This window comes from Bufo bufo, chromosome 1 (assembly GCF_905171765.1).
Source record: "Bufo bufo chromosome 1, aBufBuf1.1, whole genome shotgun sequence".
Lineage (NCBI taxonomy): Eukaryota > Metazoa > Chordata > Amphibia > Anura > Bufonidae > Bufo > Bufo bufo.
Window position 1 is genome coordinate 721882399 of NC_053389.1, and position 72089 is coordinate 721954487.

Here is a 72089-nt window from a genome sequence, read left to right on the forward strand (position 1 = left end):
CACGCCTCCCATGAGCGCATTATAGTCGTGGACACAGAGGGGCTTTTTAATGACACGGGTTGCTCGCTCAATTTGGATTGTCGTGTCTGCGTGAATGGAGGAGAGCATGTAAACGTCACGCTTGTCTCTCCATTTCACCGCGAGCAGTTCTTCGTTACACAAGGCAGCCCTCTCCCCCCTTGCAAGACGGGTGGTTACAAGCCGTTGGGGGAAGCCCACGCGACTAGTTCGCGCGGTGCCACAGGCGCAAATCCGTTCTAGAAACAAATGCCTAAAGAGGGCCACACTTGTGTAAAAATTGTCCACATAAAGATGGTACCCCTTGCCGAATAAGGGTGACACCAAGTCCCAGACTGTCTTCCCACTGCTCCCCAGGTAGTCAGGGCAACCGACCGGCTCCAGGGTCTGATCTTTTCCCTCATAGATCCGAAATTTGTGGGTATAGCCTGTGGCCCTTTCACAGAGCTTATACAATTTGACCCCATACCGGGCACGCTTGCTTTGGATGTATTGTTTGAAGCCAAGGCGCCCGGTAAAATGTATTAGGGACTCGTCTACGCAGATGTTTTGCTCGGGGGTATACAAATCTGCAAATTTCTGGTTGAAATGGTCTATGAGGGGCCGAATTTTGTGGAGCCGGTCAAAAGCTGGGTGGCCTCTGGGACGGGAGGTGGTGTTGTCGCTAAAATGCAGGAAACGGAGGATGGCCTCAAATCGTGCCCTGGACATAGCAGCAGAGAACATGGGCATGTGATGAATCGGGTGCGTGGACCAATATGACCGCAATTCATGCTTTTTAGTTAGACCCATGTTGAGGAGAAGGCCCAAAAAAATTTTAAGTTCGGAAACTTGGACTGGTTTCCACCGGAAAGGCTGGGCATAAAAGCTTCCCGGGTTGGCGGATATAAATTGTGTGGCATACCGGTTTGTCTCTGCCACGACTAAGTCCAAGAGCTCCGCAGTCAAGAACAGCTCAAAAAATCCCAGGGCCGAACCGATTTGAGCCGTCTCAACCCGAACTCCAGACTGGGTGGTGAAAGGGGGAACTACAGGTGCGGCTGAAGTTGGTGACTGCCAATCAGGGTTTGCCAGCACCTCAGGGATTCTAGGGGCTCTACGGGCCTGTCTGTGCGGTGGCTGCGACGGGGTAACTACTGCACGTGCCACCGTACCAGCTTCAACTGCCCTTCTGGTGCTCGCCACGTCACCATGTTGTACGGCAGTGCTGGTACTAGGTCCAGGGAGGGCTGCGCTGCTGGTGTATGCCTCACCACGTGATCCGGCAGCGACAGCCCCACTCTGCTGCTCTTGAAGTGGATCCTGCGTAACCTGTGGTCTAGCGACACGGGGCCGGGTACGCCTGGTGCTGCCAGGGACCTCAACCTCCTCGTCCGAACTTTGGGTCAGAGAGCCACTGCTTTCCACAGGTTCATATTCTGACCCGCTAGATTTGTCAGATGAGGGTTCCCACTCCTCATCCGACTGGGTCAGAATCCTGTAGGCCTCTACAGAAGAATACCCCCTGTTTGACATTTTGGACTACTAAATTTAGGGGTATTCCCTGAGACTACCCAAGAAAAAAAGCAAACCTGTTTTACAAAGGGGAGGCTAGCGAAGTAAAATATATATTTTTTGTCACTGCGGTGGGGCGGGCGTGGGTGAACGCACGTGTGGGCGACCGATCAGGCCTGATCGGGCAAACACTGCGTTTTGGGTGGAGGGCGAGCTAAGGTGACACTAATACTATTATAGATCTGACCGTGATCAGTTTTGATCACTTACAGATACTATAAAAGTACAAATGCTGATTAGCGATACGCTAATCAGCGAATAAAAGTGACTGTGGTGCGGTGGGGTGGGCGCTAACTACCTAACCAAGGGGCCTAAACTATCCCTAAAACCTAACAGCCAATACCAGTGAAAAAAAAAAGTGACAGTTTACACTGATCACTTTTTTTCCTTTCACTAGTGATTGACAGGGGCGATCAAAGGGGTGATCAAAGGGTTAATTGGGGTGCAGGGGGGTGATCTGGGGCTAAGGTGTAGTGTTTGGTGTACTCACAGTTCAGTCTGCTCCTGTGCTGGATCCAACCGACGAAAAGGACCAGCAGAGGAGCAGACAAGCCATATAACAGATCATATTTACTAATATGATCTGTTATATGACTTGTGATTGGATTTTTTGAAAATCGCCAGCCTGCCAGCCAATGATCGTTGCTGGCAGGCTGGTGACGAACTTGTTCTTTTAATTTTGCCGGCCCGCGATGCGCATGCGCGGGCCGGCTTTGAGCGAAATCTCGCGTCTCGCGAGATGACGCGTATATGCGTGATTGTGCGCAGCGCTGCCACCTCCGGAACGCGAATCTGCGTACAGCGGTCCGGAGGTGGTTAAGAAAAAGTATACATATTCGGTATTGCCAGGTCTAACGATCTGCTCTATAAAAATTTTATATGACCCAACCCCTCAGATGAACACTGTAAAAATAAATAAATAAAAACTGTGCTAAAACCACCAATTCTTTTGGTCACCTTGCCCCCTAAAGTGAAATAATGAATGATCAAAAACTTATATGTACCCAAAAATTGTACCAATAAAAATGTCAACTCTTCCTGCAACAAACAAGCCCCTGCACCAGACGTTTGGCAGAAAAATATGGCGTTCAGAAAATGGAGACAAAAACTATTTTTCTTCAAAAATGCTTTATTATGCAAAACTGAAAACAAAGAAAGTAGACATATTTGATATCATTGTGCCTGTAACTTCTTGGTCTATAAAAATAGACCATGATCTACCCGGTCAGATGACTGTTGTAAAAAATAAAAAGTGTCTAAATAGCCACTTTTTAGTTACCTTGCCTCACAAAAAATGTAATATAGAGCTATTAAAAATTATATGTACCCCAAAATAATACCAATAAAACTGGCACCTTATCCCCTAGTTTCCAAAATGGGGTCACTTTTTGGGAGTTTCTACTGTAAGGGTGCATCAGGGGGGCTTCAAATGGGACATGGCATCTAAAACCAGTTCAGGTAAATCTGCCTTCCAAAAACCATACGGCACTCTTTCTTCTGCGCCCTGCCGTGTGTCCTTACATCAGTTTATGACCACATGTGGGGTGTTTATTACCCTGATTCTGCGGTTTACAGAGAGTTTTATTTGGCTGTTAACCCTCGATGTGTTAAAGAAAAAAAATGGATTCAAATGGAAAATGTGCCAAAAAAGTGGAATTTAGAAAGGTCATCTCCATTTTCCAGTTTTGAGTAACTTGAGGGGTGTAGTTTCTACAATGGGGTCATTTATGGGGGGGGGGGGTCCACTATCTAAGCCCCAAAGTGACTTCAGACCTGAACTAGTCCTTAAAAAGTGGGTTTTGGAAATTCTTAAAAATTTTAAGAATTGCTTCTAAAATTCTAAGCCTTCTAACGTCCAAAAAAAATAAATAAAAAATAAAAGACCTATGGGAAATGTAAAGTAATAACCATTTTATGAGGTATCCCTTAGTTTTAAAGGCAGAGAAATAGAAATTTTGAAAATTGCTAAATTTTTCGAAATTTTTGGGTGAACTTTGGATTAATTTTTGAAATAGAGGTGAAATATATTGACTCAAATTTACCACTGTCATGAAGTACAATGTGTCACGAGAAAATCTCAGAATGGCTTGGATAAGTCAAAGCGTTACAAAGTTATTGCCACATAACGTGACATGTCAGATTTGCAAAATTAAGCTCTGTCAGGAAGGGGGAAATGGCCTGGATGTGAAGTGGTTAAAGTAAGGATGATATCGTCCGCATACAGAGAAATAAGGTGTTGTCTGCCCCCTATGGATGATACCATCAAGGGCATCAACAGACGCAGGTGTTGGGCCAGAAGCTCGATGGTCAAAACAAAGATCAACAGAGGGACATCCCTGGCGCATCCCATTACAAATCTGAAAAGGCTCGGGGAGAGCTCCATTGGAGAAAACTCTGGCTGATGGATTGCTATACAAGTTTTTAATGGCAGAGAGTATTGTCCCCTTAAATCCCATGTGTTGTAATACCAAGAAAGCAAAGGACCAATTAATACGGTCAAACGCCTTCTTTACTTCTAACGTAACTGCCACATTAGGGACCCTATTTTTTTCCGCATAATCCAGGACGTTCAGGACACGTCTGGTATTGTCAAAGGCCTGCCATCCCGTGACAAATCCGGTTTGATTAGGCTTTACCAAGAAAGGTATGACCGATGAATCTGAACAGGCTGGTGCTTTTTCCTATAGTGTGCAAGCACGACCACCACTGATTGATTACAGGGTGGTCGTAACCATGGAAGCAAGCAGTGTATAAAAGTGATTAAAAAATTTATCCAGCCAGCAAAGGAAGCAATATGGATAACAGTACATTAGTAAGTGCCTGTTATTAAAGGGTTTCTACCACCAGATTTTGAGATTTTTCGCTGACTGACACTAGCGATCTGCTAGTGTCTGCACTACCTAACAGTGCTCTTGTATCACCTTTGTCTGCTGCCGTTAAGCTTCAAAACATACTTTTATTGGTATGCAAATGAGCCTCTAGGTGCTATGGGGGCGTCTTTTCAGCACTTAGAGGCTCCGTCTACTCACTATTTCTGCCGCCCACCGCGTCCCTCCAGCTCGCCCCGCTCCTTTTGATTGACAGCCAACCTCGCTCCATCTCGAATTCCAGCACCTGCGCTTCTGTATTCCGTGCAGGCAAAGTGACTGTCGGACTGCAGTGAAGATGTCGGCGCAGGGAGCGGTCCGACCGTCACTGCGCCGATTACAGAAGCGCACGGCGCAGGAATTCGAGATGGAGCGAGGTTGGCTGTCAATCAAGAGGAGCGGGGCGGGCTGGAGGGACGCGGAGGGCGGCAGAAATAGTGAGTAGACAGAGCCTCTAGGTGCTGAAAAGACGCCCCCATAGCACCTAGAGGCTCATTTGCATAGCAATGAAAGTATGTTTTTAAGCTTAAAGGGAACCTGTCACCTGGATTTTGTGTATAGAGCTGAGGACATGGGTTGCTAGATGGCCGCTAGCACATCCGCAATACCCAGTCCCCATAGCTCTGTGTGCTTTTATTGTGTATAAAAACTGATTTAATACATATGCAAATAAACCTGAGATGAGTCACAGCTTGAAAATATGACTCTTCTCTGGTCACACAAGTAATATATGACTCTTATGTTAATTTGCATATGTATCAAATCGTTTTTTTACCACAATAAAAGCACACAGAGCTATGGGGACTGGGTATTGCGGATGTGCTAGCGGCCATCTAGCAACCCATGTCCTCAGCTCTATACACAAAATCCAGGTGACGGGTTCCCTTTAACGGCAGCAGACAAAGGTGATACAAGAGCATTGTTAGGTTGATCTACTGCTCTGACATAAATGTCTACGTTTCCAAAGCTACAGCTAACAAACAAAGCCTGGTAGTCTCATCTTGTGATCATGCTATCTTATTTACCTTGTTGACATACAAGGCAGTAGGTTAGCAAGTAGAGTGCAGGCAAAAGTTCCTGGTTGCAAAAATGGACCTACCCTATAGAGAAGAGGTCAGATGGACACATCTTTACTTTTCCAGTAATAATAATGCTATGAGTAGAATGCTTTATCAATTTTGGAGGGACGTCCAGTTCTTGGTAATGTCACTGTTGTGCCATATTTTCTCCACTTGATGATGACTGTCTTCACTGTGTTCCATGGTATATCTACTGCCTTGGAAATTCTTTTGTACCCTTCTCCTGACTGATACCTTTTAACAATGAGATCCCTCTGATGCTTTGGAAGCTCTCTGTGGACCATGGCTTTTGCTGTAGGATGCGACTAAGAACATTTCAGGAAAGACCAACTAGAGCAGCTGAACTTTATTTGGGGTTAATCAGAGGCACTTTACATGATGGCAGGTGTATGCTGACTCCTTATTAACATGATTTTGAATGTGATTGCTTAATTCTGAACACAGCTACATCCCGTTATAAGAGGGTGTGCACACTTATGCAACCACATTAATTTAGTTGTTTTTGTTTTCTTCCCTCCACCTAAAAGATTTTAGTTTGTTTTTCAATTGAGTTGTAGTTTATAGGTCACATTAAAAGGTGGAAAAAGTTCTGAAATGATTTATCTTTTTCTCATTTTTTTACATCACAGAAACCTGACATTTTAACATGGGTGTGTAGACTTTTTATATCCACTGATGTGATCACAATTAGAGATGAGCAAATGTAATATTTTGAAATTAGTTCACGCTTCGTTTGTTGGTAAAAGCAGAATTGTGTTACGGATTCCGTTACCACAGACCATAATGCAATTCTATGACGGAATGCCTTTAGAGGCATTACATTATTCATTCCGTCTTAATAGAAGTCTATGGGCTGCAAAACGAATCCGTCCCGTTTCCGTTATGCAGGGGAGTCCTCTCCTGCTTAACGGGACGGATACGTTAATTCGCTCATCTCTAATCACAATGTTAGAGCGAAATGATACGTTTATTGAGAAAATTACAATTGGAAGGAAGCTCTAGTACCTGTTGGGCAGCCTCTAGCGTGGATACAAGATGAGATATGGTTGGGCACGGAGGTATACAGGTTTCATATGGTGTCCTTAAGCACATTTGCCCATAGCTGGTCCAGTAGATCCTGCACACTCATAGGTTGCTGAAGCTGACATCCCAGCTAGTTTTATAACTGCTCGATAGTTTTATAACTGGCAATAAATCTGGTCAATGGCAGGCCAAGAAAGTGTTGCAATCTCAGACATTACTGGGAAACCCTTGCTGTGTGCCGGTAAGCATTATCCTGCTGAATAATGCCAGTTGGAAGTCTTGCCATGAGAGGCAGCACGTGGTTGCAGGCTGTCCGGCGCATACGACTAAGGCCCTCTTATCAATACTAGGAGTCACCGACTTTCATATGTGATGGCTCCCTTCATCCTCACACCAGCAGGTGGTGCAGTGTTGCTCCACAGCAAAGGCATGATTGAAGTACTCACCACGAGGCTTCCATACTTGAACAGTCATGGGATCCCAAAAAGAACCAGGATGTTTTGCTAAAGAGGATACAGTTCCAGGCCGTAGTAGTCCAGGTTTCTTATTCACAACACCACTGCAAACGAAAGTGATGGTGGCTGTCTGTGAATGGCAGGACACGTATTGGGCACCACAACACCAAACTGGTTGCTCAGTCACATATGTGAGGAGTAAAGCAGTTCAGGAGGGAGTGTGGGTGGTTCCTTTGCTCTGCCGCTAGGATACGGGTGTTGCAGGTGCCGCATGGCCATTAACAATACAGACTAAATAGCGTGGTCTCAGGGTAACTAGATCCCGCTACCCATATAGCTGTGTGGTCGTACCCTTAGACCCACAGTTGGGCTGAGATTTGCTGCTGTAATGTGAACACTAGAATCTACCCACATTACATTCATCTGAATGCGATGTAAGAGTGAATTCACATTGAGCAAATTTTGTTGAAGCAATTTCTTTGCAACTGTCCCATTCACCAAACGGAGCAGATTTTCTGCTACAAATCTACCCTAACAAAAAAAGAAAAGAAATCTATTTGAGCTTCTTTCAGATGGCTATAACTGCAGCCGCAAACACTGGCCCAACCGTGAGTAATGACCTGAGCTTACAGCATCAGTCAGGCCAGGATTTGCAGCAGTAAAAACACAAAAGAATGAATAATGCTTTACAGCATTTCACTAAGGCTCGTTCACACTTGTGTATTTTAGGGCTCATGCATACAGTCATTGCGTGCACTGGGGATCGCAATTTGCGGTCCCCAATGCACAGACACTAATCCGCGAAACTGCCGCAGACAGATCCAGACCCAGTCAACTTGAACGGGTCCTTAAACCGTCTGCAAAAAAATAACAAAAACACCATGTTTAGCCTTCCGGATTGTGGACCCATTCAAGTGAATTATTAGAAATAAGTCCAAGATATCATGCCTGTTAAATCTCTTTAACACGTAGCTTGGCATATTAAGGTTTGAGATTATGACTAATGAAGTCTATGTTTTACTGAATGCTATAATTTCATGCCGACCAAAAACTTGGAGTTTACTTCTGGGTTCCTGTCTCTTTAAAACTCTGCACTTCTGTACATAAACGTGTCTAAGGAAGGAGACTGTGTGCGCCTCTGAAAGACACTACTCCGTGCCTGTAATTCACTTTAAGGGATTTTACAATACATTTTCTTTGTACCGACAGCACCCTGTAACTTGCTTTTTATAGTTTTATTTTAAACTAACATTTTATCTGGTACTTTAAGACACCTTCAGTGATAGCCACAAAATGTTGTAAATAGCTGTTAAAGGGAAACAATTTGTTTCTTTTTATATAAATGTGAATATTCTATGTAACTTATTTTATGAAATTGGTAGATGTTTTTCATTTCCTGTCCTGACTAAGCTCCCCAGTCAGCGAGATCATTTATTGAGACCAGACAGCTCCCCTGTAAGTGACTCAATTAGAGCATCACACATTATACTGATTCATGCAGTGCTCTTCTGTGGACACCTTCATCTAAACCAGGGTTTCTCAACTCCGCTCCTCGTGGCAAGTCGTGATGCATGGACACTAATTATATCACCTTCTCAATACTAAGGAAATCCTGAAAACATGACTGGTAGGTGGGCCCCGAGGACTGGAGTTGAGAAACCGTGATCTAGATCCATCAAGAGAATAGAGCAGTCATACTATTCTCCCAATTCTACACTTACTATCATGAGAATTAACCTTGCAGATAACATCTTCCCCTCAACACCAGTAAACTGACAATGGTTTACCACATACAGCCAGGTCCATAAATATTGGGACATCGACACAGTTCTAACATTTTTGGCTCTATACACCACCACAACTGATTTAAAATGAAACGAACAAGATGTGCTTTAACTGCAGACCAAATCAGGTGAACAGTGTAGGAATTACAACAGTTTGCATATGTGCCTCCCACTTGTTAAGGAACCAAAAGTAATGGGACAGAATAATAATCAGAAATCAAACTTTCACAATTTAATACTTGGTTGCAAATCCTTTGCAGTCAATTACAGCCTGAAGTCTGGAACGCATAGACATCACCAGATGCTGGGTTTCATCCCTGGTGATGCTCTGCCAGGCCTCTACTGCAACTGTCTTCAGTTCCTGCTTGTTCTTGGGGCATTTTCCCTTCAGTTTTGTCTTCAGCAAGTGAAATGCATGCTCAATCGGATTCAGGTCAGGTGATTGACTTGGCCATTGCATAACATTCCACTTCTTTTCTTTAAAAAACTCTTTGGTTGCTTTTGCAGTATGCTTTGGGTCATTGTCCATCTGCACTGTAAAGCGCCGTCTAATGAGTTCTGAAGCATTTGGCTGAATATGAGCAGATAATATTGCCCAAAACACTTCAGAATTCATCCTGCTGCTTTTGTCAGAAGTCACATCATCAATAAATACAAGAGATCCAGTTCCATTGGCAGCCATACATGTCCACACCATGACACTACCACCACCATGCTTCACTGATGAGATGGTATGCTTAGGATCATGAGCAGTTCCTTTCCTTCTCCATACTCTTCTCTTCCCATCACTCTGGTACAAGTTGATCTTGGTCTCATCTGTCCATAGGATGTTGTTCCAGAACTGTGAAGGCTTTTTTAGATGTCGTTTGGCAAACTCTAATCTGGCCTTCCTGTTTTTGAGGCTCACCAATGTTTTACATCTTGTGGTGAACAATCTGTATTCACTCTGGTGAAGTCTTCTCTTGATTGTCGACTTTGACACACATACACCTACCTCCTGTAGAGTGTTCTTGATCTAGCCAACTGTTGTGAAAGGTGTTTTCTTCACCAGGGAAATAATTCTTCGGTCAGCCACCACAATTGTTTTCCGTGATCTTCCAGGTCTTTTGGTGTTGCTGAGCTCACCGATGCATTCCCTCTTTAAGAATGTTCCAAACAGTTGTTTTGGCCACGCCTAATGTTTTTGCCATCTGACGGGTTTGTTTTGTTTTTTTCAGCCTACTGATTGTTTGCTTTACTGATGGTGACAGCACTTTGGATCTCATCTTGAGAGTTGACAGCAACAGATTCCAAATGAAAATGGCACACTTGAAATGAACTCTGGCCCTTTTATCTGCTCATTGTAATTGGGATAATGAGGGAATAATGCACACCTGGCCATGGAACAGCTGAGAAGACAATTGTCCCATTACTTTTGGTTCCTTAACAAGTGGGAGGCACATATGCAAACTGTTGTAATTCCTACACCGTTCACCTGATTTGGATGAAAATACCCTCAAATTAAAGCTGACAGTCTGAAGTTAAAGCACATCTTGTTCATTTCAAATCCATTGTGGTGGTGTATAGAGCCAAAAATGTTACAATTGTGTCGTTGTCCCAATATTTATGGACCTGACTGTATATAGAAGAGAACTTATCATTTGTGCCGACTGCTAGAGAAGGACATAGTACTGCCAAAATAAAACCAGCCAAAAGTTCCCCAAAAATATTTTCTATGAATATACTTACCTTTAAAAACTCTCCTCCATTCCCATACTGCTCGTTTCCATGCATCCCCAATGTTGTGATCTTAACACGATCACACATTGTCCAGATTCACCACTTGTCATGTGAAGGTACCATGGTGGTCAACAGCTGCAACCCACTGTGTCGATTCTGGAGAAAGCCTCTTAAAGGGGTTGTCTGGGTTCAGAGCAGAACCCAGACATATCCCCTTCTTCCCCTACTCAACCTCATGCACTGATGCTCTCCTTTGCCCTGTGCTGTATCGTGCAGGGCAAAGGCATTTTCTGGAGATCTGGTGACGTACCAGGCTCTCCATAGGGAAAGCTAGGCTGAGGCTTCCGCCTAGCAGTGAGCCTGGTGACTGCATCGGCACTAATGGGCGGAAGCCTCCGCCGAGCAGTGTAATGATATAAACAAAAGCGCCCTTGTCCTGCACGATCCAGCGCAGGGCAAGGGAGAGCATCGGAGTGTGAAATGCCAGGGGGGCGCAGGGGTGGAAATGGGGATATGAGGACAGCACCCCGTAACTGCACCAGAGATTATAGCAGCCACCTTGTCACAAGTGTGAATTTATTAAATTAGTTGTCTTATAAAACAAACATTGCAGTCTCATTGTTAATATAACAATTCTCCCATGGAAGGACCTGCTTGCAAAGCGTCATCCGTTAAGTGAGCAGAATTTAAGAGAAAGGGTCGGACCCTGCACCTCTGAGCGAGAGTCAGAAAGCATCTAACCAATCTTGAAACCACTGCAATATTTGACTACTAAATAAATATCAAGCCACCCAAAAAAAAAAGAAGTTAAAAGACCCATTAATTTGTGATCTTTTAGCAATGGGCATTACACGTGGCACGCAGATTCACAATGATAGCTAAAGTCTCTCTCTCTGTGGACCAATAACCCCAGGATCAGAGGCATCTGTGGTTCCTGCATGTTCATGGTAGCAGAGTTCAAGACAATTCCATGTGGTTTTAAGTCTTTATATTAAACATATGAAAAAGCACTGAGCTGCGTCAAGAGCAAGTCTGAGCACAAGCCAGAGCTTAGCACAAGGCTCAGCAAATGCCATGTAAACCTAATGGGGCCAGAGGAGGAACCAGTGCCATATATGAAAAGATTCATGGAGGAGAGAGATGAAGCTTACTAGGAGACCAGCACTGCTTAAAAAGGGTTTCTTCTCATGTGTGTGTGGGGGGAGGGGGAGGGAAGCACAGACCACTCTGCTTGTAACATGGCACAAGTGTACATGTATGCTACAAGCAGAGAGGAAGAGATCACAGGCCAGGAAATATAGTGCATGAGCAAATATGTAGGGTGTAAGGGTTTATTAACCCTATTGTATCCAAAGTCACCCATCCTGACCATCAGGCAGGGTGAAGGGTGTAAATTCTTTGACTGTAGCATTTGGCAGAGTCCTGAAGAGGGGAGAGGACACTCACATTCAGAGTCGTGAGTATTAAATGAGTGTCACATGAAATCCTCAAACTCTCGTACATATTCATCATTTACGCCACCATAATCAGCCAGATCATTCTTCATGTTGGCCTTCAAACCTCCACCAGGAACAACTCCCTTCTTCTTCTTCTTGGCTTTATTTTGCTAAACGGAGATAAAGAAAAAAAATGAGTTCCTCCTAATCATATGTATTACTTTACATCCACTACAATAAGAATTCTGTGCTAGATCTAACCCTGCAAGTCTTGCAAGAAATCAGCAGAACATTGAAGGTGTGCCTTACAGTAACCAAAGGGTGACTAAAGGCTCTATATGGTTTCAGTGCACTGCTGAAGCCCATCTAGGCCATGAAGGTACATGTGTAACAATCCTAGAACGTAGAAGATTTTTATAGTCCCCCACTAACTACATAAACTGTAACTTTACCTATAACCCCATATTGAGCAGTGTGTGGACGCACCTCCTTGACAAGGGGAACAGGCAAAACCCAGTTATCAATTTATATGTAAGTAGGCTTCACTACTAGTTTTGGCTCACAATAACTGATGGAAATATTTTAAGTGTGAACTTGGCCTATTTGCTAAAATAGACATGTCAGGAGACAGGACAGGTCCTTTTTTAAAGACTGCTCCATCCCACATGTTACTGCTAATATAGTACACAGATAACTTAGAGCTCATCCTTACCTTCTCTTGCTTCTGTTTTTCACTGCAGAGAACTGTTAAGGAATTTGACACCTTCTTCAGGTCGTCAAGCTCCACTAAAAGACAACAAAAAGGAACCCTCCCAATTAAAATATCCAGATACATGAAAACATGCAGCAGAGCTTAAAAGGGGTTTTCTGAGATTTGAATACTGATGACCTGTCTTCTAGATAGGTCATCAGTATCTGATCGGTGGGGGTCCAATACCCAGGACACACGCGGATCGGCTGAGAAGTCAGTGGCGCTCGCAGTAGTGAGCTAACCACACACACACACACTTTCCAAAACTGGAGTGAATGGTGTAAAAATGCAGAAAGTCACAAGATTGTTGCCCAGAGTCACAAAAGCCCCATTTTGTAACTTTTTCAAGACAGAATTCTAAAAGGCAGGACATGATAAATTTCTCTGTATGCATGAGGGGTTATCTGGGAACTGATACTGATGACCTATCCTGCTTCTCCTGTGAGCGCTGCAGCCTTCTCCAGCTTTCCCTACACCAGTGATGACACGTTCATCTGTCACGTGGCCTAGGAGCAGCTCAGCCCCATATAAGTAAATGCTGTGATACCAATCACGGCCGCTATACAATGTATGGCGATGTGCTTGGTGAGCAGAGAAGGCTGCAGCATTCACAGGAGCGCCACTGCCTTCTCAAACAGCTGATCAGTGGGGGTCCTGTGTGTCGGACCCCCACTGATCAGAAACTGATGATCTATCCTGAGAATAGGTCATCAGTAATTAAATGTCAGAAAACAGTTTTAAAAAGGTGGCCACAGGTTAGGGGATAACTTGTTATAACTGGAATACCCCTTTAATGTGTTTTTACAGTGTTAGGGCTCATTCAGACAGCCGTATGCTGTTCACAAAAATGCAGATTTTTTTTTTTGCGGATTAGATGCTGCCTTATTTACTTCTATGGGGCCCTTTTCTTCCATTCCATGGCTCTGCAAAACAAATGAAACCTGTCCTATACTTGTCAGTGAAAATCAGGACATGGCCCCATTGAAGTCTATGGGTCAGCAAAAAACGGAATGTAACCTTTGTTTGCATTTTTGCAAAGAGCATACGGCCGTCTGAATGAGCCCTTAGGGTGAGGCTACACTGCGACTAACTACAGCTTCAGTCCAAATACATTTAGTTGAATGCAATCTTGCGGACTGCAGCTGTCATTCATTAGTTAAAATCAGTCACACGCTACAAAAAGTTAGTGTAGCCCAGGCCTTATGCAAATGTCAGGACCACTTAGTTTATTGCCAGGCAAAATGGTTACTAGGGAAACTATGTGTACTTGCTTTTGTTATCTCTTTTTGGGACTTTCTGGGATGTAAATTGATATTTATGGTACTTTTGCGTCTGGTAATTTCATCACCAAACGAGTGCTGATCAATGATACACAAGTTGATCAGCGCTTGTTTTTACATGGAAAGATGCAAACTGAACGTGGGATGAAAGACCAGCACAACGACTCTTTATCCCCCATTCACTTTGCATACTGTTAGCAACACTTCCCGGTTTCTGCAGGGTGATGTGCTGCTCACAATGATTTTTGTGCCCCATAAGAAGTATTTTATTACTAACCAGGAAATGTAAAAGGGCCATATTCAATGACAGCGGGCCAGCAGCTAGTATAGATCTGGCCAGCAGTATGCTTGAGTTTATCATTTTGCTATTTACATGGTGACTGATCAGGGCAGCCATTGAGAGTCTCATTGTACATACTGCTTTCTGTAAACGACTGTACATTACTCACACGAGATACAGATCTCTCTCAGAAGTGTTTCTAGGAAAGTAGGGTAATAAACTGATTTCTCATATTGTGTGATCTTCTCCTTAAGCAGCTTGCCAAATTCTGTGAAGTCCTCTCGTGAGGATGGATTCATGGCATCAATTCCAGTAACATTGATTACACCTGTGTGAAAGGAATAGGGGAAACCATAGCTATGAGCAAAGCAGAACATTGTATCACTTACCAAGATGACAAGCGTCCCCCCCCCTCAAATAGCCTCCTATTCAGTTTAATGGGAGCCAGCACTTGCTTTTTCTCTCCCATGTGGAAAAAAGAAGCAGCACGCTATATCTGCGGGAAGAATCTGCGCTAAATCTCCCACTGAAATGAATGGGAAGCATAAATGTCTGTACATTTCTATGTTTTTCAGTATTTTCAGTGTGACGCACATATCTGTGCAAAAAGCCACAAGCTGAAAATGCAGTTTAGTATAAAAACCATTCTTAAAAAGAAAATAATACATTTTGTGCAGTTCCGTGGCTGATGTACTGCGCTTTCCCCATAGACTTCAATGGAAGTTAATATACACAGAAAATCAAAACACACAAATCTCAACAAATAGTAAGCATCTGTGTGAGATTTTCTGCATAGATATCGGCACAGTGCACAGGTACCCTTACAGAGTATTCCGAGATATTTTAACTGATGACCTATTATCTCATCGCTAGGGGTCCAACACAAAGGGCTCCCGCTGATCAGCCGTTTAAGAAAGGCACCTGCACTCGCAGTAGTACCGTGGCCTTCTCACAGCTTTGTCTAGGCCATGCGACGCCATGTTTCTCGTCACATGGTCTAGGCACAGCTCAGCCCTATTGAAGTAAATGAGGCGGAGCTGCAATATAAAGCATAGCCACTGTACAATGTACGACACTGGTGAGCTTAGAGAAGTTACCACTGCGAGAGCTGGTACCTTCTCAAACAGCCGATCACCACGGGTCCCCAAGTGCTGGACTGCAATCGATCAGATACTGATGACCTATCCAGTTTCGACACAGCTGCACCAGTGACCTGCTCCCCTTGCGTCAGGACCATTTGATGATGTCAAAATGGAAGTTGACAACTTGCAAGCACAGCGGAGCAGCGAGACTGGAGAGAAGGACCCGGGAGCCAGTGGTGGAAAGCAGGCAAGTAGGCTTCCCTTCACAACTGAATAACTAGCGAAGAAATTCTCTCATGTAAGGGCTCCCTTCATATATATTCTGTTCCCCTCAGGTGTAGTAAAGAAAGCCTGGGGGGGAACTGTTGCCGAAAAATGATATAATTTTCATCCAGCTCATCGGTTTTGATGCCGGATGTAAAACTGCACCAGACAGAAGAATGCAGCATTTTGCTGTCAGACACTTAGGGGCACATTTATTAAGACTTGCATTTTAGACACCGGTCTTAATAAACTCTTGCGCATCGGCCGGAGTTATGAAGAGGTGCCAGCCTCTACAAACCTTCGGTGGATCCATCGCCGCTTCTAAATGTAAGACCGCTTCCTTGTTGTCCTACATTTAAACCATTTTTTACTCCTAAAACAGGCGTAGAAAATGGTAAATGAGACCGGCCTGCACACAATTTTAGACCTGGCATGAGCAGGAAGAAGTCTCAGATAAAGGTGCAACTAACCATTGAGCCGCCATCTGCGACTGAAATATGCCCAATATACGTGTATGTCAGTATAATAAGTGTGCCCCTTAGTCTGAACACTGGACTATCACACCCATCAGTTGTGTCTGCCTCCTGGAATAAAACAACTGGCCAGGCACAACTGATGTATGGGTCAAAACCTAACCTATACATAGTAATTCTGTGGAGAAAAGAGCCTTTACCAAAAGCTTCTTTAGCTAATTCTAAATCCGCATCTTCTTGCAATTTTTTTAACCGAAGTTTCTCTGCCAATTGCTCCTCAGGTGACAAATTTACTGGTTCTTCTTGCTCCTCTAACTGGAGAGAAAAAAAACAAAATAAGACAATTGGAGACAACTCAATGTGGAAAGTCATGGTCCATAGATGAAGCATTCTTATATGAAACGGTTCCACATTACTTACCCTCTTCTTCATTTCCTCTTGTCTCTTTTTAGAAAGATTCTCTTTTTCTTTAATTTTTTCCAGTAATTTTTTCTTTTCGGGGACTTTCTGTTCTACAGGGCAGAAGAAAAAAAAATGCAACGTAATCTTCCCCAATTTTGAGCAAGCATACTTCTATTTTCAGTTTATGTATTCATATACAATACTTTATAAATCTATATTATATTCATGCTACTAATATACAGCGATCAATCTGAATAAAACCACCTGCCTAATACTGCGTAGGTTCCCCTTGTGTCACCAGAACAGCCCTCCTGTACTGAGGCGCGGACTCTACAAAAACACTGAAGGGGCCCTGAGGCAGTAGATGCTTAAAGGGGTTATCCAGCTATGGATAATGATGACCTTTTCTCAGGATAGGTCATAATTATCACATCAGCGGGCCTCGAGTCCCAGCACCCCGTTCAATCAGCTGTTCCAGGGAGCCGATGGCCAATTTCTAAGCACAGCGCCGTACACTGTATATTGGCAGTGCCTGGTATTGCAGCTCAGCCCCATTCACTTCAATGGGGCCGAGCTGCAACTAGGGTTGAGCGGTATACCGGTGTTCACGATATACCGCGGTATTAAACTGCGATATCGCCGTTTGCTAATTACCGCAGTATTTTGTGACTTCTTAATCTGCGTCCGCCTGCCCCTGCACCTTGCATAGCGCTGAGTAGTGAGTACAAACACATTACTTCCTCTCGCTCCTGGCTCCTTCTTGCTCCGCCTCCCTTATTCAAGTCTCCAGACTCTACCCACCATCTGACATCACCGTCCGTCACCTACCCATGCCGGTTCTATGTGGCGAACTCTGTGTGAGTACTGGGTGTCTCTGGGAGAGACTTTTCCTGCGGCTGCCTCGCTTGTGTGCTCTAATGACAAAATGACTAACTTATTACTTCCCGCAGCGGGCCGCCCCTGGCTCTCCCTCCTCCTTGCTCCCATATTCAAATCTCCGCCCACCGACATCTGATGTCAGAATCGGAGCACACAAGCGAGGCAGCCGCTGGAAAAGTATATTGTAAAGTATTATTGTATGTATGGTGGCCTGTGGCTGCCCCCATACAGTATAACGTCTCCTTGTGGCTGCCCCCATACAGTATAACGTCTCCTTGTGGCTGCCCCCATACAGTATAACGTCTCCTTGTGGCTGCCCCCATACAGTATAACGTCTCCTTGTGGCTGCCCCCATACAGTATAACGTCTCCTTGTGGCCACAAGACTATTATAACGTCTCCTTGTGGCTGCCCCCATACAGTATAACGTCTCCTTGTGGCTGCCCCCATACAGTATAACGTCTCCTTGTGGCTGCCCCCATACAGTATAACGTCTCCTTGTGGCTGCCCCCATACAGTATAACGTCTCCTTGTGGCTGCCCCCATACAGTATAACGTCTCCTTGTGGCTGCCCCCATACAGTATAACGTCTCCTTGTGGCTGCCCCCATACAGTATAACGTCTCCTTGTGGCTGCCCCCATACAGTATAACGTCTCCTTGTGGCTGCCCCCATACAGTATAACGTCTCCTTGTGGCTGCCCCCATACAGTATAACGTCTCCTTGTATTTTTCTTTTGAACGGGTATTTATCGCGATATATATCGTTATCGTCTGAATATTTTTGATATCGCCCAACCCTAGCTGCAACTAGCCCATGTGACTGTTGTGCATTTTCATAATTATACAATATTATCTAACGATATTATAGCTAAAATGAATGCTCATTGCCTTTAAAGGGAACCTGTCACCGGGATTTTGTGTATAGAGCTGAGGACATGGGTTGCTAGATGGCCACTAGCACATCCGCAATATCCAGTCCCCATAGCTCTGTGTGCTTTTATTGTGTAAAAAAAAAAAAAGATTTGATACATATGCAAATTAACATAAAAGAGTCATATCTTACTTGTGTGACCAGAGAAGTCATATTTTCAAGCTCTGACTCATCTCAGGTTAATTTGCATATGTATCAAATCGGTTTTTATACACAATAAAAGCACACAGAGCTATGGGGACTGGGTATTGCGAATGTGCAAGCAGCGATCTAGCAACCCATGTCCTCAGCTCTATATACAAAATCCTGGTGACAGGTTCCCTTTAAGAATAAAATCAGCTTGAACCAAAAGTTCTGTTATGTGGCTGGAGAGGCCAAGATAAGTTCATTGCAAGTTCAGGTTATAAAAAAAATAAAATTGTGAATATGAACGGACATTACAGGGAGTGCAAAATTATTAGGCAAGTTGTATTTTTGAGGATTAATTTTATTATTGAACAACAACAACCATGTTCTCAATGAACCCAAAAAACTCATTATCAAAGCTGAATATTTTTGGAAGTAGTTTTTAGTTTTAGCTATTTTAGGGGGATATCTGTGTGTGCAGGTGACTATTACTGTGCATAATTATTAGGCAACTTAACAAAAAACAAATATATACCCATTTCAATTATTTATTTTTACCAGTGAAACCAATATAACATCTCAACATTCACAAATATACATTTCTGACATTCAAAAACAAATCAGTGACCAATATAGCCACCTTTCTTTGCAAGGACACTCAAAAGCCTGCCATCCATGGATTCTGTCAGTGTTTTGATCTGTTCACCATCAACATTGCGTGCAGCAGCAACCACAGCCTCCCAGACACTGTTCAGAGAGGTGTACTGTTTTCCCTCCTTGTAAATCTCACATTTGATGATGGACCACAGGTTCTCAATGGGGTTCAGATCAGGTGAACAAGGAGGCCATGTCATTAGATTTTCTTCTTTTATACCCTTTCTTGCCAGCCACGCTGTGGAGTACTTGGACGCGTGTGATGGAGCATTGTCCTGCATGAAAATCATGTTTTTCTTGAAGGATGCAGACTTCTTCCTGTACCACTGCTTGAAGAAGGTGTCTTCTAGAAACTGGCAGTAGGACTGGGAGTTGAGCTTGACTCCATCCTCAACCCGAAAAGGCACCACAAGCTCATCTTTGATGATACCAGCCCAAACCAGTACTCCACCTCGCTGGGGTCTGAGTCGGACTGGAGCTCTCTGCCCTTTACCAATCCAGCTACGGGCCCATCCATCTGGCCCATCAAGACTCACTCTCATTTCATCAGTCCATAAAACCTTAGAAAAATCAGTCTTGAGATATTTCTTGGCCCAGTCTTGACGTTTCAGCTTGTGTGTCTTGTTCAGTGGTGGTCGTCTTTCAGCCTTTCTTACCTTGGCCATGTCTCTGAGTATTGCACACCTTGTGCTTTTGGGCACTCCAGTGATGTTGCAGCTCTGAAATATGGCCAAACTGGTGGCAAGTGGCATCTTGGCAGCTGCACGCTTGACTTTTCTCAGTTCATGGGCAGTTATTTTGCGCCTTGGTTTTTCCACACGCTTCTTGCGACCCTGTTGACTATTTTGAATGAAACGCTTGATTGTTCGATGATCACGCTTCAGAAGCATTGCAATTTTAAGAGTGCTGCATCCCTCTGCAAGATATCTCACTATTTTTGACTTTTCTGAGCCTGTCAAGTCCTTCTTTTGACCCATTTTGCCAAAGGAAAGGAAGTTGCCTAATAATTATGCACACCTAATATAGGGTGTTGATGTCATTAGACCACACCCCTTCTCATTACAGAGATGCACATCACCTAATATGCTTAATTGGTAGTAGGCTTTCGAGCCTATACAGCTTGGAGTAAGACAACATGCATAAAGAGGATGATGTGGTCAAAATACGCATTTGCCTAATAATTCTGCATGCAGTGTATATTTTAAAAGTTATTGCTAAAGATATGGGTTTATCTATGGGGAGTACACTAGCTTCCTCGGACAGGTCTGTCTGAAGGGAACAATGTTGTTGTTTAATGGATAAGCCATGACAAGATAAGAATTCATATTCTTAAGGCACACCTGCTGTATGAGGTTCAATTCATATATTCATAATTATATTATATATATATTTCTGTATGGTATAGTTTTACAACATATTTAAACCAACAATTCATGCAACAATGTATCGATATATAAATATATATTAATATTATACCATGTATGTGTCATTTAGAATGTATCCTGTAGAAGATACAGAAACACTGAAGTAAGTTTCTGGTAATTGGATTTCTAAGAATGCTATTTCAGACGATAGTTATTCATTCATGTAGATAAGTAAAATATACAAGTCCCGATGCAGAGTATCAAGGCAGTTATAAATCATTATCAATAAACATATTCAGAAAGATAGAAGACAGTGACTTCAACAAGTCTAGTTTATAGGTAATTTAAAGTGTCAGGAAAAGACCTTCCTCAATGATGTATATTAAAAAGGTTAAGAAGGTCACGTGAACGTATTATTAGGTATTTAGAATTAATGTTTAAGGTTGTTATATTAATCTGCAGTACCACAATGCCATCTGGAGGCAGATGGACAATATTATATTTTATCATTTGTTTTATACCATGTCAAGGGTTAATATGACATCATTGTGTTATTAGCATGCGAATACACCCACTTTACCTGATTGGAAATCCCTAATCTTAAGTAACGGAATAATTATTCATATGCAGGGCATCACGGGATCCATCCATCCAAGACCAAAAGAAAAACTCAAAAGAAAACTTTACCAGAAGAAACGTGGATTATTTTTTGGATTACTAGGAAAGTTCTTGAGAACTGGTCCCATCTGAACTCTGTCTACCTTTGACCCGGTAATGTATATTGGTTTACTGCTAGTGATATTAATACAGTCCTGATCAAAAGTTTAAGACCACTTGAAAAATGGCAAAAAAAATCATATTTTACATTGTTGGATCTTAACAAGGTTCCAAGTAGAGCTTCAACATGCAACAAGAAGAAATGAGAGTGAGACAAAACATTTTTTGAGCATTCAATTAATTGAAAACGATACCACATGCCTTAAAAAGGCCAAATCTGTGCAAAGATGTGGATTCATTGTCATTTTCTGTCAGGTAGTCACACGTTGTGATGGCAAAGGCAAAAAAACTCCCTTTTTGAACGTGGTCAGGTTGTTGAACTGCATAAGCAGGGTCTCACAGCGCGCCATCGCTACTGAGGTGTGACGCAGTAAGACAGTCATTTGGAAAATGATCCTGAGGGTTATGAAACAAAAAAGTCAAGTGGAAGACCCCAAAAAATTTCATCAGCACTGAGCTGGAGGATCCAATTGGCTGTTCAAGACACTGGACGATCCTCGACCAAAATTAAGGCTGACTGCAGCCCCACAACGCCACAGAACTGCTCGTTTGGACTTTGCAAGAGAGCACCAAACATGGGACATTTAAAAGTGGAAGAAAGTTTTATTCTCTGATGAGAAAAAAATGTAACCTTTATGGTCCTGATGGTTTCCAACGTTACTGGCATGACAAGCAGATCCCACCTGAGAGGTTTTCTACGCGCCACAGTGGAGGGGGCGCCATAATGGTCTGGGGTGCTTTTTCCTTCAGTGGAACAATGGAGCTTCAGGAAGTGCAGGGGCGTCAAACGGCCGCTGGCTATGTCCAGATGTTGCAGAGAACATTCCTCAGGACTGAGGGCCCTCGCCTGTGTGGTAACGACTGGGTTTTTCAACAGGACAAAGCTACAGTACACAATGCCCGCAGGACAAGGGACTTCTTCCAGGAGAATAACATCCCTCTTTTGGCCCATCCTGCGTGTTCCCCTGATCTAAATCCAATTGAGAACCTTTGGGGATGGATGGCAAGGGAAGTTTACTAAAATGGACAACAGTTCCAGACAGTAAATGGCCTTCGTGTGGCCGTCTTCACCACTTGGAGAAATGTTCCCACTCACCTCATGGAAACGCTTGCATCAAGCATGCCGAAACAAATTTTTGAAGTGAAACAATAACGGCGGAGCTACTCATTACTGAGTTCATGTTTGGAAGTTGGATTTCTGTTTTTGGAAGGGGGGGGGGGGGGGTCTTGTTTTTTTTTGGAGGTGTGGTCCTAAACTTTTGATCAGCCTGTTTCAGTTTATTCATTGTTTTCATTAAATTGAATGCTCAAAAAATGTTTAGTCTCACTCCCATTTTTTATTGTTACATGTTGAAGCTCTACTTGGAACCTTGTTAAGATCCAGCCATAATAAATATGATTGTTTGCCATTTTTCAAGTGGTCTTAAACTTTTGACCAGGACTGTAAGATATTTCTCTCGGTATATAGCCAAGAGTCCCCATACTGTGGGAATATATAGTGTTAGGTGCCTCCATAATGCTGATTATTTGAGCAAAGATGCATATTGTTAATGGAAGATCTGACATTATTTGAAAAGAGGACTAAACCCTTGGAAAGTTATTTTCCCTAGTCTGATTGCCGAGCTGAATATTTTATCATATTCATATCATATCTTTGATTGGTCATAGGAAAACAGAGTCAAGGGATAACATTTTCCTGTATAATCCGTGCTTTATTGCTATAGCCTGTTTGATAAAACAGAAGATCCTAAGTTTCTCTTGGTATATAAATTATTGGCAGTTATTAAAGTCACTCATATCCTCACAGTTCCACATTTTTCCTACTTCTAACAAGTCAACTGACTGTTTCCTTGCTGCCTAATATGTCCCACCCCTTGCCAGGTGTCCATGGTCTTGAGACGCTAATAACTTCATGCTATGGCTGAGTGGTATCTATAAAAGATCAAAGGCTAGCAGACAGCTTAAAGGGGGCTGCCCAGTGGCTCAATACTGATGACCTATCCTCTGGATAGGTGATAAATATCAGATTGGCGGGGGACCGACTCCCAGTAGCCCTGCCGATCAGCTTTTTGAAGGGGTAGCAGCGTTTATACAGGTGTGGCGTCCGCTTCAAAATTACCTGTGCAGTGTCGCAATATAATTACAACCGCTCATCCTATTCACTTGAATGGGATGAGCGGTGGCAATTACACTGCACAGCCTCTACAAAGGGGACGACGCATAGGTCATTTTGCAAAGAAAGCCATGCGAGTGACACTTCCCCTTAAAATAGCGTTTCAGTAGGGGTGCCAGGAGTTATTTATGACCTATACTCTGGATAGGGGGATGTCTATTAAGCCACTGCATAAGCCCTTCATCAACAGTACAGAACGTGTTCTCAAAGTCCTTTCTCTGTGTTCATGTGCAGCATGGTCATTAGGCCTCCTGCATTAGACCTGATCCTCGGTTGTGTCACCGCAGCACAGAAGACATGACCCGACGCGATTCTCTGGCTGTTCACACAGGTACTGAACGTTGTAATACATTGGTAAAACCATTATATTTAGGGAAACTCAATGTGGCAGAAATTGATATACTTTGTTTGAACAGAACTAGATATGACCGAACAATGGGAACCTGATTTATTAGTGTCCAAAGGTGCACGAATGACTGCAAAAATGCAAAGATAGCATTGAATTCATCAAAATAGAACATGAGTCATGATAAATTTACATTTGGCTCAACTTGTGGGCATATTCAACATTTCTGTTCCTGATATTTACACCAATGTTTGGGGCCAAAAATGCTCTGCACCGTTCATAAATTTGGAGCATTTTATAACTCATTTAAAGGTGTTGTGTCACTTCAGCAAATAGCATTTATTATGTAGAGAAAGTTACTACAAGACACTTACTAATGTATTGTGATTGTCTCCTTTGCTGACTTGTTTCATTTTTCATCACATTATACACTGCTTGTATCCAGGGGTTATGACCACCCTGCAGTCCATCAGAGGTGGTCGTGCTTGCACACTATAGGAAAAAAAAAAAAAAAGCAACAGCCTATGTGCGTTCCCACTGTCAGCAACCAGAGACATTGGTGCTTTGACCACCACTGATGGATTGCAGGGTGGTCGTAACCATGGAAACAAGCAGTGTATAATGTGATGGAAAAATGAATCCAGCCAGCAAAGGAAGCAATATGGGCAATCACATTACATTAGTAAGTCTCTTGTATTAACTTTCTCTACGTGATTAATGCTATTTGCTAAACTGAGAACCCCTTTAAGCCCCAGCCCTATACCTAGTCAGCCAAATAAGTGTCACACAAATTGCATTTTCCTGAGTAGGTCGCCCCAACATCTGTAATAACTGGATTCACATAGCCCTTTTCATACATCTCTGCAGTACACCAAATTCCTAGTCTTTTAGGATCACAACTACATTCTAATTGCAAAGCGCTGCAGAATATGTTGGCGCTATATAAAGATGTTCATTACATGACATACTATTTCTTACCTATTTTTTGGGCTTCTTGTTTATTTTCCGCTTCCTCTTCATCATCCCAGTTATCCTGCATACAGAGAGATGGATTAATGCTCACTCTTCATCCACTCAATGTCTTGCCAAAAGATTTAGAACACATTCACATGCTGCAGATTTGTTTCAGGACATTTCTATGGTTGCCCCATTCCTCTGAATCAGTCTTGCAGAAATCCATCCACATACTGCCAGGAGCTGAAGTGGGTGAACACACCAAGTCTGTAACACCTGTCAGTTACCGATTTAATTACAGACTTGGGCTCCATTCACACGTCCGCAAAATGGGTCCGCATCCTTTCCGCAATTTTGCGGAATGGGTGCGGACCCATTCATTCTCTATGGCGACGGAATGGATGCGGACAGCACACAGTGTGCTGTCTGCAGCCGCAATTGCGGAGCGCGGCCCTGATTTTGGGTCCGCAGCTCCGCAAAAAGATAGAGCATGTCCTATTCTTGTCCGCAGCTTGCGGACAAGAATAGGCATTTCTATGGGGGTGACGGGCTGGTGTGTTGCGGACCTGCAATTTGCAGGTCCGCAACACACCACGGACGTGTGAATGTAGCCTTAAACTCCACTGAATTATCAGCAAAATGATGGGCATTTGGCGGATCTGAAGGCTGTACTACCATCTCTGGCAGTGCCACAGAGAATGAATGGAGCAGTAGTGATCAACTGCAACCTGCTGCTCCAGTCATTTGAATGAACGGGGTCCCCCTCCTCAGTGGGGGTCCCAGCAGAGATGCTTATCTCCTATTAGAGGTCGCAATCACGCCTGCACAGACAATTTTACTCTCTAAAAAAAAAAAAAAAAAAGCCTCATGCATATTTCTACACAAGGTCTTTTTCTAGTCCGGAGCGCTGTATCAGCAGCCTGTGAGGTCTGGAAGCCCCGCCCTTCTCCAGAAAAGCTCCGCCCCCTGACACCTCCCTCACTAGGCGTAGCTCCATACTAAACAGCACACTGTAGGATTGTGCTGAATATATAGGCTCCTTATTGTATGGAGCAGGGCTATGTTGTACAGCTTTCTGTGTGTAATGTGCATATAGCAGTGCTCTCTGTGTAATGGGCATGTAGCAAAGCTGTGTATGCAATCTGTAGATAATAAAAGCCATCTGTGTAATGATCATGTACTAGAGCTGTGTGCAACATGCATATGGCAGAATCATGTGTGTAATGGGCATGTAGCAGAGCCACATGTCGCGCACACAGGGCAGTTCGGACATGCATTCAGGATGTGGTTTTCAGTTTAGCAGCCTCATTAAACCCTGGTGTTCTGCATAATGGGAATGATTTAAGTAATTTCAGCTTGATACAATAAAACCCTGCATCCTAACTGCCCTGTGCGCCATCACCCGGAGGCAGCTGATTTGTCAATTTACGTGGGTTGCCAGCTATTTGCCGCATCACTCAGCCGTCTCAGATCTTCATCGATACTGGCCTAGTCTAAGAGGTGCTGTGGGCAATGAGAGCACTAGTAAGCCCCTAGGTGGGGTGACTGGGCCTGTGATGAATGCTGGGCAGTTATAGCCAAATAATCACAGAACAGTCCTGGAGTGTTATTTATGGCTCTGTTATGGGGGCACCATATACAGAATCATGTGGCAAGTGCATATGGAAGCACTATGTATGGCAGTGTTACGTGGGCACTATCGCACTGTTATGGCGGCAGTAGTCTCATATTTAGTGTAGGATGTTGGATAAATGTAAAATTGTCTACATTTTCTATTTCGACATTCTAGAGGAGACCGGTAGGGCTCATGCTCACTGCTGTTGCCCGGCCTGCATACAGCAGATCCACAATACGCGAGCACCGGCCATGTACACCCCACATCACGGATGCGGCGGCCCCACGGTTGCTGCCCGTGCACTGCGGACTGCAATTTGCGCTCCTGGGAAGGAATTTATTTTTCTTTATCCCATTAGGGAACCTGAACTTGCAATCTTTGGTAATATACTACACTACTACGGTATCACAATGTATTATGCCTGGCAGTGTTATACTGACAGATACCCTATCAGGTCATGCCTAGGACTTGTGTTAGGTCACTGATCCCATTACCCCGGTGCAGAGCAAAGATCAGTGCTCTGCTGTCGTCCACAGCTCCTTATCAGCTTGTCCCCAGACATCAGTTGGCCTCCCCACCCATCTTCACGGATCTTTCCTGTGTCAGCCACTAGTTAGCCTACATAGTCAGGGACTTTGGAGCAGCATGGAGAAGCAGCGCCCCAAAATTGGCCAAGGAGCAGCCTCCCTCCCTAATAACCAGCTCCTTACTTACTACCAACCCTACACCTGCGAGTAAGGAGCTTAGCTATTGGATGTTTTGGGCAACAGCAGTATTGCTGTGCTGCCCATGAGATTCACAGCATGCAGTGCGCTGGTTAACTACATGAAAAGCCTTAATGCGTATTTACACGCAGCCTTTTTTCAAAGCGTAAAATTGCCTGAACAGGAGTCTATGACGCTTGTACAGGCGTTATTGCGACCTCTGGTGGCGCTCATGACCCCATTCAGACCAAAAGCATTGGTGACAGCAGCTTCTGCACTGGAACAAAGCGAGTGGATTTCTACAGCGCAGTACTGGCCAAATGTAAAAAGTTGCCTAAAGCTGGAGTACCCCTTTAAGGCCACAGGAAGTTTTGTTTTTGCATTCAGTTTTGCAGGGTGAGCTGCACTATAATTAACATATTAGAGGTTGTACACCTTCAGGACAGGCCATCGCTAGCTGATCACCGGGAGCCCGAAGCCCCACCAATCAGCTGTTCAGCAATATTCCAGCAGTGGAAGCTAATGCCAAATGGCTGATCAGGTGTGAGGGGTCAGAATTGTATTTTTAGGGACACCATGGTGGTTTTGCGCACTTTAGGCTACATGCACACAAACGTTGTTTGCTTCCGTGTCCGTTCCGTTTTTTGCGGATAGGATGCACACCCATTCATTTCAATGGGTCCGCAAAAAATGCGGACAGCACACCGTGTACTGTCCGCATCAGTATGTCCGTTCCGTAGCCCTGCGCAAAAAAAAAAATAGAACATGTCCTATTCTTGTTCCTTTTAGGCATTGTTACAATGGATCCGCAAAAAAAAAAAAAAAAACACGGTTGGCATACAGATGTCATCCGTTTTTTTTTGGGCGGACTGCAAAACACATACGGTCGTGTGCATGTAGCCCTAAACTTACATCATTGACTGTGTGACATAACTAGTATGTTACTTGTATTCCACCAGTCCGTACAGTTACAGCATATGTAATTGCTAGGTGTTTTTTAATACTTCTGCACAATAGCAGCAAAATTTAACTTTTTGAATTGCTGCATAACGAAAGTCCTAACATCTATTTCTACAATAGATGTAGCTGTATATGGGTTTGTTTTTGCAGACACTTTTCATTGGTACTATTTTGGGGACGAGACTTAAAGGGGTTCTGCACTTTATTTAAACTGATGATCTATCCTCTGGATAGATCATCAGCATCTGATCGGCAGGGGTCTGACACCCGGGACTCCTGCCGATCAGCTGTTTGAGAAGGCAGCGGCTCTCCAGCAGCGCCGCGGCCTTATCACTGTTTACCGCAGGCTTAGTGACGTCACGACTAGCATCACTGGCCTGGGCGGGGCTAAGCTCTGTTCACTTGAATGGAGCTTAGCCCCGCCTAGGCAAATTGATACTAGTCATGACGTCACTGGGCCGGCGGTAAACAGTGAGAAGGCTGCGGTGCTGCTGGAGCACGACTGCATTCTCAAACAGCTGATCGGCGGGGGTCCCAGGTGTCGGACCCCCGCCGATCAGATGATGATCTATCCAGAGGATAGATCAGTTTAAACAAAGTGCCGAACCCCTTTAAAGGGGTTTTGTCACTTCAGCAAGTAGCATTATGTAGAGAAAGTTAATACAAGCCACTTACTAATGTAATGTTATCCATATTGCTACCCAGTACCCATACTAGTTGGAATCATTTTTCAATCACATTATATACCGCTTGTTTCCATGGTTACGACCACCCTGCAAATCCAGCAGCGGTCATGCTTGCACACTATAGGAAAAGCACTAGCCTATGCGACCTCTCCCAGTCCCAGCCACCAGAGAGTCCAGTGTTTTTTCCTATTGTGTGCAAGCGCGACCACTGCTCGATTACAGGGTGGTCATTACCATGGAAACGAGCAGTGTATAATGTGATTGAAAAATGAACCCAACCAGCAAAGGATGCAATATGGATAACAATACATTAGTAAGTGCCTTGTATTAACTTTCTCTACATGATAAATGTCTTTGCTGAAGGGAGATAACCCTTTAATGATTATTAACATTTTTTTTTAGGGTTGTATAAAAAGCAATTCAGTTACTTTGTGCTTATTTTTTTACGTAGTTCACGGGACGGTTTAAACCGGTTATCTTAATTATACGGGTTAAGAGGATCGCGGTGATACCGTGTAAGTGTGCGCGTTTCTTTTTTTACCACTTATACAAAATAAATGTCATCGCCGAGCCCTAACTACAGTAGTGACAAAGTTATATAGAGGGATTCCATACAGGGGATTTTGCTTCCTGCAGCAGAGAATGCATTGGATGCGTCCATTTACTATTCAGTATAGCGTTGTTGCGGGGATCGAAATTTCGATACTTTTGTCCCGGTATCGATACGATACTCACTTCTCTCATCTCTAGAAATGATCTTTGGTGCAGACTCCTCAATCATTTCTAGTCATCAGATCCTGCTGTGTAAACCGTGATCTGCTGCCCAGAAAGAATCTAGAAGAGGGCGAGCAACTGCAGTAGCCATCGCTCATCATCTCCACTGACGAGCAGCCAATTATCAGGGAGGAACGGTGCCTTCCCAATAATTGTCTGTTCGTTGGCAGCTTGCAAATGCACCTTAACCCTTTCTACCCCGGAGATTTTTTTGCTTTGCGTTTTCATTTTGCGCTCACTGCCTTCCCAGAGCCATAACTTTTTTATTTTTCCGTTCACATAGCTGTATGAGGGCTTGTTTTTCGTGGGACAAGTTGTACTTTCCAACGCCACAATTTAATATTGCATATGATGTAGTGGGAAACAGGAAACAAGATTCCAAATAGGGTGGAAAGGAGGGGGTGGAATTACGACGTTAGTGCAATAAATCCATTACTACCCTGCAGATTTATTCTTCAGTGTTCCCATATGTCACAGATCTAAGCTTTAATTTCTCTGTACCTTAACATCCTCATCTTCATCTTCTCCTTCCCAACGATCCTTTGTCGTTAGTGCACCCGCAGCAGCACCACCCTTTTGAACCGTTTCTTCTGGTTCAAAGTCGTCTACCTCTGTGAACATCAGAAAAAGTCTATTAGAAGGAGCATTTCCATTAGACATAAGTATTTTCTTTAAACTCTGTATACAACCCCAATTCCAAAAAAAGTTGGGACGCTGTGCAAAATGTAAATAAAACCAGAATGCTATGATTTGTAAATCTCATAGACCCATATCAGATGATGAAAGCGAGACGTTTTACCATTTCATGAAAAAAGAAAAAAAAAAATTTTAGAACTTGATGGCAGTAATGCACCTCAAAGCAGTGACCGGGCCATGTCTACCATTGCACAGCATCTCCTCTTAGTCTGTAAACATCTGGTAAGTGAGGAGACCAACGGCTGGAGTTCTGGAGAGGAATGTTGTCCCATGTCGGATGTAGGATTCTAGCTGCTTAACAGCCCTTGGTCGTCTTTGCTGGATTTTTCGTTTCATGATGCGCCAAATATTTTCTAGTGGTGAAAGGTCTGGATGCACGAAGGCCGGTTCAGCACCCAGACTCCTCTTCTATCGAGCCATGCTCTTGAGATAGATGCACTATGTGGTTTAGCATTGTCTTGCCGAAATATGTAAAGCCTTTCCTAAAAGACGTCTGGATGGAGAATATGTGGTTCTAAAACCTCTATAAACTGTTCAGCATTTATACTGCCTTTCCAGATGTGTAAGCTTCCCATGTCATAGGCAATAAGGTAACCCCATAGCATCAGAGATGCAGGCTTTTGAACTGTGAGCTGATAAGCTTCTCAGAGACCCTGCCTCTTGAACGTGCTCTTTATACTCAGTGATGAAACTAGCAAACTGCTCCTGCAGCTGCTCCATATCTGCGCCAATAACTTTTCCAGCCTTTTGTCCCCCCGTTCCAACTTTTTTGAGATCCGTTGCAGCCATCAAGATCTAAATTACGGTAGTTAATTTTATTCATGAAATGGTAAAATGTCTCACTTTCATCATCTGATATATGTTCTATGTCTATGACATTTACAAAGAATCCCAAATAATCAGTCAATCCAAACTTTTGAAACTGGGGTTGTACATAGAAAACAATTTACAGACGACCTGTCACCACAATCTGCAGGCAGCATGTTCTAGAGTAGAGAAGAAGATTATATTTTATATGGGAAAAGATTTTGTAAAATTAGTAATTTATAGATGTTTATTTCTGATTTCATTGCTTCTGGGAGAGGTGATAGCACTTACGCAGAGAATGCTATCAATCTTTTCCCACAAAACTATATATCTGTTCAGCTCCTCCTGCTCGAGAACAGGGTGCCTGAAGATTGCAGCGCATTTTGTGGCGACAGGTCCTCTTTCATCTTTGGCTGTTTCTTTCATTTCGGCAGTACTGTGGTATTGAACATAAAATACATAATCTTATCCATCTGCAACAGTCAAACATGAAACCCCTATATAGAGGATAGGTGATCTATATAGTCAGTTTGCTGCTGTGAGGGGAAGATCTTATCTGAAGAATAATCCCCATTATTAATAGTAGATGTAGGATTGGGATAAGTGTGACAGCTCTATTGTTCTCTTAATACAGGGATGCTCAACCAGCGGCCCTCCAGCTGTAGGCCGATAGCTGTAGGCTGTCCGGGAATTATGGGAGCTGTAGTTTTCCAACAGCTGGAGTGCCGCAGGTTGAGCACGCCTGTCCTAATCGATAAAGATGGCCACTGAAGAGCTTTGCACTTATTAGTGTAAGGGTATAGTTACACTGGTCACGGCCAGGATAACAGAGTACAGCGGTTTTCTTCCAGTTGATTCTCAACATATTTCTTGGAATGAGGCTGGATCTCTGCCAGTCCTCATTGTTAAAGGGGTTATCCAATTTCAAGAAGCCCCCGGCCCCACATGTGCCAGGTCCCTAACCGGTAATATACTTACCCTGCTTCGCCGCTGCTGCTTCTCCCTGTACAAGGATGAAAACATCTAGTGTCGGGGGAGCAGCCAATGGCAGACGGGGACGAGCCTCCCTAGCGTCACCCGTGATGCTAGGGAGGCCCCGACCCCATTGCCATTGGCTGGAGTTCTCCCTCCACGCTGAAACCGGATGTTTTCATCCGTGTACAGGGAGAAGCAGCAGTGCAGGATGCGGGGTAAGTATATTACCGGTGAGAGGCCCAGCACATGTGTGTGGGGGGGGGGGGTTTCTTGAAATTGGAGAACCCCTTTAATGGTGCTGGACGGAGTCTTACAAGCTTCCAGCAATGCGCTAGTCTGAAACTAGTCTAAGGGCCCATTCAGACAGCCGTATGTAAAGGTCGGCATCCGTTCTGCAATTTTGCGGAAAGGGTGTGAACCCAGTCATTTCAATGTTTGCTCTGATCATGCAGGCACAGGAGTTGTGCTTGCCCAATCAGTGCCAGGCCCCTGCTGTATTGATCGGCATCGCTGTAAATGTTGATGCCGGCAGATTAGCCCTTCAGATACCGTAGAGGATACAGACTCCCTCTCTGAGCCCATCGGCTGTGAGGGGCTGCCAGCTATGAAGTCCTATGAGGTTCACTTCCAGGTCTGTACCCCCTCCAGCCCACTAAAATGAACATTGCAGTCAGTCAGCCAATGGGTGTTCCGGAGATAGCCGATAGGGTATAGGGGCCCAGAACACATGATCGGTGGGGGTCCCAGCGGTAGGAAGCCCACCATCCTGTAAATAGGGGATAACAATGTAATCGGAGTACCCCGGCTGTGTCCTGAAGGGATTAAAGGGTAATGTCACACACAGCTTTTTGATGCAGTTTCTTGAGCTTAAATCAGAAGTTGGACCTGAATGGGAAGTGAAAAGGAAAATCTTCCTGCTGGATCCAATTTTGGCTTTGGGTCAAAAAAAGCCAAAGAAAGCTGAGGGCGATTAGCAGGAGGAGCTGAGCAGATTTATATAAATATAGTTTTATGGTAAAAGATTTTGTAAAACTTTTTATACATTTATACCCCTACACATTTCTGGCAGAGGTCCAGGAGGCGGTCCTATCAGGGATTGACAGCTATCTCTATACACAGTCATAGAGCGAAGTCTGTCAATCACTGATAGCTCCGCCTCCTGGACTTCAAACCCCAGAACGAGCAGGACTTTAAAATTAATACATTACAAATTTTACTGAATCTTTTCCCATAAAACTATATATCAGACTGCTCAGCTCCTCCTGCTCTATAACCTGCAGACTACACTGAATTTTCATGGTGACAGGTTCCCTTTAAAGGGGTATTCCCATCAGACAATGGCGCACCGCACACACACACGGCCCCTGCTTTCTTTCATTTCTATGGGGCAGACGGAAATAGCAGAGCCAGTGCTTGGCTATTTTCGGCAGCCCCATAGAAGTGAATGGAGGGCGGATGAGCATGCGCAGCGCACCCTCTGTTCATTTCCCCGCTCCGTTCTCTGGGACCCGCACCTTGTAGACAATGGGGGCATATCCTAGCGATATACCCCCATTGTCTGTGATGGGAAGACCCCTTTAAATCCATTGTGGAGATCCACGGCAAAACTTGACACGCTTCAGATTTCAAATCCACGTCACAGATCAACGTACGCCATGAATTGTGTACGCTGCCTGTGGACAGGTCTTAAAGAGGACCTTTCATCGGTCCAAACATTGTGAACCAAGTATCATGACATATATAGAGGCGCCCAGGGATCTCACTGCACTTACTATTATCCCTTGGCGCGCTGCTCCGTTCTCCCGTTATGTCCTCCGGTATGTTCAGGGACTTGGTTATAGTAGGCAGAGTCTGCCCTTGTTCTGCTGGGCATCTCCTTCTCCTAGGCTGTAGCGCTGGCCAATCGCATCGCAGAGCTCACAGCCTGGTAGGTTTTTTCTCCAAGGCTGTGAGCTCTGCGATGCGATTGGCCAGCGCTACAGCCTAGGACAGGGATGGGCAAACTGCGGCTTTCCAGCTGTTGTAAAACTACAACTCCCAGTATGCCTAAAGCTATCAGCCTACAGCAGGGCATGATGGGATTTGTAGTTTTACAACAGCTGGAGAGTCGCAATTTGCCCATCACTGGCCTAGGACAGGGATCAGCAACCTGCGGCTCTACAGATGTTGTGAAACTACAATTCCCAAAATGCCTACTTGCTGTTTTCTTCTCAGAACTCCCATAGAAATAAATGGAGCATGCTGGGAATTGTAGTTTCACAACAGCTGGAGAGCCGCAGTTTGCCCATCACTGGCCTAGGAGAAGGAGATGCCCAGCAGAACAAGGGCAGACTCCGCCTACTATAACCAAGTCTCTACCTACTATAACCAAGTCCTCGAACATACCGGAGGACATAACGGGAGAACGGAGCGGCGCCCAGGGATAATAGTAAGTGCAGCGAGATCCCCGGGCGCCGCTGTATATGTCATGATACTTAGTTCACAATGTTTCGACCGATGAAAGGTCCTCTTTAAAATCCCATCACTTTACCGGTACTGTAGAACCCTGCAGATCTGGCGTACTCCACCACGTGTGAGCATACCCTTTAACTGACCACATACTAAACCTATGGTCTGGTCACCGTCTGCTGATCTCCAAGCCATGTAGGATTAGATGGCACCTAACTGAAGGGGCAATGCTGTAACACAAAATACCCAAAGGGGTACCATCCATCCAATTTGGCCAGTACACAGGGGTACAGAGGGATATTCTGGGGGTGCCCTATTTTTAGCACCCATAAACCCTACATTTTTAACCCTCACCCCCCCAACTAAATGATCCATTTATTAAAACATATGATAACGACCACAGATTAGAATTGGGATCACGGTCAGCACTTTCCGGGAATCCATCGGTATGGCGGTCTGTATTCCGCGAACACAGCTCCATCAGAGTCTATAGGGAATCGTAGATGAGGCCTGACAGGGCAGAGCTGCAGCCATCACTGAGGCCAGGACCCCACAGCACAGAAACTACTGGAAGCACCAGCTAGGGTCACCGTGGCCCATGGATGGGCGGGGCCCAGGCCAAATAGGGCATAGCCACCGAGATCCTGGAGGAGATGAGGACATATGGATAGGTGCCGGGGCCCTCAACAGCGGATGGCGTCCACCGGGGGCCCCTGAGGGGACATGGGATGCCCCGGGGAGAAAACACAAATGTCTGGGTCGGGAAGTGCTCTCACCCCAGCTGTCGGTCTCCGCCATGTCTTCCCGCTGCCGCTCCGGCTCGCACTGACTCACGGCGCACAGCAGCACACTCAGGACTAGTGGGCCCCTCGCCGGAAGTGCGTCACTCCACCCAGCGCCGCGGCCGACGCCATCTTACTACTCCCAGCTCGCCTATATAGTTTTACATAGGCGTCTGACGCTGAAGTGTCAGGAGCACTTCCTGTGCATGACAGGCCAGAGGGAGGGAACAGCGCAGCCGGTGTGTGGCACTGCGGTCAGCCATCTTGGTGGGAACACGTGAGAGTCACGTGGTATATGACAGTGCCGCGCTTGTAATAAATGCCGCTTCCTGCTCCCACAGCCACGTGCGGAGGCGGCCGCCGGTACACCGGCATTATGGCCGTGATGGAGGAGCCGAAGTGAAAACGTCCTCTATTGCAATAGTATAGAATCCTAGAGTACGGTCAGGAGTGAAGGAGAAATACCTCCAACACTTTCTTGAATCCATTCCTTTTGGCTTCTGAAACTGCATTCAGAAACCTGACCGCTTGGCCTGTGATTTAATATAGACCAGTGGTGCCCAACCATTTTTCGTCTGAGGGCCGCACTAGACTTGGTATAAATTTCGCGGGTCGGAACAGGTAGCTTTGGCAGAAAGAAATGCAAACGCTATGAGGGGGCACCTGTGAGCATTACTACTGTGAAGAGGGCACATATCTGGCATAACTACTGTGAGGAGGGCACACATCAGGGTATAACTACTGTGAGGAGGGCACATATCAGGGTATAACTACTGTGAGCTGTGAGGAGGGTACATATCAGGGCATAACTACTGTGAGGGGGCACGAGTGAGCATTACTACTGTGAAGAGGGCACATTTCTGGCATAACTACTGTGAGGGGGCACATATCTGGCATAACTACTGTGAGGGGCACAAATCAGGGCATAACTACTGTGAGGAGGGCACATATCAGGGCATAACTATTGTGAAGAGGGCACATATCTGGGCATAACTACTGTGAGGGGGCACATATCTGGACATAACTACTGTGAGGGGGCACATATCTGGGCATAACTACTGTGAGGGGGCATGTGTGAGCATTACATCTGTGAAGAGGGCACATATCTTGGCATTATTACTGTGAGGGGGCACATATCTAGGCATAACTACTGTGAGGGGGCATGTGTGAGCATTAAGTCTGTGAAGAGGGCACATATCTTGCCATTATTACTGTGAGGGGGCATGTGATGTGTGTGTAATGTATGTAGTGCAATATGTGATGATCACACACTGCACTACATACATTACACACATGTATACATCACATACTGCGCTGTCACCTTCTTCTGCAGGTCTACCTTGATGTCTGGTCTTTAGGCTTCAGTCAGATCCTCCACCGCCATGCTTGTGCCGTGTGCCCGACACCACCAGGAACTGGCCCCTCCTCCTTTCATCTCCCGCCGGCTTCTCCTACAGCAGGGCGCTCTATCGCTCCAGTGCCCGCCCAATCTTAACAATCAGGGGCATAGCTAGAAATAACTGGGCCCCCCCCCCCTCCCGGATCTCCCACCCCCACATACCTATTGGACCTCCCACCCCTTCCAGAGCTCCCACCCAAACACCCCTCCAGGACCTCCCACCCCAACATCCCCCTAAGTGTTGTCCACAGATCCCCCCCTAAGTGTCATCCACAGATCTCCCCCTTCAGTGTCGTCCACAGACCCCCCCCTTCAGTGTCGTCCACAGATCCCCCTTTTCAGTGTCGTCCACAGATCCCCCCCTTCAGTGTCGTCCACAGATCCCCCCCTTCAGTGTCGTCCACAGATCCCCCCTTCAGTGTCGTCCACAGATCCCCCCCTTCAGTGTCCTCCACAGATCCCCCCCTTCAGTGTCCTCCACAGATCCCCCCCCCTTCAGTGTCCTCCACAGATCCCCCCCCTTCAGTGTCCTCCACAGATCCCCCCTTCAGTGTCCTCCACAGATCCCCCTTCAGTGTCCTCCACAGATCCCCCCTTCAGTGTCCTCCACAGATCCCCTTCAGTGTCCTCCACAGATCCCCCCCCTTCAGTGTCCTCCACAGATATCCCCCCCTCAGTGTCCTCCACAGATATACCCCCCACCCAGAGCCGCTTCCTAGCTAATTTATTCACTGCACTTGCCTCTGTGAAATTGAAGAGAAGCACCGTAATCTCGCACTGGCAGAGGCCAGGAAGACGGTGCATGCGCACTTCGATGCCTCTGCCAGGGCGCCTGTGTGAGATTACGGCGCTTCTCTTCAATTTCACAGAGGCAAGTGCAGTGAATAAATTAGCTAGAAGGCGGGGCTGGGCGGGGAGATTGCAAGCACAGGCAGCATCGCTTTGCTGCCTGTGCCGTTCGCAGCGCGTCCTGTGCTGATAAAGTCCGGTCACTGCGCGGGCCGCATGACACGGCTTCGCGGGCCACATTTGGCCCGCGAGCCATAGGTTGGGCATCACTGATATAGACAATAGCAACACATAAAAGTACTGCAGTGCTACCCCAAGGTTTATAAAGCTGGCTGTAGGTGGCGCTGCATACCTCCAAACTATGGAAAAACCAATGGAGGGACAACATACCAACATGTAAGTTGGTAAAATCGGGGCATATAAGCCTTGGACCTGCCCGCAAACACCTGTTTATAGGTGGGTTTGTGTTACCCACACCCGTCTTCGGCCTGGGACAGCGTAAATTTGTTGAGACTTGAGACTGTCTCTGAAAATGAGGTACAGTCCTAGCAAATTCTGGACAGTTGGCAACCAGTGGTGAATCTAGCCTTTCTGCTGCCTAGGGCGAAAAAACTTAAATGATGCCCCCACCCCCACTCATGCCAAATTCTCAACCTACCCCTTTCCCTCCAGCCCTACTGTTAAAGACATACTTGGAAAAGATTACATATGGTGTTACAAAACATAATGGTAATACAGCGCCACATACCTCTTACGTCCAGTGACATCTGGTCTGATATAGACATTACCTTTTCTTATCTTCTCCATTCAGACCAGACCGCCATGATGATTTCTTTCAGCCTTCTTTTGAGTCTGCAGAGTTTGGCACACAAACATCTTAGTTTCCTACTTTTCCATCCTCCTCCACACCTTCTGAACACCCCATCCTGCCCCCCCCCCCTCATAGTGTGCCAACTGTGATCCCCAATACTATACTGCAGAAACAGTCTCCTTGAAAATACTAGTACCACAAAGATAGTGGCCCCTTTAATAATTATTGGCACACAGTGCCCCAAAAAATAACTGCACCCAGCAAGTAGTGTCCCTGACAGTGTCCTCCAAAAATAATTGTGCTAAGCTGATACTGTGCCAGGGTGGCTACGAATGTAACAGTCCTCCCAAAAGTCCCACCAATAGTAATAATATCCCTTATTTTGCCCCAGGAGTAATAATGCCCCATAGTGCCCATACTAATAATCATGTTCCTCCTAGTTCCCCAGTTCTAATGAAGCCAACAACAATGCCCCATTAGTAAGAATTCCCCCTATAATGTGTGCTTGGACAAAACATACCCCCTTATAATGTGTGACAGTACCAAAATACTCACTTATAATGTGTGCAGGTACAAAAAATACCCCCTCATATGTGCTAGTACAAAACATGCTCCCTTATAACACGTGCCAGTACAAAAAATTTCCCTCTTTTAGTGCACCCAGTGGAACGACTGTCCCCATAGTGACCCACTAATAATGTTTTCCAATACAAAAATGCCCCTTTTTAGAGTCCCCAATTTCCCTATAGTGCTTCCCCCAGTTATAAAATAATGACCCCCCCCCCCCCCCCCCCCCTTCATTGTGGCTCAACAGCATGCGGCCAAATAAAAATAATAAACTCAAATACTTACCCCCATTCTGCTGTCCCTGAGCTATGTCTCTGCTCAGGCAGCAAGATGATGAGGACACCACAGCCTCTAATAGGCTACAGGCACAAGGATTAAATCCTATTAGAGCGAACGGTAGGGCAGGGAGACATCGCTCCCCGTCGCAGCATTAAACCGTATTACTGTCCTGAGAACAGCAATATAGCTGAATATGCAGAGATGAACGCTTCCAAAATAAAAGCACTCCGGGATTACCGCTGCCCCCCACTTGTCCCTACCCGGTGCTCCCTGAGGCAATCACCTCGCCTTATTGGCGGTGCACCCCTGTTGGCAACTATTGGACAATATCAGTGTCTATATGCTCTGTGGCAAATTTATTTTACACTAATCCATGCCTCTAATGTCTCATTCACACGTCAGTGATTTTGAGCCAAAACCAGGTGCGGCTCTACACACAGAACAGGTGCAGATCTTTTCCTTATACCTTATGTCTGTGGAGGCTCCAGTCCTGGTTTTGGCTCACAATCACTGATGGAAATCACTGACCAAAACACTGATGTGTGAATGAGCCCTAAGGCTGAGTTCACACTTCAATTATTTGATCCGTTATTTCCATCAGTTATCGTGAGCCAAAACACATAGTAAAGCCTGAAAGGTGATATTGATGGGTGGGGGGGCACTCGATATTCGTCAAAAGGAAGGACAAATGGATGCAAATGGTGGATCAAGAACAATTGATAAACAATTTAATAAAGGTAAAAGCCAAGATAAAATCTAAATTAAAAATGAGCTTAAATATCCTCAAATAACATAACATCCTAAATAATATCAATATTGGATGAGGGTTGGTAGAAAATGGGACACAGGATCATATGCAAAATGGGTGGTGTGCCTATGAAGGATTGGCAGTAGAGACACCTATGTCCGCCTGTAAATGGTACATTGAAACCTATGTCCGCCTGTAGAGATACCTATGTCCGCCTATAAATGATAGGCACAAAGACATCCTCGATGATTATAACAAAGTTCCAGGATGAGTGTACTAAAGTTCCTAGGTTGTATGGGGCACAAGGAGTGCCAATAGGATTACATCCACATAATGGTTTACCAAAGGATGCTGTGAAATGTCATGGATGGATGCAGTAAACATTGGCTGTAAGTATTCAAACAAATAACAATAAATGGTGTACTTTACCGCTCTGGGAACTTCGCCGCACCTTACCGCTTGTTTGCCAGGGGCCTGGGCATGGAGTGCCTGTTTGTAGCAAAGCCGAAGATCCGGACTGTGATGCACTTGGTTGTGTGCCTGCAAGGACCTGTGTGGCGTCCCACGTGGTCCATAGGTCACTCACGTGATCCCTGGAGCGGGGCGAAGTTGAGTTTTGTGTTCGAAAAAAGTTCCTGCGCAAGTTGTATGCGGTCATAGGGGGCCAGTGTCTGTCAGGTCCTCCTAGATCGTGATAGTGTTGTCCAAATGTTCCAGGTAAATCCCTCACTGCTCGAATACCAGACGCGTTTCGGGATAGTGATATCCCTTCTTCAGTGGCTGAGCCACTAACCACTCATTTGTTCTACATAGTGAAGCCTACTCATAGACCAAGTGACTTGATTTGCACCTATTCTGTGTTTTTGACCCGCACCCAGTTTTGGCTCACAATAACTGATCGAAATACAGTTGCAATAAAAAGTATGTGAACCCTTTGGAATGATAAGGATTTCTGCACAAATTGGTAAAAAAATGTGATCTGAGCTTCATCTAAGTCACAGCAATAGACAATCACAGTCTGCTTAAACTAATAACACACAAAGAATTAAATGTTACCACGTTTTTATTGAACACACAATGTAAACATTCTCAGTGTAGGTGGAAAATATATGTGAACCCCTAGACTAATGACATCTCCAAGAGCTAATTGGAGTAAGGTGTCAGCCAACTGGAGTCCAATCAATGAGATGAGATTGAAGGTGTTGGTTACAGCTGCCCTGTCCTATAAAAAACACACACCAGTTTTGGGTTTGCTTTTCACAAGAAGCATTGCCTGATGTGAATGATGCCTTGCACAAAAGAGCTCTTAGAAGACCTATGATTAAGAATTGTTGAATTGCATAAAGCTGGAAAGGGTTATAAAAGTATCTCCAAAAGCCTTGCTGTTCATCAGTCCACGGTAAGACAAATTGTCTATAAATGGAGAAAGCTCAGCACTGCCGCTACTCTCCCTATGAGTGGCTGTCCTGTAAAGATGACTGCAAGAGCACAGCGCAGACTGCTCAATGAGGTGAAGAAGAATCCTAGAGTGTCAGCTAAAGACTTACAACAGTCTCTGGCATATGCTAAAATTCCTGTTAGCGAATCTACGATACGTAAAACACTAAACAAGAATGGATTTCATGGGAGGATACCACAGAGGAAGCCACTGCTGTACAAAAAAACCCATTGCTACACGTTTACAGTATGCAGAAGAGCACCTGGATGTTCCACAGCAGTACTGGCAAAATATTCTGTGGACAGATGAAACCAAAGTTGAGTTTGGAAGAAACACACAGCACTATGTGTGGAGAAAAAGAGGCACAGCATACCAACATCAAAACCTCATCCCAACTGTGAAGTATGGTGGTGGGGGCATCATAGTTAATGGCTGCTTTGCTGCATCAGGGCCTGGACGGATTGCTATCATCAAAAGAAAAATATATTCCCAAGTTTATCAAGACATTTTGCAGGAGAACTTAAGGCCATCTGTCCACCAGCTGGAGCTCAACAGAAGATGGGTGTTGCAACAGGACAGCAACCCAAAGCATAGAAGTAAATCAACAACAGAATGACTTAAACAGAAGAAAATATGCCTTCTGGAGAGGCCCAGTCAGAGTCCTGACCTCAACCCGATTGAGATGCTGTGGCATGACCTCAAGAAAGCGATTCACACCAGACATCCCAAGAATTTTGCTGAACTGAAACAGTTCTGTAAAGAGGAATGGTCAAGAATTACTCCTGACCATTGTGCACATCTGATCTACAACTACAGGAAACGTTTGGTTGAAGTTATTGCCGCCAAAGGAGGTTCAACCAGTTATTAAATCCAAGGGTTCACATACTTTTTCCACCTGCACTGTGAATGTTTACATGGTGTGTTCAATAAAAACATGGTAACATTTAATTCTTTGTGTGTTATTAGTTTAAGCAGACTGTGATTGTCTATTGTTGTGACTTAGATGAAGATCAGATCACATTTTATGGCCAATTTGTGCAGAAATCCATATCATTCCAAAGGGTTCACATACTTTTTCTTGCAACTGTAACTGATCAAATAACTGTCAAAGTGAAGGAAAATGACCAGGAACTAGGCCTCAAAGCTAGGGAAAGGGAAATGGTGACCACCTAAGGAAACCTTAAACCTAGCCCTGACTCCTGTCAGTATGAATAGACCCTGAAGGTGGGAATATTCATACACCAGAAACCTAGGCCCTAGTAACCCTGAAAAGCCCTAGGATTAGTGACAGGATATGAGACTACTGGTTCCTTCCCAGATGAACGAACCAGCGTCTCCCTGAGGCTAGTAAACAACGAGCAAATAGGAGCAACAAAATACCAAGAGAAGTACACTTATCTTCAATAGAATATGAATGAGCAGGAACTCAGATAAGGACCACACACCAGCTCTTCCAACTCCAGGCAGAGAATATCAACCACATGGTATGAAGTGTGAGTCCAGACTAAATAGAGAAGCAGTAAGGACCACAAGCTACACCTAAGACAAGAGGTGTGGTCATTACCAACAACACTGCAACAAGTGAAAACAGATGGCTGTCAGATAACCTAACGTGCAGCCAGTCTCTCAGATCTTCTAACCTCTGTCACTGGAGGGACCAACCTTTTCCGGATGGGCCCTGTAAAAGGCTTTCACAAGGCGACTAGCATTAACGTCAGCCTCTGGAACCCACATTCTCTCCTCTGGACCGTAACCCTTCAAGTGAACGAGGTACTGAAGGGATCTACGGAGAATTTGTGAGTCCACTATCCTGTCGATCTGAAATTCAAGATTAACGTCCACCATGACAGGAGTGGGAGGCAAGAAGGACGGTTCAACATATCTTTTCAGCAATGATTTGTGGAAAACATTATGAATTTTTAAAGCCTACAGACGTTCAAGACGAAAGGCTACCGGGTTAATAATGGCAGATATCTTATATGGACCAATAAACCTTGGACCCAACTTCCAAGAAGGTACCTTTTAACTTAATGTTTCTTGTGGACAGCCACACAGAATCACCCACTCTAAGGTCCGGACCACTCATACGTCTCTTGTCAGCCATCCGTTTATACTTGTTGGCCATTTTTTTTTTTTTTTTTGAATTTTCCACCAAATACATGACAAAGAAGAGGAAAATCTTTCCTCTTCAGGTATACCTGAAGTCTTAGTACCAGAAAATGTGCCAAACTGCGGATGGAACCCATATGCCTCAAAAAACGGCGACTTATCAGTGGACTCCTGCCTATGGTTATTTATGGCAAACTCGGCCAAAGACAAAAATGAAGACCACTCCTCCTGATTCTCTGAGACAAAACATCTCAAATAAGTCTCCAGATTCTGGTTAGTGCGTTCAGTCGATCCGTTCGACTGAGGATGAAAGGCCGAAGAGAAGGACAATTGTACCCCCAGGCGAGTACAGAACGCCTTCCAGAATCTGGAAACAAACTGAGTCCCCCTATCAGACACCACATCAGAGGGAATACCATGTAGCTTCATGATGTTATCGACAAACACTTGTGCGAGAGTTTTAGCATTAGGTAGACCTGATAATGCTATCAAGTGTGGCATCTTGCTGAAGCGATCAACAACCACCAGAATCCCAGTTTTTCCTGAGGAATTTGGCAAATCTGTGATAAAGTCCATGGACAAATGAGTCCAAGGTCGGGACGGGATGGACAACGAAAGTAGAGATCCTGAAGGCCTAGTATGTGTCACCTTAGCACGTGCACAAGTACCACAAGCTGACACATAGCCCTCAACACATTTACGCAACCTCGGCCACCAGAATCTATGAGAAATGAGATCGACCGTGGATCTGCTCCCAGGATGTCCTGTAAGAACTGTACAGTGATGTTCCTCGAACACCTTGTGTCGTAATTCGGAAGGAAGGAACAAACAACTTCCCCGGAGGACAGGACTCCGGAGCATCTCCCTGAGCCTCCTACACCTCTGCCTCAAGGTCGGGATAAAGGGCAGATATTGCCACCCCTTTAGCCAATATCGGACTAGGATCTTCCGAATCCCCCCCCCCCCCCTTCCCAGGAAAGCTACGCGACAAAGCGTCCGCCTTGACATTCTTAACCCCAGGGCGAGAGATGACAACAAAATTAAATCTGGTAAAAAACAACGACCATCTGGCCTGCCTTGGGTTCAGACATTTAGCCGACTCCAGGTAAGCCAGATTTTTGTGATCGGCAATTACCGTAATAGGATGAATCGCTCGTTCCAACCAATGACGCCATTCCTCAAAAGCCAACTTAATAGCCAGCAACTCTCTATTACCTACGTCATAATTTTTTTCAGCAGTTGAGAGCTCCTTAGAGAAGAAAGCACATGGGCGCCATTTACTAGGTGAAGGGCCCTGCGACAAGACTGATCCTACCCCTACCTCGGATACGTCAACTTCCACAATGAATGGCTGTGACACATCTGGTTGCACCAGTATAGGAGCAGAAGCAAAACATTCCTTAACCACTGAAAAGGCTCGTGATGCCTCATTAGACCAGACATCCGAACTTTTCCTAGTCATGTCCGTTAAAGGTTTAACCACAGTCGAGTAGTTCAAAATGAATTTACGGTAGTAGTTGGTGAACCCCAAAAAACACATAAGCGCTTTCAGATTTTTGGGTCGATCCCAGTCCAACACAGCATGGACCTTTCCCTACGAAAACCTTAAGATGAGAGTAAGTAACCCAGGAATTGCACTTCCTGAACTGCAAATACACACTTTTCCAACTTAGCATACAATTTATTTTCTCTTAGGACCTGTAACACTTGTCTCACGTGATCCTGATGCGTCTCCATGTCAGGAGAATAAATTAGAATATCATCCACATACACCACCACAGACCTGCCCACCAGATGATGAAAGATGTAATTGATGAAATATTGAAAAACCGCAGGAGCATTGGTTAACCCAAAAGGCATGACCATATTCTCAAAATGACCTTCAGGGGTATTAAAGGCCGTCTTCCATTCGTCCCCCTCCTTGATCCTTGCCAGATTATATGCCCCCCTCAAATCCAATTTAGAGAACACCTTGGCACCCACAATCTGGTTGAACAAATCCAGAATCAAAGGAAGGGGATAAGGATCACGGACAGTAATGCGATTAAGCTCACGGAAGTACAAACATGGCCTAGGAGTTCCATCTTTTTTCATAGAAGAACAAAAAAGAACCCTGTGTCCACTGGGGATTTGGATGGTCTAATATGACCTTTAGCCAAACTCTCGGTGATATATTCTCGCATGGCTGCTCTTTCGGGTTCAGAAAGATTATACAGGGGGCGTGGCCTGAGAGCGCATGGAGTAGGACGCACCGCTCACAGCTCCTGCCGGCATCCTGATCATTAGTGTGGTAGCAACGTCTATTTCGATTATTCTTTCTTACCTGGTGGGTGAGAGGAAACCGGAGAGTGTGGGGGGTGAATTTGAGAGCTCCGACATGCCTTGAAAATCCAACAAGGGGCCGCGATACGACAGGCCGGAGGTGAGCCAGCATGGCGCCGAGGAGGAAGAGGGGCCGGCCTTACAGTCCAAACTGAGCCAGAGTGCGGCCGCAAAGTTAAGCAAGTTTGCCCGCGCTGATAGCGGTGTGGGAGACTGGGCAGAGGAGAAGGAGACAGATGTGCATAACTCTTCTGAACAAGAGGACGGATCCCTGGATGGGGAGGCCCTGGATGCGGCGGAGTGGCCGCCATTGAACCCTGCACGTCCAGCTAAAAGTGCGGTAGGCCCCAAAGAGGCGGCTAATGAAGAGCCCATGTTAAAAGATATTATGGCTGCTGTGGCCAGCTGTAACAGTACCCTGAAGGTGCTCTCTGTACAAGTTGGTAGCCTGAGGTCAGATGTGTCTATAATTAGGCACGACCTACACAAGATATCTGAGCGCACCTCTGAATTGGAGAAGAGGGTGTCTACTATAGAAGATGATGTTCGCCCTCTGCAAATGGCGGCCAAAACAACGGCTAAGGACATAGCTGCTTTATATGCTAAAACAGACGATCTGGAGAACAGGTCCAGAAGGAACAACCTGAGGATTGTAGGAATGCCAGAAAAGACGGAGGGGGATAATGCTACAGAGTTTGTGGAGAAATGGTTGCATCAGCTATTTCATGAGAAAGGTCTATCTTCCCTATATGCGGTGGAGCGGGCGCACAGAGTCCCCATGCGGCCGCTTCCGCCAGGCAGACCGCCTCGTCCTATACTGGCGAAGATCCTGCATTTTAAAGACCGGGACACTATCCTGCGGCAATCAAGGGACAATGAGGAGATGGTCCTGAATGGGGTGAAAGTGTCCATATTTCCGGATTATTCCAATGAAGTGCAGCGGAGGAGAAGCAGATTTATGGACATAAAGAAAAGGCTGAGAAGTCTACAAGTTCAATATGCTATGTTGTTTCCTGCTAAACTGCGTGTGGTGGCATTGGGATCCACCAGATTTTTTGAAGATCCGGAGGAGGCGGCGCAGTGGCTGGACGTCCACGAGCGACAATTGAGAAGTGGGGCCCTGAACACTTGAAGGAGGCTAAGATATAGTTTCTTATGTTCAATTTTTATTTGCATTTGCACTCTAGGGTTGCTATAAAGGTTGCACCAGTTAAGAAGTGTATTATGTAATGCTATCACAAGGTTGATCCTCTGGAGGGAGTAGGTTGCTGAGAGTAAAAATGTATTTCTCAGATGTGGGGAGGATTCTCTACCTGAGGGATGTTGTTATAATCTGTTATGATGATTATATGTTGGGGGGTAAGTTGCTCTCAGATGGCCCTGTTTTAATGTGTGAGGTTGATGTCAAAGGGAAAATGTTCCCCAGTTATAGAAATCTGATTGGGAAAGGGGGGGAGGGGGGCGGGAGATTAAGTAGTGAGTTGGGGGGAAGAGATATGGTCTTGAAATATGAGCTGAGGAAGTTGGAGTGGGATGTGAGGTCCAAATATGGTCTAAAATTCTATCATGTCACAGGTGATTAGAGTTTTAAGCTGGAATGTGAGAGGAATGGCAGATGCACGAAAGAGACAGTGTGTTTTTCAGTACTTGGGGCGGTTTCAGCCGGCTATATGTTGTCTTCAGGAAACGCATCTGATTGGAGAAAATCTACACTGGATGAGTAAGAATTGGGTGACATATGCGTTACATTCAACTCATTCTTCTCACTCTAGAGGTGTAAGCATGATTGTGCATAGTAGCATTAGGTATGAACATATGCAGGAATGTGTGGATGCGGATGGTAGATATGTGTGTGTAAGGTGGACGGAATACAGGTGGTGCTGGTGTCTGTGTACGTGCCCCCACCATTTGCATCCCCATTAATAAGAGAGATTATGGACTTTGTGGCGGACTTCCCTGGGCTGCCATGGCTAATGGTTGGGGACTTTAATTGCACGCTGAATGACTCCATAGATAGATGCCGGGTGGAAGGAGCAGGTGGTTTACCGGGGAGTGTGGCTCTCAGAAATATTATGGGTGAAATAGGTGTGCATGATGTATGGAGATTGCGTAACCCTGATAAGCGTGAGTTCTCGTGCAGATCTGCCGCGCATCATTCGTTATCGCGTATTGATTTGGCCCTTGTTAATGATATAATGCTGCCACTGGTCAGGGATGTCGTCTATCATCCTCGGTCGTTGTCTGACCATTCTTTGGTGCAGATAGACTTGTGCCTGGGGGTGCTCAGACAGGGACCGAGGCTGTGGAAGTGTAACTCACATTGGCTGAATGTGTTGGGTGATCTGTCCGGGATCTCTCTTGAGATTAAGGAATTTTTTGCTATCAATACAGGGACGGCCTCGGTACCGGGTGTTTGGGACGCCATGAAAGCATTCCTGAGGGGAGTCTTGATGAAAGAAATTAACAAGCATAAATCTAGGTCTAGGGAGGTGGATGTTAAGGCGCATGTACTGGTGGCTGAGGCGGAGAGAGAGTTTGGTAGATTCCCCACCCTGATTAATAGTAAGGCGCTGGCGGTAGCTCAGGAGCAGCTGAGGTGTCATTTAGTGCAGGCCGCAGAGAGAAAGAGAAGTTTTTATCGTCAGAGATCCTTTGAAGAAGGTGAGAAGGTGGGTCATCTGTTGTCGGTGGTATCACAGGCTCAGAGAGGCTCCTCTTGTATTCAGGAGCTGAGAGATGACAGGGGGAATAGTAGCCAGGACACGAAAGGAATATTAGATGTTCTAAAAAGCTTTTATGTATCTCTATATGCTTCCACCGGCTCTAGGTCTGAGGAGGCTCTTCATGAATTTCTAGGGGAGGCACAGTTATCGAGGCTGTCAGAGGAGGATAGAGTAAGGCTGGAAGAGCCGATTTCACTTGAGGAACTGGAGGCTGCGCTTGGGGGTATGGCGAATGGTAAGGCGCCTGGAGCTGATGGCCTCCCAGTGGAGGTGTATAAAAAGCTGCAAGGGATATTACTGCCTGAATTACTTAAGGTGCTTGAGCACTCATTGGAGGCAGGTTCGTTACCACATTCGATGCAGGAAGCTATAATTGTGGTTATACCTAAACCTGGGAAGGATCCTAAAATACCGGATTCCTACAGACCAATTTCGCTCCTCACGGCTGATGTTAAGCTCCTGGCGAAGGTGTTGGCGAACAGGCTGTCCAAAGTAATTCTGACTATAGTACACCCGGACCAGACGGGTTTTATGCCTGGGAAATCGACGGCTATCAATCTCCGTAGGCTGTATGCTAGCTTAAATATTCCGGCGGATAATTGTGGAGACAGGGCCTTGCTTGCTCTTGACGCCGCCAAGGCGTTCGATAGTGTGGAATGGAGTTACTTGTGGGGGGTCTTGAAAACTATGGGTTTTGGAGCACGGTTCATTCAGTGGGTAAAGGTCCTATATTCTAGTCCTAAGGCGAGAATTAGAGCTAATGGAGGGTTGTCAGATTGTTTTGCTCTTGCCAGGGGCAACAGACAGGGATGCCCACTGTCGCCCTTACTGTTTGCTCTCGCAATAGAGCCGCTCGCGGCGCATATCCATTTATCAACAAATATAGAGGGGTTTAGATACGGTGGGCTGCACAATAAAGTGGCTATGTACTCTGATGATACTCTGCTTTCTATGGGCGATACTGGTGCGTCCCTGGATGCGGCCATGGCATTGATTGACAGATTTGGTGGCTTCTCTGGACTTCAGATAAATTGGCAAAAATCCTCTTTGATGCCAATAGATGGGCAGGCCCTGTCAGGCAGACAAGTAGATAGCCTGGTGCCTTGGGTGGATAAATTCAAATATCTGGGACTATATATAACACCGAGACTAGCGTATTTTGAATACCTTAATCTGTCCCCATTGTTGGCTACTTTCAGGCTTAAAGTGAGGTCATGGTGTAGACTCTTTCTTTCGGTGGTAGGTAGAGTTAACCTTTTAAAAATGGTTATGATGCCCCAGTTGCTTTATGTACTGAATAATGCTCCCGTATGGATCCCCCAGGATAGATTCAAGAAAATTCATTCTATATTTAGGGATCTTACTTGGAAATATGGGCAGGCTAGGATTAAACTGGAGACATTGCAATATCCTAAGTCGGAAGGGGGTCTGGCTGTCCCTAATGCATGGATTTATTTTCTGGCCTCCCAATGTCAGCATTTCAAGGGATGGATTGATTTACATGCTCCGGATGTGACAGGGCAGATATTGCAGCATTGGTTGGGCAGTCGGGACCTCATGGGCATTCTGGAAGGCTCAGGAATGCATGCTGGGAGAGAAAAACTCCCTCTTATTGAACTTATGAAAAAAGTTTGGGCAAAGGTGAAGCAGCTAAGAGGTGTAGGCGGAATCAGTGAACTTTCCCCTATTGGAAAGAATCATCTGCTGCCCGAATTTTTTGCCATACCAGGACTTAGGAACTGGGAAACTTATGGAGTGACGAGAATTGGCCAATTAATTGAGGACAAGATATGTAAGTCATTTCAAAACCTGCAGCAGGAATTTAATATCCCTAGGGGGTGGTTCTATAAATATCTCCAAATGAGGCATGCCCTTGAGGTCACACTGCGGAAAGGATGTGTGATAGCTCAAATGGAGGTGGTTCATAAGCTTGTTCTCCCGACAGGGGGAGGTAAAAGAGGGCTGATATCACAGTTGTATGCTCTTTTACTGGAAAAATTCCTGGAGGGATTTCCGCTCTCAAGAATGAAAAAATGGGAGGCTGACGTGGGGGTTATGTCTAAAGATAAGTGGGAAGATATATTGGAAGGGGTCCCCAAAGTGTCCTTGAGCGAACAGGGCAAACTATCCCAGCTATTTATTATACATAGAGTGTACAAAACACCGGTGTTTCTAAAAAAGGTTGGAGTAAGAATTGATGACAGGTGTCCAAAGTGTATGGAAGAGGGTGCGGATTTGTTACATATGCTGTGGTCTTGCCCAGTAATTGGTAATTATTGGGAGGATATAAGAAATATGATTAATAGCAGAATGACATTGAGAATCCAAAAAGACCCAAAGGTGTGTATATTGGGATATGTGTCTGAGATTGGAGGGACTGAATCGGTCAAGGTAGCTGTGGGGAGGTTGTTATATGTGGCCAGGAAACTGATTGCTATGAAGTGGATCCAGGGAAGTCCGCCTACATTGGGTGAGTTTGAACGGAAGGTGCATGACATGATGATACTTGAAAAAGGGGTGTATGTGAAGAGAGGGTGTCCACAAAAGTTTGACAAATTGTGGAGTGATTGGTTATCTCATACTCACGTGGTTATATAGGCTCGTCAAGATCAAGACTAGTTATCAGGGAGGGGAGCGTTAGGGCAAGGTGGGGGGGGGAGGGGTTTTGGGGGGGTTTAGATATTTATAATTCTTTGTTTCAAATATTTGTTCTAACATATATATACGTTATGTACAGATACTGGATAATAACTGTGTGTTGATATTTGTACGGTTACTGTTGTGCTCTGACTCCACATGGTGGATAAAGCAAGAAAAAACAACGTATTGATTTTTGTAACACTCTGTATTTATTGATTCAATAAAAATGACTTGATTTTAAAAAAAGAAAGATTATACAACCGAGACTTGGGCAACCTAGCTCCGGGAACAAGGTTGACGGGGCAATCATACTCCCGATGTGAAGGTAACTCCTGGTTTCCACTTTCAGAGAATATATCAGAAATAAACAAAGGTACAAGTTTAGTGGTTACAACAGAAAGCGACATGCTAAAACAGTTGTCTATGCAATAATCACTCCAATCAAGAATCTGTCTCGCTTGCCAATCGATGGTAGGATTATGTTTGCTTAACCATGGTTAACCCTAGCACCAAGGGAGCAGGCAGACCCTCCAGCACAAAACACGAAATGGATTCTTGATGAAAATAACCCACTTTTAAACGGATGTCCTGCACCATTTGTGACAAACATTTCTGTGTGAGTGGAGCGGAATCAATTGAAAACACTGAAATATTTTTGTCAAATGCACTTGTTGTCAACCCATGCATACGGACAAACTGACCATCAACTAGGTTAACCTCTGCCCCACTGTCAATAAACACTTCAATTCCCATAGTTTTGGAATCTAGTGCCACCTCGTCAGACAGGAGAAATCGGGTACTACGGGCAAATGACAAAAGTAAATTTTCGGATTCCCCACCCACACCACCAAGAGTGAGATGAGGATTAAACTTTTTTTTTTCTTTTTAACCTTGACGCTGAACATAAGGACATATGTTAACAAAATGTCCCCTTTTTCCACAGAAAAGTTTCTTCTTAAGCCTAAAGTTCTTATCACCAGGTCCAGGAGTAGCTCCTCCCAGCTGCATTGGTTCGTCACCAGACATGAACTCAAGTGTCTCTTTACCCAAAGTGTCGAAGGAGGCCACCACCTTATATGATAGTACGTCCTGAGAGTGAGGAACCTTAGATCTCTCCCTCAGGCGTCTATAAATACGTACAGCAATGGACATAGCCGCTTCTAATGACTCAGGATATTTGTGAAACGGCTACACGTCCTTCAGGCTCTCAGATAACCCTTGACAGAATTGACTACGGAGAGCTGGATCATTCCACTCCGTATCCGTAGCCTATCTCCTAAATTCAGAGCAATAGGTCTCCGCAGAACGTTCTCCCTGCCGTAAGCCACGCAACTTAGTCTCGGCCAGGGAGATCTGATCTGGGTCATCGTAGATAAGACCTAGAGCTCTGAAAAATGAATCTACCGACCGGAGGGACTGTGATCCAGTTGGCAACGAAAAAGCCAAAGATTGAGCGTCACCTTTAAGTAACTAAATGATCATAGCCACTCTTTGACTCTCGCCCTCAGAAGAGTTAGGACGTAGTCTAAAATATAATTTGCGCGACTCCCTGAACCGAATAAAGTTGTCACTTCCCCCGAAAAATCTGTCCGGGAGAGCAACCTTAGGTTCAAGGCAGGCCTGGCTCCCGCTGACGGAACCAGCCGCCTGTGGTCTCTGGATCCGTGAGACGGCCGTGCAGAGGTCAGCTACCTGCAAAGACAGTCCCTGCAGTTGTCCAACCAGTGCAGAAATCGTATCCATCGCTGCGCTGACACAAACAAAATGGCTGGTTTTCAGTGGTTGATAATGTCACAGTGTAGGGGGAGGGGATGAACACCATAATGACAACAGAAGGAAAATGACCAGGAACTAGGCCTCAAGGCTAGGAAACCCTAAACCTAGCCCTGACTACTGTCAGTATGAATTTATCCTGAAGGTGGGAATATTCATACACCGGAAACCTAGGCCCTAGTAACCCTGAAAAGCCCTAGGATTAGTGACAGGATATGAGACTACTGGTTCCTTCCCGGATGAACAAACCAGCGTCTCCCTGAGGCCTAGTAAACAACAAGCAAATGGGAGTAACAAAATACCAAGAGAAGTACACTTATCTTCAATAGGAAATGGATGAGCAGGAAAATTAGATGAGGACCACACACCAGCTCTTCCAACTCCAGGCAGAGAATATCAACCACATGGTATGAAGTGTGAGTCCAGACTAAATAGAGGAACAGTAATGACCACAAGCTACACCTTAGACAAGAGGTGTGGTCATTACCATCAACAACACTGCAACAAGTGAAAACAGATAGGCTGTCAGATAACCTAACGTACAGCCAGTCTCTTAGATCTTCTAACCTCTGTCACTGGAGGGACCGTGACAATAACTGAAGTGTGAACTCAGCCTAACTCCATCAAAAGCCTATCTATAGCACCTTAAGAGATGCAGGGAAGCAGAAATACTTGATATACAGAACCAAATACAGACTATGGAATCCATGCATAAAAAGCTTCAGACTCCAGATGTTTTACAAAAACTCGACCTCCTCAGGTCACAGATGAAAAACATCTTAAACGCCAACTCAGCTAAATTGTTCCTGTCTGCTAAGTTTAAATACTATGCCCATGGCGACAAAGCCTCTAAATTTATGTTGTCCCAATTAAAAAAATGTAAGGTTCACTCATATATCCAAAAAATACAGTCCCCCTCATCACAAATTCTATATCATACTGAACAAATTGCAGCTAGCTTTACAGATTACTACACCCAATTGTATAACCTAAACCCAGTACCTTCTTTCAAGGACCGACAACTGAAAACTACTGATACAAAGCTATGGCTCTCATCGCTTGACCTCCCTAAGCTAACAGTAGAGCAACCGCAGATGATTTCCCGCCAATTTACAATTATAGAACTGAGGAAGGCCCTTAAGGACTCTCCCCTTCATAAAAGCCCAGGTCCAGATGGATTACCTATGAAATACTATGACTCCTTCCAAGGCATCCTTTTACCCAAACTCCTTCAAGTTTGTAACTCAGTCTGGGAAGGGAAACCCCTACATCCCCATATGCTTGCTGCCCAAATAACCATCATCCCTAAAGAAGGAAAAGACCCTTCCTTGTGTGCCAGTTACAGACCAATATCTTTGCTCAATACCGACCTGAAACTGCTGGCAAAGATGCTGGCTTCTCGTCTTCAGTCCCTCCTGCCTCAATTGATTCACTTGGAGCAAGTGGGCTTTGTGGGAGGGCATGAAGGTAGAATGAATATATAAGCCGCCTGATAAACATAATACATCATGCTCACTTCACTCCCACTCCACTAGTCCTTCTTGGCACTGATGCCGAGAAGGCTTTTGATAGAGTGGACTGGGCATACATGAGTGAAACCTTGAAAAGCTTTATTGAGGTGGTAATGGCCATGTATAGCAATCCTAGCGCAAGAGTCTTAGTAAACAATACATTATCCCCAACTTTTAAAATTAGTAATGGTACCAGGCAGGGCTGCCCCCCTTCCCCACTTCTCTTTATCCTTTCCATTGAGCCGCTGTTACAAACGATACGGCAGGATCAACGGATACAGGGTATGACCATTAAAGGAGTTATTCATTCGCTAGCTGCATTTGCAGACGACCTCCTTCTCATCATCACTAATCCCGTTGAGGCTTTCCCTGCAATTCACGAGTTACTAGAACGATTTGGAGCCCTCTCCAATTTCAAAGTAAATTTATCCAAGTCACAAGTATTAAACGTATGATTGGATTCACAAATGCAAAATACACTAGAGTTGAACACTCCCTTTACCTGGTCAACACGCAGCATTCCCTTCCTTGGTGTGAACATTACCTCCCATCCTTTAGCTTTGTATGCGGAAAATTACAAAAACATACCACGTATAATCAATGATCTTATGACATCCTGGGACTTGCCGTTTACCTCCTGGTTTGGTCGTAGAACTCTAATTAAAACGATAGTTCTCCCAAAAGTATTGTACCAATTACAGGCGCTGCCAATTCCCATACCTGGATCCTTCTTTCTCCAATTAAAAAGGGTCCTGACGGGCTTCCTGTGGAGTTGTGTCAGACCTAGACTGCCTTACTGTCAGGTGATTAAGTCTCAGAAAGATGGCGGTCTGGGTATTCCAGATTTTCTTAACTACTATAAGTCTATACAAGGTCTTAGGGTTTTAGAATGGATTCGTAGTCCGCCGGGAAGGTTAGATGTCGCATTAGAACAAGACTTGGCAGGAATTCCTTTGCACTCTTTGGCCCTGGCCCGAAGGTATAGAATGGAGATTTTGAAATATATAACAAATCCCTTCACGCGTAACACCCTCAAAGTGTGGTACTCGGGTGTGGCAGGGAAATTGTTGTCAGGTCCGATTTCACCAGTACTACAGGTTAGAGATGTTATGTGGGACTCTACCCCAGAGTTTAGAGCCACACTGAGCAAGGGATCATGAGCGAACTCTACTACAATACTGTATCTCATAGCAAGGCATTATGGTAGTGATGAGGCTGCTCTTGACCACCCCCAAATAAGGAACCTGACCTAATTTCATCGTTCACATCGCTTGCAATCCATCGCCGGGGCTCAGATACTTAGTTGTAGCTCACCCACAAATTTTGAACAAATGATTATGGGAAGGAGAGAACCGAGTAGAAAAATCTCCAAGATATACTCTTCACTCCAAAGTACATAAACCCCCTTTTATTAGGAGTTGTGAGAATGATTTAAAAGTCACATTCTCCTCTGAGGAGACAAGAACGTTAATAACACAAACTAGCAAAATCTCTAGATGTGTACGTCTTCAAGAGAATTATTGCAAGCTGATACTAGGTGGTACTATACCCCGGTGAGGTTGCAAAGGATGTTTCCCTCTACCTCCACACTGTGCTGGAGATGTTTGAGTGCTGAGGGGTCTTTTTTACACATATGGTGGACATGTCACTTAGTGAAACCCTTTTGGATAGGAGTATGTAATATCTTGACCAAATTGCAGGGTAGTGAATTTCCACTTCTACCACAATGTTGTCTACTAGGGCTTCAGTCCCCACAGTGTCGTCCCCATCAAGCTCACCGCCTTCAACAACAGCAGTGGCCAGGGTCTTAATCGCCTCTAACTGGAAGTCGAATGTAGTACCAGGTATCCCACAATGACTCTCTAGGTGCGATCAAGTGTATCGCTTAGAGCAGATTGCGCACTGGGAGATAAATAACTCTCCCTTATTTGAAAAGGTTTGAGGGAGCCTGGAAAAAATTTCGCAACTTTACCTGATGGAGCCTTGTCATGCCGGATCTCAGAGTTTTTCCGTTATCCCGGGTCTAGTACAGTCTTATTATGCAATTATAGTCCTAAAGTCTAAACACGTAACTACAGTCCTATCAACACTGTTATCACCCAGTGGTTACAACAAATATGATCTGTTGTCATCTCTTTTGTACCTTTCTGTTAAGTTGAGAAATTAACATGGCTACATGTTTATGTACTGTATATGTCAGTTTACCATGTATCTGAGTGCATGTGCACTTCTTATTGTACTTTGATTTTCTATGATACTGACATTCGTATGACCTCATAAAATATTTTAAAAACTAAACTAAAAGCCTATCTATACATGCCCAGTACCCTTTGTGTCCCTAAGCAGTAGTTATGACCCTTAGTGACCCCTCACAATAGTGCTATGTTTTTAGTTTACAGCAGTGATACCCCCTTAGTGCCTCTTCACAATAGTATTGCCCCCTTAATAATAATCTTTATATAGCGCCAGCATACTCCACAACGCTTTACAATTAGAGGGTTCATGTACAAACATAAGTCATAAATAACATAGCAACAAACAAGTCAACAAAACAAGAGGAATGAAGGTCCTGCTTGCAAGAGCTTACAATCTATGAGGAGATAGGGAGTGACACAAAAAGTAACTAGTGCTTGATTTGTACATAGGTACGGCCATTTTAACAGAATAGGGGAGTAGATATAAATCTGTTTATAGTCTGTCTAATCAAGGTTGTGTAGAAAGAAAAGAGGAGAGGACCTAGGACTGAGCCCTGAGGAACCCCAACAGCAAGCAGTAAAGGAGAAGAGGTACAGCCAACAAATGACACACTGAAAAAGCGGCTAGATAGATAAGAAGAGAACCAGGAGAGAGCAGCACCAATAGATTGGAGCATGGTAACTAGTAGATGGTGGTCTGCCATGTCAAATGCTGTAGAGAGATCCAGAAGAATGAGCAGAGTGTAGTCACTGTTGTGCTTACCTCATAATAGTGTTGCTCCCTGTGCTTTCTCTCAATAGTGCTATCCCCTTGATGTTCCTTCACAATAGTGCTTATCCCTCTTTGTGGCATGAAAAAGTTTGGGCACCCCTGTTCAAAATTACTGTTAATGTGAACAGTTAAACAATTTGAAGATGAAATGATCTCCAAAGGGCATAAAGTTAAAGATTACACATTCTCTTTGTATTTTACTCAAAAACATTTTTTTTTAACTTTTATCATTTACATTTTCAAAATAACAAAAAAAGGAAAAGGGCCCAAAACAAAACTGTGGGCACTCTGCATGGTTAGTACCTAGTAGCATCCCCTTTGACAAGTATCACAGCTTGTAAGCCAAGAGTCTATCATTTCTTGTATGAGTGATTTTCTTCCATTCTTCCTTGCAAAAGAGCAAGATGGCCCAGGAATCTCACAGAACTGGAAGAGTAATCTCACAGAACTGGAAGAGTTTTGCAAAGAATAATGGATGAAAATCCTTCAAGTGAAAGACTCTTAGCTGGATCCAAAAAGGGCTTACATGCTGTGATACTTGCTAAAAGCGGTGCAACTAGGTACTAACCATGCAGGGTGCCCACACTTTTGCTTTGGGCCCTTTTTCTTTTCTGTTATTTTGGAAATGTAAAAGATGAAAAGAAAAAAAATGTTTTTGATTAAAATATAAACTTTAACTTTATGCCTTTTGGACATCATTTCATCTTCAACTTGCTTAAAGGGGTTCTGAAGTTTTTTTAAACTGATCATCAGCATCTGATCGGCGGGGGTCCGACACCCGGGACACCTGCCAATTAGCTGTTTGAGAAGGCAGCGGCGCTGGCAGTAGTGCCACGGCCTTCTCGCTGTTTACCGCAGGCCCAGTGACGTCACGACTAGTATCAATGGCTTGGGCGGGGCTAAGCTCCATTCAAGCGAACAGAGCTTAGCCCCGCCCAGGCCATTGATACTAGTCGTGACGTCACTGGGACTGCGGAAAACAGCGAGAAGGCCGCGGCGCTACTGCTATCGCCGCTGCCTTCTCAAACAGCTGATCAGCAGGTGTCCCAGGTGTCGGACTCCCGCTGATCAGATGCTGATGATCTATCCAGAGGATAGATCATCAGTTTAAAAAAACTGCAGAACCCCTTCAACTGTTCACAATAACAGTAATAGTGACCAGGAGTGCCCAAACTTTTGCATGCCACTGTAGTGTTGCCTCCTTATTGCCCCCACACAATAGTGTTGCCGCTTAGTACCCCCTTACAGTAGTGCTGCCCCTTAGTGACCTCTCACAATAGTGCTGCTTCCTTATTGCTCCCTTTATATTAGTTCTGTCCCCTTAGTGACCCCGCACAGTATGGGTGGATTGGCAATAATCCCTACAGGTAAATTTCCCAGGGGGCCGTTGGAGCTCTCCTAACAGCCGCTGTCCAGGTACATAACAATCTGATGCTCTAAGCATTAATTAACGCTAGGAGCATCACAGGTACTTATGCACCTGGCTGCAGGCCTCCTAAATTCAACTGTATCACCGTCCTCAGTATGGTGATGGGGTAGTATTTTATGCTGCACTGTGGTATTTAGTTTTGCTGGGGTGGTATTTTGTGCTGCACTACAGTATTGCAGGCCCTGCCTACTTCTGTTGTCCATGCCTACTTGTGGCTTGTGTTGGCCCTGCCTACTTGTTTTGCCCCGCCTTCTGTCAGTTTGGACTCGGCTACAACATGTTTCCACTTTTAGTTTTTTTTTCCAGGGTCACTTTAAGTTGCCAGTCCCCCCCAGCCAGTGCCCCTTGCCTCGTTAATGCCCCCTTGGAATAGTGCTGCCCCTGTAGTAAAATAAAAAAGTAATGCTCCCCTAGCCCTGTTCCCTCAATGAATGGACCACATCATTCCCAACCTGCTCCGTACCTCCCAACCATCCTGTATCCGGCGAGACAGTCCCAGATTTCAGTGGCTGTCTCGCTGTCCCGATACTGGAGAGCTATGTCCCTCTTTCTGGCAGCTGTCTCTGCTTCCATAGGAAGCAGAGATAGTTGCCTGTATTATGATCAAGCAGAGAGCCGGCATCGACTCCCTGCTTCATCATTCCTCCCCCATGCCGCTCTCCATACCTTTTGTCTGTGCGGGGGGGCGGGGCCGGCCGGCAGTCAGCCTTGGCTCTGCCTTCTCCAAAGACCAGAGCAGCTGATGTCTAGCTGCTGCTAGGAACAAGGTAAGTATCTGGTGTTTATTTTTTTTAACTTTCTGTGAGGGGCATATTACTGGGGGGCACAGATGGAAATATTACTGGGGGCACAGCTGGGCTTATTACTGGGGGCTCAGCTGGGCATATTACTGGGGGCACAGCTGGGCATATTACTGTGGGCACAGCTGGGCATATTACTGGGGGCACAGCTGGGCATATTACTGGGGGCACAACTGGACATATTACTGGGGGAACAGCTTTGCATATTGCTGGGGAGACAGCTTTACATATTACTGGGGGAACATAGTTGGGCATATTACTGGGTGCAGAGCTGGGCATATTACTGGGAGCACATAGCTGGGGATATTACTGGGGGCACAGCTGGGCATATTACTGGAGGCAGAGCTAGACATATTACCAGGGGCACATAACTGGGCATACTACTGGGGGCACAGCTGGGCATATTACTGGGGGCACAGCTGGGCATATTACTGGGGGCACAGCTGGGCATATTACTGGAGGCATAGCTGGGCATATTACTGGGGGCACATCTGGGCATATTAATGGAGGCACCATAACAGGGCATATTACTGCGGGAACAGCTGGGCATAATTCCGTGAGGGGGCACATAACGGCATATTACTGGGGGCACAGTTGGGCATAATTCTGTGAGGGGGCACAATGTGGGCATAAATACTGTTCGGTGGCATGAAGGGGTAATAACTAATATGTGGGGGCATTAAGAGGACTAGTTGGGATTAGGTCTATAGTTATGTTTTGGGCGGAGTTAGAGGCATTGCCTAGTGCGGAAGCGAATTTCCTGCGCCGCATGATGTGTCCCTCTTTGTTCATTTAGAAAGTTGGGAGGTATGCTGCTGAGCCTGATGGGAGAGCACAGGATGGGGAATGGTGGTGCAGGGAGCTGATGGCTCCCTGCTTCACTATTGTATCCAACTGTATCTGTGTCCTCAGCACGCAGATACAGTTGAAATTGAGACATACTACAGCTAGGGGTGGAATTCAAACTTTTAACAACAGGTTCCCTACTTAACGGTGGACACGCGGTGTCATGACATATATTTACATATATACATACACCTATATATGCAACACACATAAATACACCATATACATGGTACACATACATAAATACACCAGATATACACTACACACATACCACCCAATTTTTTAAAAGCCTAAGGAGCTAAACTATGGAATGGAAGCTGTAATTTTAACTACCGTATCTGGAGAACCTGGGGGAACTGGCTGAATCCCATGCCTGACTACAGCTGTCCCGGGACCACAGGACAGCTGCTGAAATCCAATCCCATCAGATCGGGGATGGTTGGAAGGTATATGATTTAGGGTTGCACCAGGTATCATACTTTCGACATTTATTCAATACTTTTTCACCCAGTTCGATACGATACGGGATTTGCATTTTTTCAATACTAGGCTGCGCTACTGCGCAGCTTAGTATCTTTTCTTATTAGAGAACATAGCGCGCACTGAGCACAGCGCACGCCATGTTCTTCTCATTGGCTGCACAGTGGAGAAGGAGCGGGAGCGTCCCTCCCTCCCCACTGTGATGCGGCCAGCCACTGCCAACATTTAAAATGCTGAGGGACTGTAAGGGAGGGAGAAGAATAGGAGGACAGGGGAGAGAAACTCACTGCGCTCACGGTGCTCTATGTTAAAGGTCCTTTAATGATGTCATTGTCATGTGACCAGTAACATTTGCTTGTTACTGATCACGTGGCGATGACATCATCAGAGGTCTTTTAGCCTTTGACATTAAGAAGAATCCTGCAGCAGAAGACGTTCCCTGCAGTTTTTTACAGGTGTTTGCCTCATGCTGTGTGCCTGTATTAATGTGAGGCACATGGTCTAATTACATTAGTACGTACCTTCATGTGCCTCACATTTAATAGGAACAGTGACCCCATCATGTCCTCATATAATGGGTAACATGGGGTTAATGATGGTGTCATTTATTAATATGAAGCACTCAGAGGTGCCTCACATGCTCGTTCATCGGGTAATTGTACCTTTTGTGCAGAACAAAAGTTTATCGTTTCTCATTGGAAGATCTTGCTGTGTAAACACAATCTACTGCTGGGAAACGAGACAGTATGCGGAAAAGCGATGGATTAGCAATCGCTCCTCCCCATGTAAATGCACCGTTCTCCTCCGCTAGCGATCAGCAGATTGTCTGGAAGAAACGCTTCCTTCCCAACAATCTGCTAGATCGTCATCCCATGTAAAGGGACCATTACACTATATGGCCAAAAAGCAGGATTCAAACGTCCATTTTACAGACAAGTGTCCCAGCAGATCATGGGTTTATGGACCCAAACTTTCAGGTCCATAATGTAGATTTGTGAATATGTAGACACTCCTTGTAATTATTGAGGTCAGATATTTCAGCCACACTCTTTGCAAACGTGCATAAAATGAAGCACACAGGCATGTAATCTCCATAGGCATACATTGGTAGTGGTATGGGTTGTGCTGAAGATCTCAGTAAATGCAGGACTGTCAATGGATGACATGTTTGCCACAAGGTACTTCTTTAAATGTCTGCTAGTTCTGGACTAGTTAACTTTATGTGCGATTATTGTGACATGCAAGAGTCTAGAAGTAACAGCTCAGCTGTGAAGCAGTAGACCAGGCATACTTCACACTGAAGCACATGGCTCATAAAAATAACTTATTATCCGTTGCTATACAGTCCAAACTTCTTCATGATATTGGTTTCCATAGTCAAGCAGCTGCACACAAACCTCAGATCACCATGTGCAATTCCAAGCATCAACTTGGGTGGTGTATAGCACATCGCCATTGGACTGAACCAGTGAAAACATATTCTCTCTGAAGTCATAATTTATGTATGTGAAAGTCTGGTGGATGAATCTGGATGCCCGGAAAATTCAACCTACCTTAATGCATAGTGCCTACTGTAAATTGTGATGGAAGAAGGATAATGCTACAGGAGTGCTTGTCATCGAAGGTAGGTGTCTTGTACCTACCTGTCCGTGCTTCAGTGGCAAGCCCGGCTTCTCTGTTGCGGTGCAACCAGGGTCATTTGAACACCCATAAAGATAGGGCCTATTGGAAACAATGTAGATGCAGATACCAAACCAGCGACACCAATAAAGAACACACCCTACATATATAATTGTAAAAATTAAGATACTTTATTATGATGCATAATTAAAAAAACAAATATAAGGCATTGACACACACCACAGATGAGGCACCAAATACATGGTCATAAATGACACAATAATAGCATCCAGATATATTCAAGTAAAGCAGGACATACATCCAAATTGATATACAAAACTACACTACACACAAGTAACACAGTATGGCGCCTCAAAATAATCCCAGCACGTGTTTTGCGTTGTGCTTCCTCAGGGGGTAGAGAATAAAATATCTTAATTTTTACAATTATATATGAAGAGTACATTCTTTAACAGTATCAGGCCAGGGTCATTTGGCAACCTGCCCCGCTGACATTCGGGCTGGTTGGTCCATCAGGGAGCAGGGACGCTAGGCCAATCAGGCTCGGTGCCAGCGTCACATGCTTCCTGTTAGTGGGAGATTTAAAGGGAATGTGTCATCACAAAATTACCTATTGTTTAAATCATGTGATTATGTTTAACATATTTTTTTGAATAATTTTTGATGATGTTCTTTTTAATTTTCCATGTCAATATCTATATTTAAACAAAAACCATAAAATCTGCAGTTTTTGCAATGGTCACTAAGCCTAATACTAGGTATCACCTTGGCCTTGCTGCATCCCCTGTATGCCTTATCATGTTTGATGTGACATGTTTACAAATGCTGGGTGACAGATCTGATTTTCTTTTGTGATAAGCTATGTTAAGGAGTTTCACTGTAGATTTATCACTGAAACTTAAAAATTTACAAAAAGAGTCGCAAACTCATGCATGATGTGAAGAAAAAAAAAGCTGTAATAGTATTTCAAGACATAAGTGTAAGGTCCCAATGTGTGCCAAGTTTAACAAGAACATGAAACATGTAATAAATATTGTGCAAAGTACGCAAACACAGACTCAAGCTAAATTTTAAATGCTACCATCATGATACATTTTCCCACATGATCTGAATTTGCATCCATTTCTGCAAAACAAAAATTCAATTGCTTGACAAAAAAAATTATCCTAAGGACATAAAATAAAATAAACTCCGGTGGGCACAAGCTGTTTGATATCATAGGGCCCATGAGGTGAACAAATATGTTTGAAGCAGGTTGTGGAAAAGATGACTTTCTGCTGGATTAATGAGATAAATGAATGGGCGGCACTGCGCATCAGTCGCGGTCCAGGTGCGCGGTCAAGAGGTAGATACCTGAATATTTGCAGTATAAAGACCAGCACTCCGTAATTCCAATGATGAAAAAAAGTTTTCCTTTTATTCGTCACCCATGTGTGACGCGCGTTTCGACACTAGTTTGTGTCTTTATCAAAGTACAGGTGATAACAGCTCATCGTAATTTACAAATGGCATCATTATATACAATTCAAATAACCCGCCTCTTGACCACGTAGGCAGTCACATGGCGAGGGGCGGGCTGAACCGTCCCCGGCCATGTGACCAGTCACGTGGCCAGTGCGTCATACTGCTAGGCAACCCAACCAAACAAACTAATCAAGAGTGGAGTGCGGTAAGATAAGTATCTAATCCATATGTTATTATTTTATCGAGGCAATTTTTGATCCCTTACACATCTCGTATATATGCTCCATGGATAACGATACATTATAATTAAAACATCACCCCCTCATACAAGAACAGATATATGGTCACGGAGACAATGATGTCAGTCACACGATACATCATATGACATAGCACCGTTGTCTCAATTACAAAAAATGTTATAAAAGAATATCACATATCACAGGAAATAGGTTGTGCTGCAGTATTCAAAAAGATTCATGTCAGGTTCAAACATATGTAGAGAACCGCGGTATCAATATTTGATTACAAAACAATAGCATGCATAGATACAAAATGACAGACCACAATTATCTATCACACACATATAGGATCAGAGAAAACAATTGAGTGAATATTCCTTATTTAAGCCCTTGGGCGCAAGCGTCTCAAGTCGATGGATCCAATATGCTTCACGCTGGTGGAGCATCTGGATCCGATTTCCTCCACGTCGAGGTAAGGTCACTTCTTCTAGAATTTGAAAACGCAATTGTGAGATGCGGTGATTTTTTTCTTTAAAATGTTGGGGAATAGGTAGCAAAATATTTTCTTTCCTAATTGTGGACTTATGTTTTGCTACCCGGTCCTTCATACGCATTGTCGTCTCTCCAACATAGCACAACCCACAGGGACATTTAAGTAAATAAATCACAAAGCTGCTGTCACATGTGAAGTGACCCCGAATGGGGATTTGCTGTCCTGTCTGTGGGTGTGCTATGTTGGAGCCTTTAATCACATTGGAGCAGTGAACACAGTTAAGACAGGGAAATGTTCCCTTCCTAACTGTAGAGAAAGTGAGCTGTCGCTGAGGCATCCTGTCACTCCCTATATCTGCTCGGACAATCATGTCCCTAATATTTTTATTTCGCTTGAAACACATCATGGGACGGTCCCTAAATTCCTGTATCTCAGGATATGATTTTTGTAAGATGTTCCAGTGTTTATAGATGACAGCCTTAACTCGGTCCATCCAAGGATGGTATTTTACCACTAACGGTATTCTTTGTCCCTTGTCTTTCCTTTCTGTGGGATTTCTTATCTTATCCAGCTGTTGGTGTAATAGATAGGGCGGATAGCCTCTGTCTATAAATTTCTCAGTCATCTCCCGTAACCTGAGGTCACGTGTGTCCTGATCCATGACAATATTGGCCACTCTTCTGTATTGCGAGTATGGCAAGGATTTTTTTACAGTAGATGGGTGATTACTTTGGAATGACAAGAGACTATTTCTGTCAGTTTTTTTGACATATAAGTCAGTGGTAATTCTATTGTCAGTTCCCCTAATCACCCATGTGTCAAGGAAGGAGACACGTTGTGTGTCTTGGTGCAGGGTAAATTTCAGTTCTGGTCTTATGTTGTTAATATAATCCACAAAGGTCATAAGGGTCTCAATGCTGCACCGCCATATGCAAAAAACGTCATCTATAAAACGTTTCCAAAATATGCAATGATTTTGATACAGCTCACTTGGGTAAATATATTCTCTCTCAAAGTGTGCCATATAGCAATTTGCATATGGCGGTGCAGCATTGGACCCCATCGCGGTCCCACACCGCTGCTGGAAAAAAGTATCCTGAAATAAAAAATAATTGCGACGTAAGACAATGGACAGTAAGGAAATAAAAAATTATTTTTCATGTACCGAGTACAGGCTGTCATCTAGTAACTTCTGGACAGATTCCAGACCTTTTTCATGAGTTATACTTGTATATAAACTGCAGACGTCTAGAGTGACCAGGATGCAATCAGGCGACAGCTCAATTTCCCGTACTGCCTCCAAAAAGTGTTGGGTATCCCTCAGATAGGAAGGGGCCTTTTTTGTAAGTGGAGTCAACACTTTGTCGAGAAATATTGCAGGGGGAGATAGGACTGAATCAGTAGCTGCAACGATGGGGCGACCCGGAGGCTTATCCAGGGATTTATGCACTTTTGGTAGTGTATAAAATACGGGTGTCACAGGGTGTTGGTTGATCAAGAACTCCGCTAATTTTTTATCAATAACATGGTGTAATACATTTTGATCAACCAAAGTCTGTAGCTCCCGTTTTATTGTCCAGACCGGATCCCCCTGCAATATTTCATAGACATTGTGGTCAGATAATTGTCCCTGAATCTCCCTAACATAGTAGTCTTTATCTAGTATGACAAGGGCACCGCCTTTGTCCGCAGGCTTAAAGACCAGGGAGTCATCATCAGTCAGATGATTGACCACCTGCCTCTCCTCCGCGGACAAATTATGGTGGATATAGTAATCACCTTTCTTAAAATTTGCAAGCAATGTGGCAATATCACGTTGTACAAGTTGTATATACGTTTCACTAGGGTGGTAAACCTTTGGGGGCATATAATGGCTCTTAAGCCTTAAGCCAAATTGCTGCAAATTTAATGTGGGTTGTAAATTTTCAATAGGGACCGGATCATGCATAGGAACATTTGAAAAATGGCTTTTAAGCCGTATGCTCCGAAAGAAGCGGTTTAAATCCATGTCCAGTCCAAATGTATCCAGACTCGTGGTCGGACTGAAGGATAGTCCCTTTTCAAGAAGTCCAATTTGGAGTGGAGAGAGATTCTTAGAGGATAGGTTTAACACTAAGGTGGGCTGAGTACCTGTGACCGAGTTAGACGTGGGGCTTCGGCGTCCCCGATGATGGTGTCGACCTGAGCGCCGGGTATTGGCCTTCTTGGGCGTCTGCGTGCTCCTAAAAAAATTGCGCTGACCTGTTGTGGAGTCGCTCCCAGAATCGGATGAAGCTGTACCCGCTCTGCGGTCGGGTCGACGCGATGGTTGAGATGTAGCAGTGCCGGCCTTGTCCTGCCATCTGTACACTTGATTTCTTTGGTAGTCTTCCATATCCCGGATATATTTTGTGCGCTTTGTACTCTGTATAGAGCTTTGTAATTCGGCACATTGCTTGTCAATCTTGTCTTTCAGGATATCGAAATCCTCCTTTTTAAGACAGTCTTTTAGTTGGGACTCAATAGTGCTGATGCCTTCTTGGCACTCGGCAATGGCGTTGGTCAGGTGTTCAATCGTCAGAACTATAATGTCCAAGGAACACTTATTCAAAATACTGGCGAAGCGGGCACAATATTCAACGCTTTCACGGAAAAAAGTTGGTCGGAGGTTCACTCTTAATCCACGTGGGATGCGTTTAGAGCGGTGATACTCCGCTAATGTGGTAGCATGCAATTGTAGTGATACCAGATGCTTGGAGGTTCTTTCCAAATCACGGCTTCTCAGTTCACCTGGGGGTATTCTCAGGAACTCTGCCGATGAATCAATTCGTGCTACTATTGCACGAGCTTCCTCCTCATCATAGCCGTAGGTGCTCATCTGTACGTTTGAGCTCGACTGCACGTGCACGCTCCAAAAAATCAAGGAAATCAATGAGATAAATGAATGGGCGGCACTGCGCATCAGTCGCGGTCCAGGTGCGCGGTCAAGAGGTAGATACCTGAATATTTGCAGTATAAAGACCAGCACTCCGTAATTCCAATGATGAAAAAAAGTTTTCCTTTTATTCGTCACCCATGTGTGACGCGCGTTTCGACACTAGTTTGTGTCTTTATCAAAGTACAGGTGATAACAGCTCATCGTAATTTACAAATGGCATCATTATATACAATTCAAATAACCCGCCTCTTGACCACGTAGGCAGTCACATGGCGAGGGGCGGGCTGAACCGTCCCCGGCCATGTGACCAGTCACGTGGCCAGTGCGTCATACTGCTAGGCAACCCAACCAAACAAACTAATCAAGAGTGGAGTGCGGTAAGATAAGTATCTAATCCATATGTTATTATTTTATCGAGGCAATTTTTGATCCCTTACACATCTCGTATATATGCTCCATGGATAACGATACATTATAATTAAAACATCACCCCCTCATACAAGAACAGATATATGGTCACGGAGACAATGATGTCAGTCACACGATACATCATATGACATAGCACCGTTGTCTCAATTACAAAAAATGTTATAAAAGAATATCACATATCACAGGAAATAGGTTGTGCTGCAGTATTCAAAAAGATTCATGTCAGGTTCAAACATATGTAGAGAACCGCGGTATCAATATTTGATTACAAAACAATAGCATGCATAGATACAAAATGACAGACCACAATTATCTATCACACACATATAGGATCAGAGAAAACAATTGAGTGAATATTCCTTATTTAAGCCTTTTGGCGCAAGCGTCTCAAGTCGATGGATCCAATATGCTTCACGCTGGTGGAGCATCTGGATCCGATTTCCTCCACGTCGAGGTAAGGTCACTTCTTCTAGAATTTGAAAACGCAATTGTGAGATGCGGTGATTTTTTTCTTTAAAATGTTGGGGAATAGGTAGCAAAATATTTTCTTTCCTAATTGTGGACTTATGTTTTGCTACCCGGTCCTTCATACGCATTGTCGTCTCTCCAACATAGCACAACCCACAGGGACATTTAAGTAAATAAATCACAAAGCTGCTGTCACATGTGAAGTGACCCCGAATGGGGATTTGCTGTCCTGTCTGTGGGTGTGCTATGTTGGAGCCTTTAATCACATTGGAGCAGTGAACACAGTTAAGACAGGGAAATGTTCCCTTCCTAACTGTAGAGAAAGTGAGCTGTCGCTGAGGCATCCTGTCACTCCCTATATCTGCTCGGACAATCATGTCCCTAATATTTTTATTTCGCTTGAAACACATCATGGGACGGTCCCTAAATTCCTGTATCTCAGGATATGATTTTTGTAAGATGTTCCAGTGTTTATAGATGACAGCCTTAACTCGGTCCATCCAAGGATGGTATTTTACCACTAACGGTATTCTTTGTCCCTTGTCTTTCCTTTCTGTGGGATTTCTTATCTTATCCAGCTGTTGGTGTAATACAGGGGTCTCCAAACCCCGGCCCGCGGGCCAGAACCGGCCCGCTTGTGTGTTCGATCCGGCCCGCCCGCAGCTGGCAGGTTGCAGGAACCAAATCCGCACAACCGCCCATGCTGTCACGCTTGTGTTGTGTGTTCGATTCCGCGCCCGCCCGCAGCTGACAGGTTGCAGGAACGAAAGCCGCACAACCGCCCATGCTGTCACGCTGTGCTTTTTGATTGGCTGCTGGGACCGCCGATGTCCCGGCAACCAGTGACGTCACAGGTGCGGCACCTCCCCTCTTCCCGCCCGCTGTTTGAAATAACAAATCCACGTGTGTAGCAGCGGGCGGGAGTCGGGACTCAGGAGTCCAAGAAGAAAAAAAAAAGAAGAGGAGCAGAAGCCGGCTACAGCGGAGGCAAGTGTTGCACAACGCTGATGGGGACACAATGGGGAACGCTGACATTGCTGTGCTGCGCTGATGGGGACACAAGCTGCTGAGGACACATACTGATGGGGATATTGCTGTGCTGCTGGGGACACTGCTGATGGGGACTTTGCTGTGCTGATGGGGACATTGCTGTTCTGATGGGGACACCGTTGATGAGGACACGGGTGTCCCCATCAATGGTGTCCCCATCAGCACAGCAATGTCCCCATCAGAGGTGTCCCCATCAGCGATGATGGGCACACTGCTGATGGGGACAATTCTGTTCTGATGGGGACATTGCTGGGGACACCGCTGTTTGGCACACTGCTGATGGGGACATGGGTGTCCACATCAATGGTGTCCCCATCAGGATAGCAATGTCCCAATCAGCGGTAACCCCATAATCGATGTCCCCATCAGCACAGCAATGTCCCCATCAGAGGTGTCCCCATCAGCGGTGATGGGGACACATGCTGCTGGGGACACCGCTGACAGGGACATTGCTGTGCTGATGGGGATGTTGCGGTGGACACTGCTGATGGGGACATTGCTGTTCTGATGGGACATTGCTGGGGACACCGCTGATGGGGACATGGGTATCCCCATCAGCGGTGACCCATCATCGGTTTCCACATCAGCACAGCGGCGTCCCCATCAGCAATGATGGGGACGCTGCTAATGTGGAAACTGCTGATGTGAACATTGCTGTGCTGATGGGGACATTGCTGAGGACACCGCTGATTGGCACACTGCTGATGGGGACAAAGGTGTCCCCATCAATGGTGTCCCCATCAGTACAGCAATGTCCCCATCAGCGTCCCCATTCTGATGGGGACATTGCTGTTCTGATGGGGACACCACTGATAGGGACACGGGTGTCCCCATCAACCGCGTCCCCAAAGGCAGTGTCCCCATCAGTGGTGTCCCCATCAGCTGCTAATGGGGACTCCGCTGATGGGGACATTGCTGTTCTGATGGGGACATCATTAATGGGGACATTGCTGTGCTGATGCTGACATTGCTGTTCTGATGGGGACACCGCTGATGGGGACATTGCTGTGCTGATGGGGACACCGCTGATGGGGACATTGCTGTGCTGATGGGGACAACGCTGATAGGGACACGGGTGTCCCCATCAATGGTGTCCCCATCAGTGGTGTCCCCATCAGCACAGCAATGTCCCCAACAGCAGCGTCCCCATCAGTGGTGTCCCCATCAGCACAGCAATGTCCCCAACAGCAGCGTCCCCATCAGTGGGTGTCCCCATGATGGGAATATTGTTTTTCTGATGGGAATATTGTTTTTTTTGATGGGAATATTTTTTTTTTTATGGGAATATTGCTTTTCTGATGGGGACATTGCTGTTCTGATTTGGCCATTGCTGTTCTGATGGGGACACCGCTGATAGGGACACGGGTGTCCCCATCAATGGTGTCCCCATCAGCCGCGTCCCCAACAGCAGTGTCCCCATCAGTGGTGGCCCCTATCAGCTGCTAATGGGGACTCCGCTGATGGGGACATTGCTGTTCTGATGGGGACATCGTTGATGGGGACATTGCTGTGCTTAAGGGTGACACGGCTGATGGGGACATTGCTGTGCTGATGCTGACATTGCTGTGCTGATGCTGACATTGCTGTGCTGATGCTGACATTGCTGTGCTGATGGGGACATTGTTGTGCTGATGCTGACATTGCTGTGCTGATGCTGACATTGCTGTGCTGATGCTGACATTGCTGTGCTGATGGGGACATTGCTGTGCTGATGGGGACATTGCTGTGCTGATGGGGACATTGCTGTGCTGATGGGGACATTGCTGTGCTGATGCTGACATTGCTGTGCTGATGCTGACATTGCTGTGCTGATGGGGACATTGCTGTGCTGATGGGGACATTGTTGTGCTGATGCTGACATTGCTGTACTGATGGGGACATTGCTGTGCTGATGGGGACATTGCTGTGCTGATGGGGACATTGCTGTGCTGATGGGGACATTGCTGTGCTGATGCTGACATTGCTGTGCTGATGCTGACATTGCTGTGCTGATGGGGACATTGCTGTGCTGATGGGGACATTGCTGTGCTGATGGGGACATTGCTGTGCTGATGGGGACATTGCTGTGCTGATGGGGACATTGCTGTGCTGATGGGGACATTGCTGTGCTGATGGGGACATTGCTGTGCTGATGGGGACATTGCTGTGCTGATGGGGACATTTTTGTGCTGATGGGGACACCGCTGATAGGGACACGGGTGTCTTTGCGTTGTTTTGCTAAAGTTTTTTCTCTTTTGTTCTCAGTCATATCATGCTGATTACAAAAACGATCCATGTAAAATATATACATTTAATTTAATACATAACTGATTTTTTTTTCCGGCCCCCGAATACTTGTAAAATCTTCAATGTGGCCCTCCTGTTGAAAAGTTTGGAGACCCCTGGTGTAATAGATAGGGCGGATAGCCTCTGTCTATAAATTTCTCAGTCATCTCCCGTAACCTGAGGTCACGTGTGTCCTGATCCATGACAATATTGGCCACTCTTCTGTATTGCGAGTATGGCAAGGATTTTTTTACAGTAGATGGGTGATTACTTTGGAATGACAAGAGACTATTTCTGTCAGTTTTTTTGACATATAAGTCAGTGGTAATTCTATTGTCAGTTCCCCTAATCACCCATGTGTCAAGGAAGGAGAC

The 72089-nt window shown here is 44.9% G+C and overlaps 1 protein-coding gene across 1 annotated transcript; it reads right to left on the reverse strand.

Annotated features, from left to right (window-relative positions):
- Positions 1-11054: 11054 nt before the first annotated feature.
- EIF3J (eukaryotic translation initiation factor 3 subunit J) lies at positions 11055-35303 on the reverse strand. The gene is made up of 8 exons (XM_040414361.1): positions 35113-35303; positions 29912-30021; positions 24696-24750; positions 16486-16577; positions 16266-16380; positions 14416-14574; positions 12648-12721; positions 11055-12105 (listed from the first exon to the last, which is right to left on the reverse strand). Exons 1-8 carry the CDS (start codon positions 35132-35134, stop codon positions 11974-11976), a joined length of 759 nt encoding a protein of 252 aa, XP_040270295.1. The 5' UTR covers positions 35135-35303; the 3' UTR covers positions 11055-11973.
- Between the last annotated feature and the right edge of the window lie 36786 nt (positions 35304-72089).

Bases quoted from the DNA above. Each gene is read 5' to 3' on its own strand.
- EIF3J (XM_040414361.1), bottom strand. From the start codon at position 35,134: ATGGCGGAGACCGACAGCTGGG. The intron at 30,022-35,112 runs GTGAGAGCACTT...TGATGTTCACAG, and splicing joins GGCGGAGACCGACAGCTGGG to AGGTAGACGACTTTGAACCA. The intron at 16,381-16,485 runs GTAAGTAATGTG...TTTTCTCTCCAG, and splicing joins AAGAGGAAATGAAGAAGAGG to TTAGAGGAGCAAGAAGAACC.